At 39.1% G+C, this 72,089-nt stretch overlaps 3 protein-coding genes across 4 annotated transcripts; 1 reads left to right on the top strand and 2 right to left on the bottom strand.

The window, feature by feature from the left end:
- Window positions 1–42,606: 42,606 nt before the first annotated feature.
- On the bottom strand, window positions 42,607–44,488 carry LOC107760424 (putative zinc finger A20 and AN1 domain-containing stress-associated protein 8). The gene is made up of 2 exons (XM_016578470.1): window positions 44,352–44,488; window positions 42,607–43,000 (listed from the first exon to the last, which is right to left on the bottom strand). The coding sequence occupies exons 1-2, from the start codon at window positions 44,486–44,488 to the stop codon at window positions 42,607–42,609; spliced, it is 531 nt and encodes a 176-aa protein (XP_016433956.1).
- A 21,380-nt stretch (window positions 44,489–65,868) lies between these two features.
- On the bottom strand, window positions 65,869–71,379 carry LOC107760426 (putative aminotransferase ACS12). Its single transcript, XM_016578472.2, has 4 exons — window positions 70,681–71,379; window positions 70,432–70,566; window positions 68,493–68,653; window positions 65,869–68,335 (listed from the first exon to the last, which is right to left on the bottom strand). Exons 1-4 carry the CDS (start codon window positions 71,152–71,154, stop codon window positions 67,492–67,494), a joined length of 1,614 nt encoding a protein of 537 aa, XP_016433958.1. The 5' UTR covers window positions 71,155–71,379; the 3' UTR covers window positions 65,869–67,491.
- Window positions 66,044–67,409, top strand: LOC107760427 (uncharacterized). Of its 2 annotated transcripts, none has more exons than XR_001642396.2 (2): window positions 66,044–66,984; window positions 67,093–67,409. XR_001642396.2 is itself a non-coding variant. In XM_016578473.2 (2 exons), the coding sequence occupies exons 1-2, from the start codon at window positions 66,044–66,046 to the stop codon at window positions 67,198–67,200; spliced, it is 978 nt and encodes a 325-aa protein (XP_016433959.1). In that variant the 3' UTR covers window positions 67,201–67,409. The 2 variants fall into 2 exon arrangements, 1 of the variants encoding a protein (XP_016433959.1); XM_016578473.2 differs by having other exon boundaries at window positions 66,044–66,913.
- Window positions 71,380–72,089: the final 710 nt, after the last annotated feature.

Here is a 72,089-nt window from a genome sequence, read left to right as displayed (position 1 = left end):
GGGAAATTACCCCTAGGTGTTATATATTGATGTGTGCTACTTGTTGTAGGGGCTACGTACGCGCGAGGTGATGAGAGCTCGTACGCAGTTACATTCATGTTATTGTTCGGGTAGGCTTAGGTTCACATCATGCTATAACTGCACTATTTGAGCAGTCTCTCGACTATTAAATTCCTCTGGTTGTACATTACTACCTGGGACTAGAATTGCTATTGTAGAGGCTTCACGAGTACATGATTAGTCACCGAATAATTTTACTCCTCTTACGAAATGCTTCCGTGATATATATGGTTCATTGAAAGTTTTTGTAAAAGAAATTATAACTCGCATGTTTATTCGTGAGTGGGGTCAAGGACCCATCAAAGCTTCTTATTCTAATGGGATCGGGCCGTTCGCCTCTGCAGGATTTATGTACCACACTCTCATGGGAGCGGGTCATTCGCCTCGGCAGTTTAATATATGTATCTATGATTCACGTCGTTCGACCCTCGGTAGTGCACAGTTTAAATTTTATGTTGGAACGGGTCGTACGCCTCGACATTTCCTATATGATATCCTCATGGAATCGTGCGCAATATTTGGCAAAACGCCAGAGTATCTACGAGTTTTCCCGATTTGGGTTATGAAAATCTATCTGATAAGATCTATTATATGCGTTCCAGTTAAGGAGGGAATTTCAAATGGAGAACTTGAGTTCCTCGTAAAGAGGGGTATTTGTACCACATGATCTATACTTGTTTATCTCATTTATTTGCTCTGCCTCATATTTACTTACCTCTTTACTGTACATGATATTATTGGACCACTAGTAAGTGTCGATGTCGACCCCTCGTCACTATTCCTCTAGGGTTAGGCTAGATACTTACTGGGTATATATTGATTTACGTACTCATACTACACTTGCTATATATTTTTGTACAGGTAATATGTGACCAGTGGTCTTGTGAGAGCAGAGGCGTATATGCATGCGGGGACTTACGTGAGCTGCATTCCATATTACGACCCGCAGCTGACAGAGTCTCCTTCAGAGTATTTATATTTCTCCTGTCCAAATTTGTATTCCGGACAGATGTTGTATTTTATTTTACATTCCTAGTTGATGCTCATGCACTTATGACACCGGGTTTTGGGGTGATTATGATTTGTTCTGTATTGAAATTTTTAAAAATATTATCATTTACTCTGTAAATTCCATCTTCTACTATTTAATGGAAGGAAAAATATGATTTCAAAATATTAAAATGAGAACCAAACCAATATTTATTTTTGGCTTGCCTGACAGCGGTGTCCGGCGCCATCATGACCTTTAATGGATTTTGGGTCGTGACAACATGGTATCAGAGTGCTAGGTTCACTTAGGTCTCACGAGTCATGAGCGAGTTTAGTAGAGTTTTACGGATCGGTACAGAGACGTCTGTACTTATCTTCGAGAGGCTATAAGGTTGTTAGGAGCACTTCCCTTTTTGATTCCTCATCGTGTGAATTGATTCTTTTAAGGCTTGTACCTTTATTTCTTTATAATTCAATCTTATGCGACGTGAAGAGCTTGTTATAAATTAGGAATCTAGGAATCGTAATGGTACTATAGATGTGGTGCAGGATGTTTCTCCCTGCGTATTTGATTGGGCTAGAGTCGTCACCTTGCGGAAGGTCGTTCTGTCGTTTCGGCTCAGTATCAGTATTATCTAAGGTTTTGAGATTGATTGTTATGACAATTCATGTGTTGCTATCGCACAGTATTTGTGTAATGGTAGGATGCTTGCCTATGTGTCGAGACAACGAATAACTTGAAAGGTGGTTTTACTCAGTGCATGATTCAGAGATTCAGTATTTTATTTCCGGCAGAGGAAAGGTAATCAGACTGAGAATCTTCAGGTTTGGTTTGATGGAGTGGCGAGACTTAGTATTTTCGAGCATGGTGGAATTTTCATAGTGTCGTCGTCCGTGTTGAACGCGTTAAGGTTCGTCGATGTTATGGTCTTCTTCAATTTGCCTTTGGGGCAGGGTGTTATGAAATGGTGCCTGAGATGCGGTTGTCAGAGATAATGGAGTGTAGCGATTTTGGAATTGAACTGGTACTTCTAGTATTGATGGCTCGAGAAAGATGATCTTCTAAGAGGTTTAGAGTTGGTGGCGACTTATGTGATCGAATGTTACAGAAATGGATTCGGGTTTGCAGCAACAATTGGGCAGCGAAGGACGAGGAAGGACATGTGGGAGGTGTCTTGCGATGGTTGAATTGTCAGGAGGTCAAGTGTGAAAAGTAGAAGTCGAGGAGTTGCCTAAGGGAGAGGGTTTGACCAAAGTGGGAGAGTGGCAGAGTAGCATATGGGTTCTGTGGTAGGATAGCCATACGTCTTGAGGGAAGCTTAGAGCAATTTGGGAATCGTGATGGGCAGTGACTAGGACCATGTATTTTATTTGGATGCAACATGACTTTGAGTTTGGAATGCGTTGTTGGACTTTTAGCTGATGTCAATGGGGAAGGAAGAACCTTGGCGGGTCCCAGGGTTATGTAATTGTAGCTTCAAGCTAAGTGGGAGAGCCCACCGTCTATGATTGGATTGCGTAGTTGTCAACTTGTACGGTTTCTGGTTATCGGTGTATTGATGGGTTATAACGACTAAGGAAAGAAAACATCAGTGGTAACTTGAGCAAAGGATTTGAGGAACGTGTGCTATCTTTGGCCTTATCAGTTCATGTTCAGGTCTTGGGTAGACTCAGATTCTATGCTTCGTGTGGATGTGATGTATAAGGAAAGGAATTCAACCGGTTGCTTCTTCGAGAGAGTGTTCAGGTGCTAGCAGAGCCTTGGAGTTTGATTATATTCGGGGACAAGTCAGAGTGGGTGACTCTCAATAATGGTTCTAGTGGGTTCAAAATTCAAAGTGCGGTGCCTAAAGATTTTGAGTCTATGGTATGGTTAAGTATCGAGTTTTGCCAGCGGATTATGGAAAAGGGGGCTTGGAATGTTCTATGTTGTCTACAGTCTGCGGTGTAGCATCGGAGGAATGGGAGAAAATAACTTCGGATTCATGGAAGAATTTTCAGAATGGGTGTACCAGTTGAAGATGAGAATATGCGCATAAGGAGGGTGTGAGATGGTTCGTGGGTTTTAGAGACAACGTGGTCTCATGAAATAAGGTCACTCAGGATGAGTGCGGATTTGGATTCATGATGTTTTGAATGGAGCTATCACTATTTCTAGGGCAAGTCCCGAGTAAATTAGAAGAAGTGGCTCGGTTAGTATTGGTTGAATCAGCACGGTTATGGCAGTGGCCAGTTTCTCCAGCGTGAAGTTATACATGTAGTTTGTGGTTGTACACTTGGGTTTGAGTGCCACCACAACTTGGTTGATTTGGGAGGTATTCGATTCGTATGGCTTTTGTTATGTAAAGGGATTTTCGGAAGAGTTATGGAAGTTTAGATCACGACATGAGGTTGTATTTTCTGCGGTTTGGGAATTTAGTTGCGTGTTTCAATGGTTCTCCTTAAATGAGTTAAGTAAAAGGTTTCTATATGATGAAGTGTTTATCCTATTAGTAGGTCAGGGGTTATTATGGAATCCTGGTACTCTCACGTATTGGCATGTAAGGTGCACTGAGCGGCATGGGAAATTGGAAGCTTAGGATCAAGGTTGCAGTTCGGTATTGACAAGAATGTCACAAGCTTGGATGAGCAGGGAAGAATTCAGATGTTTAGAGTAAGCTGGTATTGTCCTTAGCGTCACCTGAGATCGGTGTCTTGTGTAAGAGGCTTTGTGTACTGATTTGCGGCTTCTTGATTTGCTTTACAGCATTAGTGTGGCCGGTGGTATGGATGTGCAGACTTGTTACCTGGTGCGGAAGGTCGTGGGAGCGTATCCCACGGGAAGATTGCATAAGTGTGACATGTAGTCACCTGATTGATTAAAGGTTGGAACCAAGTATGGAGATTTGGTACTATCGCTAATGTAAGAATTTATACCTGAAGGGCGCTCGGTTCATTTGGTTGTGAAATGTGGAAGTTTGTTCCGGATTTGACGGCTATTCTTATGTGTCGTGAATAGGTCATTGTGGGTCCTTGAGAGGCTATTTAGCCAAGCATGGTATGATCAGAATCGGTTTGAGGTCCGTGGATGGATCTAAATGTGAATGTGGGCTCTATATCAGGCTGGATATGCTCATCTCAGCATAACGTTGTTTTCGGAAGGGTCTTCGGGCCTTGGATATTATTTCTGTCGTCACCTATTCCATGAAATCTATATTATACCAGGTGGGTTGTGAGGTGGTTTGATTATTCACACTCGTATTGAGATCCTGTATAGTACGGTGGTGTTATGTGAGCAGGATGGCTCTCAAGATGCAGATCATATATCGCACCTTAGTTGTGCTTGAGTTTTGTAGCGCGTGACTATTACATCTCGCGATTTCATACGTTAAAGTTTCGTGTTCAGTTAATCGATGTAGACTCGGGGATGAGATTATTTTGAGGTTATAAGCATTTATGCTATTCCTAACAAGCGATAAGTAAGTGCCGTGAAGGTTAAAGGGTAAACGAATCAAAGAAAATGAGTTTCGTTGAAGGTTGTCGATTTGGGATAAAATACGGTTCGAGCCATAATACCCGGTATTTATGGACTAGTGCCATAAGAGTATTTTGTATGAGAGTTAGTGTTGGGAAGTACTTATGTGAACCCTTTTTTTGGAGTGATCTTGTGAGGTTATTCTCTTAGGGTATTTGGGATTAATTAGAGTGTTTACTCTAATTTTGTACTCTCTTTTGTACTCTTATTGTTATAGTAAATTGCTCATCTCCGCTTGTGGACGTAGGTCACTTTGACCGAACCACGTTAAATTTGTGTCTTCTTTATCTACTTTAATTGTCGTTGTTATCAACTTTCATTGTCTTTGTTATTGTCATTATACCGTTGTTTGGCTAAATTCCGCACTACCCGGGTTCCCGATCCTAACACAATATAATTACACTTGTGTAAGCAAATAATACGTTTGTAATTACACTGTAATTATATTATGACAAACAAACAAGTCGTCATAATTATTATATTGTGTAATTACTATCTTAGTAATTAAACCAATTCCAATTACGTTGCGACAAACAAACAGATTGTAGGTGCACTACTAATAAGAGTGCAATAAAACTTTATAAGAGTGCAATAAAACTTTGAAGGTTAAAAAATTTTGAGTGACGTGGAAAGACAGTTTGCGAAATTTATGGCCTGAAGTGTTCAATAATTTATTTTAAAACATGTATAAGGAGAACGTCCGGCCATTTTAACTAGCTGCTATAATACTAATCATTTGAATTGTAAATAAATAAACAACCGAATAAACTTTTATGTCCTTACGAAAATTATTACTAGGAAAAGAATAAGTCTCCTTACTTCCTTTAAGACGTGTAAGAGACAAATTGTGGGAAAAACAAAATGGAAAAGTGTAATGTAACAATGAAAGTGATGTACCCGATCTTTTTATTTTGCCTTTCCCTATGTGAGTAAGCACTATTTTAAAAGGTGTTTTCGGGGCGAGTCATGGGGCGAGGCGCACCAAAAATATTCCGAGGCGATGGTGTGAGGCGAAAGTCTCAATACGCGTACGCCCAGCAATTCGGGGTGTATGCCCGGGCGTTCGGGGCGTAAGCCCCAGAGACTTTTTCAAATTAAAACAAATTTTGTTAAATAAGTATTTCATATAATACCCAAATTATCAAAAGTCACCTTGTAATTACTCAAAAGTTTTAAAAAGGAACTGAAATATATTAAATTTAAAAGTCAAGACCTTTTTTATTGATTGACGCCCTAATTTATAGTCTTTTTCAATTCTTTATCTTGGCCGCTAGTCTGCTAATATCTCCCAAAAGCAACGAATATTTAATTTTTTTTACAAATACAAAGAGAACTCCATTCTCCTTCATAGCACCAAGTTCAAAGTCCAAATTGAATGTAGAAAACTTTATTCTTTTTGACTCAAGTTACTTGTGTTTGTAAGTAGCATATAATGTAGATTGTTTTGACTAGTTTTTTGTGGGGATGGAGCCCGCACGCGCACGCGCACACACACATATATATCTTCAATTTTTATGCAATTTTACCTGTTTATAAATATTTACTGTAATTATATTATTTTATAAAATATTAAAAATTAAATATCTATGGGGCTTACGTCCCATGCCTCGAGGCTTACGCCTCCCTAAGACATATGTAAAATGACTCGCGTTTCGCCCACACCTTTTAAACACGGTATGTAAGACATGATTTTACCAAAATATTCTTGCCACTTAATTAGACTGAGTTTTGAGCTTTGATCAATATTCTTATATGTTCTCCTAGTAATTTTACCTCAGAGAATTGCAACAGGTCACCTAAAACGTTCACTAATGAATTAAGTCCAACTCACACATTTTAGTTGTTAGTTACACAATGCAATTATTTTCCATTTCAGAACACCCCTCCTCGCCGACCTATTACCCCCTGGATTGAAATAGGCTAAGAAAATCGAGATTATTACACAAATAATTCTAGTCGGTATATAAATTATACACAATTATACATATATTATACATGTATTATATATCCTTCGGATATCATTTCGCTATATGATTATTTTGATTAATTCCTCAAGAAAAATTCCTTGATTGGCACTTCACAGGCCATATTGGCGCAAATAATTCTTTTCTAGGTAATTCATTAATTTTTGTCTTTTGAGCAGTCAAAGGCTTCTTATTTTTTTACACTGTTAAGAGACACTTTTTCTCTATAAGTGTTTCGTTTTTCATTTCCAGCACAATTATAAGAAGATGTCTATTTGGTAAAACCCCTTAAAAAGGCATTCATCAGAACTGTGAAGCTAGTGCACAGAATTTAATTGTTCCCTCTTCCATTTAAGATTGCGTACTAATTGGCTGCATACTTATTCTTAATTAATTTCTTACTACTTAATAGTGCTTCACAAGTTTTGGTTTCTTCCTCTTTTATTTTGGTACAAATCAGAACATGAGATGCATATGTATATAAAACATGTTTTTATGTGTGTCTATCTTATATGTATATAAAACATATAAGATAGAAGATATGTGTATATAAGACATGTTTTTATGTGTGTCTTTCTTATATGTATATAAAACATGTTTTTATGGACGTTGTTACTAGAACTTCCGACTTTTTATTAATCTAAGAAAGACATAATCTGAAGTAGGAGTGAACATTCGGTATTTTGGTACGATATCTGAAAACTATTGTTCGATATTTCAATATTCGATATATATCAATTGTGCATATCAAATACCGTACCAAAGTAATTCGTTACAATTCGATATCTTCTTGTTTGGTTCAGTACGATTTCGGTTCGCTTTCGTACCATGTCTTTGTGAGCTAAACAATGCTTAACTATTGAACTTTAATTCATTAGAAAATTTCTGATTACGTGATAATGAGCATATAGCAACAGGATGTGAACAGTTTCTTTTACTTCTTCTAATAATTTCTAATTAAAATCACTACCTGAACATAGTAACAGAATGTGAGCAGTTCCTATACTTCTAATAATTTTTAGAAAATTTTCAATAACGTGATAAATGAGCAGAGTATGACAAATGTGAGAAGTTTCTTTACTTTTCTAATAATTTCTAATGTTAGATTAGGGCGTTGGTCTTGGTCTTAGTGGACTAATGGCTAAGGATAAGAGCTAAGAAGTTAGAAATTTAGGACGGGAAATTGATAACTTATGCTGGGCAGTGAAGGAAGGTGTACTTAAATATTTTGGTATTTCGGTATACCGAAATATCGAAACCTCAATACCGATGACCATACCAAAATACCGAATAACTGAAAATCATATACCGAAGTAGTACCGAAATACCGAATAAATCGATTCCAAAATTCCGAACTAATTCAATCCGATTTGAAATTTGGTTTTTCGGCATTTATGCCCAACCCCAATCTCAAGGGTGTTTTTTTGCACTAAAAAGGAGTTTTATCGTAGACACTGGATATTATACTTCCTCATAAACTATTTGTCAAATTTCTAAAATTTTGAATTTCACAATTATTAGGAACTTTAATTAACCACTTCCTTTTAATTTGTTTTACTTTTGTTACTGTATTTATTTTTTAACTAAGAAAGGAAGTTTAGTATTCCTACATTTCAAGTGAAAGAAAGAGAATACACAAAAGCACATCTGACCTGACCACCCACTTTCGCCGTTCTTGTCTTCCTCGTCAGTGTAAGACAGTATGCCACAATTTCCCTGCTCCTCTCCTTGTTCCCTTTCTTGTCATTTTCTCATTTCGTCCAAAACCCTAATAGGAGTATCAAATCTCCATCAATTATATCCCTATATTCAGTAAATTGTTTTAGTATCACTGTTGGTTTCTTGAGGTTTGAATTTGTGATTTTGTTTATTACGTACTTGGCTTTGAGATTTTACTTTACATCTACTTTTGTATCTTCTAAGTTCTATAATGCTTCTTCGCGTGCGCAACTCTAACTGGGGAATTACTATATTTGTTCTATTTAAGTTTAAAGTAGGATATGGTTATAGTAAATCTTGTTGTATCTTTTCACAGCAGTATGGCATTAACGTTGTCTTTTTTTTTTTTCGCTTCCTTTTTACCTGTTATCTTCTTATTTTCAATATATACGAAAGTTGCATGAACGGTTGTAGGCGACAGGAGGGACGTGATATCTGGAACTAACCGGATCTCGCGGCGCGGATCTCGTTTGATGGCGGTTACATATCAGTAATTAACGAGAGAGAAGGATTTTTACCTTTTTTAGACTTATACTAGGGGTGAACTCTTACTACATGAAGGGGGAGTTTATTATTTGATAACACACTACTGTTCATATACAATTGGCTTCAAACCAAGGGTCCGATCGAGGGCTAAACTACTGTTCAGCCTAAATCCGAGTCCGGCCGCTACATCACATTAGTTTGATTATTCATTTTATATTTAACTCGTTTATCTAAAATTCTTGATTATTTGTGTTGAATCAATCCACATATCCTTAAAATCGCGTATAAATTTAATTGTTATCCGTTTTAAGGGTAAACAATTTGGCGTCCACCGTGGGGCTAAGGATAATAGTGGTGATTTGATACAAATCTCTATAACACACTCTATTTTATGTTTGTTCTTTAAAGTCTTAATTTCAAGTCAGTTTAAAAAATATCAAATTCTCAGTCTACCCGCTTGAACGTTGACGCTGAGTATGGCTATCATGGTGAAAACAACAATCTGGTGCCTAGCAACGAGGTGCCTCCTGTTGATCCCAGCGGAGTCTCAGTTGCTGATCCGGTCGATGCTAACTCACAGGTGGCCATCGATGTCAACCTGCCAACTGATCCCGAAAACAACATTCGTGGAGGACCCCAACCAACTACTCGAGAAGCGTCCAAAGGTGAAGGCGATGGGGCTAGCCTACGGTTAATCTTTGAAATATTGCAGGCTCAACAAGCGGTGATAGCGCAACTGCAAAATCAAAGCCACGCCCCCAGCAGAGTTGAGCCCGAACCGTCCTGGGAGAACATCCGAATAAATGAGCAGATCACCGAGAGACCGAGTGAAGCTAAATTCGAGGTCAATCCCGAAGTAATGAGAATGCTTGAAGCATTAACGAAGCGGGTGGAATCAGGTGAAAAGAAAATTGAGGCCAATGACAAGAAGATGGAAACATACAACTCCAGGGTCGACCAAATCCCAGGAGCACCCCCGATATTGAAGGGGCCGGATTCCAAGAAGTTTATCCAGAAGCCTTTTCCTCCGAGCGCGACATCGAAGCCGATCCTTAAGAGGTTTCGTATGCCCGACATTCCAAAATATAACGGAACCATGGACCCAAATGAGCATGTGACGTCCTATACGTGCACAATCAAAGGGAATGACTTGGAAGACGATGAAATCGAGTCGGTGCTACTAAAGAGGTTCGGGGAAACGTTGTCCAAAGGAGCAATGATATGTTATCACAGCTTTCCCCCAAATTCTATTGACTCGTTTGCTATGCTTGCAGATGCTCAGGGAATTCGTATTGAGGTTCCAGATGGAACGGATGAACCTGCCTCCGATCGTAGATGATTAGGCCATTCAGGCGTTTACCCAAGGACTTAACTTAGAAGCTCCTTGGTTTCACAACAGCTAAAACAAAACTCGATAGAATACCCGTCAGTAACTTTGGTCGACTTCCATAACAGGTAATAGTCAAAGATTAGAGTCGAGGACAATCAACTCGGAGACCCTTATGGATATGTTTACCCCATCAGGGCCGACAACAAGTCTAAGAGAGCCGTCGATCATGAGCCAAGACCGGTCCGGGATCGATACCAAACATACAGCGTGGACCGAAGGGGAAATGGGTATGGGCATCAGCCCACAAAGGAACGAAAAAAGAGGAGATCAAGGGCCTGGTAGCCGAGGTCTAATGAGCAAAAATGCTTTCGATAGGCCGCTCGGGGTTAGAGAAGCACCAAGATTGTTAGACTACAACTTCAACATTGATGCGACCGTCATCGTATTAGCCATCAGGCGCATCAAGGAAACCAAGAGGCCCCGACCATTGCAGTCCGACCTTACCCAAAGAGATCCTAACTTGATGTGTAAGTATCAGGGCACTCATGGCCACATGACTGAGGATTGCCAACAACTGAGAGAAGAAGTTACCCGGTTGTTTAATAACGGGCACCTCTAGGAATTTCTGAGCGATCGAGCCAAAAGTCACTTCAGGAACAAGGACACCAATAAACAGGCTAAACAAGAGGAGCCTCAGCACGTCATCAACATGATCATTGGAGGGGTCGATATCCCTCAAGGACCAATGATAAAGTGCACTAAAGTATCTATCACAAGGGAAAAACGCATCAAAGATTATGTCCCGGAGCGAACCATTTTGTTCAACGACGAAGATGCCCAACGATGTGCTGGTAATATCCATACTTATCAACAAATCTTGAGTTAAACGTGTATTGATTGATCCAGGTAGCTCGACCAACATCATCAGAACGAGAGTCGTAGAGCAGTTGGGATTACAAGACCAAGTAGTGCCGGTGGTCCTGGTGTTGAACGGATTTAACATGGCATGTAAAACCACTAAAGGGGAGATAACCCTGCCAGTGAATACCGCCGAGATGATCCAAGAGACAAAATTCTATGTGATCGAAGGGGACATGATGTACAATGCCCTATTCGTAAGGCCATAGGTTCATAACATGAGGGCGGTACCCTCAACCTTACACCATGTACTGAAGTTCCCTACACTAGGAGGAGTCAAGTTGGTTTACGGAGAGTAGCCAGCCACAAAGGAAATGTTCGCAGTCGATGAGGTAATCCTGGTGCCCGCGGTTTCGACATCAAGGAACATAGAGCCGACCAGAAAGGAAGAAATTAAATTGCAATCACCGATGCCTGTCCCGACCGAACCGAAGGAGCGAGGAGTAAATGATAAGGATGATTATGGAGTTCTGAGATCATTCATATCTCCTGATGATACCGACGCCACCAAACGGACGGTCGAGGAGTTGGAGCAAGTCATATTGATTGAACACCTACCAGAATGAAAGGTATACCCGGGCACGGGGTTAACTCCTGAGCTCAGGAAAAAATGCATTGAATTTTTTAAAGCTAACATAGACTGTTTCGCTTGGTCCCATCTTGAAATGACAGGGATCCCACCGGAGGTAACCACTCATAAGCTGAGTTTGGACCCGAAGTTCCATCCGGTTAAGAAGAAAAGGAGACTACAGTCCGAGTCCAAGCATGCATTCATCAAGGACGAGGTATCTAAACTCCTTAAAATAAGATCCATTCGGGAAGTTAAATACCCGGACTAGTTAGCTAATGTAGTGGTAGTGTCTAAAAAGGGAATATGCTAAGAATTTCTGTAGATTACAAAGATCTAAACAAGGCATGCCCCAAGGATTCTTTTCCTTTGCCTAACATCGATCGAATGATCGATGCGATGGCCGGGCATGAGATACTCAGCTTTCTCGATGCCTATTCCAGGTACAACCAAATTCGGATGAACCTGGACGATTAAGAAAAGACTTCTTTTATTACTAAATTCGGTACCTACTCAGACAATCAAGAAAATACTTCTTTTATCACTAATTTCCTATTGTTATAATGTAATGTCGTTCGGATTAAAGAACGATGGTGCCACCTATCAACGCTTAGTAAACCGGATGTTTGAAGAACAAATAGAAAAATCAATGGAAGTTTATATTGACGAGATGCTAGTCAAGTCCCTGCGAGCAGAGGACCATTTGAAACATTTGCAAGAAACCTTTAACATAATGAAGAAATACAATATAAAGCTAAACCCAGAGATGTGCGCATTCGGGGTCAGATCGGGAAATTCCTCGGGTTCATGGTATCGAATCGAGGGATCGAGATCAATCCCGACAAAATCAAGGCCATAGAGGACATCACTGTAGTGGACAATGTCAAGTCCGTTCAAAGGCTGATCGGGCCGCCCTGGGCCGGTTCATATCGAGGTTCTCGGACAAAAGCCATCGGTTACTCACTGTTAAAGAAGAAGAATAACTTTTCCTGAACCCCGAAATGCCAGCAAGCTTTGGAAGAACTCAAACGGTACCTATCGAGTCTGGCCCTGCTCCACACTCCAAAGGCAGACGAATAATTGTACCTTTACTTAGCAGTTTCCTAGGTGGCAGTAAGTGGAGTCTTAGTTCGGGAGAAAGAATGTACACAGTTTCCTATTTACTATGTTAGTAGAACTCTAGGCGAGGTAGAAACAAGGTATCCTTGATAAGTGGGAATTTTGACTACTTATTAGCACCTTTTAGCTTTTATTTTAGTCTAAAAGTATTGAATTGTGTTCCCGAAATTGATGAAATGTGCTAAATTATAGGAATATTGGAATATGGACTCCCAAGATGAAATTCAACTCAAAAATGAGCAATCTAAACTCAAGGCAATAAAAGGCACAAAAGCTCACAAAGTGCGGACCTTCATTTGCGGCCGTAGATGATGAAGGAAAGTCCACCAGATTTTTGTGCAAAGAGCGTACCGCACATGAATTGTGCGGCCGCAAAAGCTGGGCTAGGAACAAAGTTCAGAGAATGTGCAAATTCCCAAGTTTCAAGTCCCTCAGAAGTGCGAACCGCACAAGAATTGTGCGGCCGCAAAGTAAAAGTGCGGACCGCAGAACCAAGTTGCGACCACAGTTACAAATCTGCGGACCGCAGAAAGAATGCCTCAGGGACGCAGATAGAATTATGCGGCCGCAGACCTCCAGTTCCTTACAAGTTGAAGAAATCTGCAGACCACACATGGAATTGTGCGGCCGCAGAACCTCCCGAGGGGCATTTTTGTTCGAAATTATCAGCTTTGTATAAATAGAAGAGTTTCATGAAAGTAGGTCAATTTTTGACATTAGCAACTACAATAGCCGTTTCTCTTTGCTTCTTTGTGTAGTTTTTCATATTTTGGGATATTTTGACATAGATTTTATCATTTTAATTTTATAATATGAGTTTAATTAGCATTTCTTCTTCTATTTCTTCAATTTCAAGCATGAGTAGCTAGATTTTTACTAGGGTTGTGACCCAACCCTAGTGTGTAAACCTTATGGGTGTTTAACTTAATGCTTGTTTATGGTTGGGTATTTATTATTTAGCCTTGTTCATGCTTTAATTTGTGGAATTAATAGTTGCAAACATTAGTTCATGCCTATTTTACTTAGTCTCTACTTGAGAAAGAGAGACTTAGTCTAGGACAACTCGGCTAATAAGAAATTGGGTCAATCGAGAGATTGATATAAGATAGTAATAACCCGACTTGAGCTTTTATCAACCGTTTTGTGCAATACCCGTTTGGACTTGAGAAAGCCAAATTGGGCAAAATCACTCTCTGACCGAGAGGTATTAAGTGGGTAATTGAGAGTTGATAGCTATAATACACCCCGATCAATAAAACAAGCATTAAGGTTTATATCCCATTAGACAAACAACTAGGTGATGGTCATAGCCCTAGGCTTTTTACAAAACTTGAAAAACAACAAAAATAATTTCTTAGTTTTACTTCTTAACTTTGCAATCTTAGTTTAAATTAGACATAGAATCAACCCCAATTTGTGGAAGTGTAAATTGAGGTAGTTCAAACTCACGTACTACAATATATATGCCTAACTCCTATACTTAACTCCCTGTGGAAATCGACCCCGACTCTTGTTGGGTACTACTATTGCAATAGACCGTTTCATAACCTTGAATGAGGTGTGAAATTGGACGAGATCAATCTTTGGCGACGTTGCCGGGGAGTTAAAAAATGGTGTTAACTATATATTTAGGTGTGTTTTTGAAATATCTTATTTTCTATCCTTGTTACTAATGTGTTGAGAAATTGTAGGTGCAATCACGGCAAACAATGATCTCGGAAACATAGCTTTGGGGGACGTGGATGTTGAGGATGATCAAATGGATGAGGTATATCTTGAACCTCAAGCAAATAGACGAGGCCGAGCGCCTCATGACAATATACCCGCTCCATCCCCATCTCCACCAAGAGCGGCTCTACACCGGGTATTGCCGAATGAAAGGAATGCAAGTGCTATTGTCCCTCTCCATATTAGGGCGGACAACTTTCAAATAACCAACATGATGCTCACTTTGCTCGAGCAACGAGGGTTTTTCACCGGTGCACCGGGTCAAAATGCATACAAACATTTGAAGGGGTTCATAGATACTTGTTGGGGGAGTAAATAAACTAATGTATCCGAAGATTCCTTGAGGCTAAGGATTTCCCCCCTCTCTCTATGGGGGAAAGCTTGTTGGAACGTTTTCCAAATCATTCCATTCATACTTGGGATGAATTAGCGGAGAAATATATTTCTAAGTACTTCTCTCCCGGGCACATGGTTATTCTTCGGGATAAAATTCTAGCATTCAAGTAAGAGCCCAATGGACCACTACATGAGATATGGGAACGATATAGAACAATGGTGAAAGAGTGCCCCAACAACGATACGATGAAGAACATGATTCAACAAACTTTCTATCGGGGGATCAATACAACCAACCAATGTGTAGTGAATCAACTTACCGGTGGGAACTTTATGACTATGCCTTATGCGGAGGTGTGTGATATTTTGGATGCGATGGCAGATACTTCATCAGCATGGCAATCCCGGGCTAATTTTCCACAAGGGGATCCCAATGTGATTCATCTTCACAAAGAATTGCATGACCATGGGCAAGCCATAGCCGAATTGACCACCACAATGAACCAATTGGAAAAGGCTCAACTTCAACAAGTGCAAAACCCGAGGCAAATGCAAAGGAGGGAGTAAACATGATGGTGAACAAATAGAGAACAAAGGGTCCACAAGTGCAACAAAGAGTGGAAAATTTTGTGCAAGAAGATAGTGGGTTTGAGCAAGATGATTCCTACAATGACCAAGAAGAATAGGTCCAATATGTGAACAACTTTCAAGGGAAAAGAAATAACTTCCAAGGCCCAAGTCAACAACAATGGAGACCTCAAAACAATCAAGGAAATTTGAATTCTCACAATCAAGGTAATTGGAGCGGTGGAAATAATCAAAGCAATTGAAATAAAAACAACAATCAAGGCAATTGGAGTGGAGGCAATAATCAAGATTATCTTTGTATAGAAACGTTATTGTTTCGGGTATTTCATACGAATTGTTCCCTATTTCGATCTCGTTGTTACGTGTTTCGTCGCGATTGGCATGTGTTAGAAGGATTGTCTAGAGGATAGGCTCAGGTATGTTAAGGCTATTCCTTCTTTCTTTTTGGCATGATCCAAATGATACAAATGAAACGAGTAAAATACGCAACTTTCATAAATGACTCTATTCATAGGAGTGTTAGAGGTGCCTATATTCTTGAATTCCCATGTATCTTATTATCACATCTTCTGTTCATAGGTCTCAGAAAATACGTAGTTGATAAAGTTTGTCCGAAAGGTATATTGATCATATTAATATATTTTTATGCATTTTATTCATTTATACATGCACGTTGACCCATGACCAGATGGTGTTATATATATGTGTATATATATGTACTTATATATATATGGGATATGGGAAAAGGTTACGACGTTATATACGCACCACCACCTGATTAGCTGGTATATGTGGATGATTTTGCCCACAGTGGCCGAGATGATATGATGGGATGCCCTCAGAGGCTTGATGATGTTATGTACACCTATACCTATGCATGACATGACATTTATAAGCACGTGCAAGACATTATAGATGTTTCAGGATTTACAAAGTGATTTAGACTTACAGTCGGAATTCTTTATTCCATGTTTCATCTATATCTGTTATGTACTGATTTTTATGCCTTACATACTCAGTACATTATTCGTACTGACACCCTATTTCCCGGGGCCTGCGTTTCATGCCCGCAGGTGCAGGTAGACAAGCTGACGGTCCCCCTTCTTAGGATCCTTGATCAGCGAGAGTTGGCGTGCTCCATTTGATCCGGAGCTGCTTTTGATTTTGGTACGATATGCTTGTATACATATATGGGTATGACGTGGCCCAGTCCCGTCCTTGTATAGTTGTATATTCTATTAGAGGTCTGTAGACAGTCATGTATAGTTGGGTAGTATGTGGCCTTGTCGGCTTCCAGTTTTGGATATGTAGTTGTGTATAGCGGCCTTGTCGGCTCGCCCTACGTATTTCACACGTGTATGTATATATATGTCTTTTGAACAGGTTTTCTCACGTATGCTATTCTCATAGTTCAGCAGATGGTATTCATGTTTATATCTTAGACGCATGCTTAAGGGTGTTCGATAGGTAGGACTCGGGCATCCATCGCGGCCCATCGGTTTGGGTCGTGACAAAAGTGGTATTAGAGCAGTTCTGTCCTAGGGTTGTGTACGGACCGTGTCTAGTAGAGTCTTATTTATAGGTGTGTTGTACACCACACTTATAGATAGGAGGCTACAGGACATATAGGATGTTATCCTCTCTTCTTATCTTAGATCGTGCGATATAAGAATTCTTGTTCCTAACGATATGTTATGTTTTCAGCCATGCCTCCGAAAACGACAACCGCCCAGAAGGGCAAGTCTGTGGCTGGTGAGACTACTAGTCGAGTGCCATGAGTTACCATGGCTCGGGGAGAGTCTCATAGTGAGATTCCATCTCAGACTTCATATACCCCGCCCTCTCCAGAAGAGCTCCGGGGGGCACCAGCTCCAGCGCCCTCCCCTGTACGTCCAACTCTTCAGTTAGATGCACCGGGTCAGGAGATGAGTGATGTTATTCAGCTATTAACTCGCTTAGTAGCCGCACATGCTCGCAATCGGGATGTAGGTATTGGTCATGCAGTTAGGTCCATCCGTGTGAGGGTTCGTGATTTCATTAATTTTGACCTTCCGGTATTCACCGGAGTAGGTCCGAACGAAGACCCTCAGGTATTTGTCGATAGAATGCAGAGGACTTTGAGGGTAATGAAGGCCACTGCGACTAAGTCCGTTGAGCTAGCTTCCTATAGACTTCAGTATGTTGCAGTTAATTGGTACGAGTCTTGGTAGTTGTCCAGAGGTGAGGATGCCTCTCCAGCAGTATGGCAGGAGTTTACAAAGGCATTTCTTCGTCATTATCTGCCACCAGAGCTCAAACGGGATAGAGTTGTTAAGTTCTTGACCCTTCGACAAGGTAACATGAGTGTTCGGGAGTACAGTTTTCAGTTTGACTTGTTGGCTAGGTATGCTCCCACTATTGTATCTAAAATGGAGGATTGGGTTCACCGATTCGTGATAGGGTTAGAGCCGCACTTGCTTAACGATTATATGTCAGTCTCACTTCAGGCAGACATGGATATTTCTCGTATTCAGACATACGCTCAGGGTGTAAAAGAGCATAAGTAGAAGAAGAGGTCCGACCGTGAGCATGGTTCCTTACGGATGTGTATTGATTATAGACAGTTGAATAAGGTGACGATCAAGAATAAGTACCCCGCTCCCGAGGATTGATGATTTATTTGATCAGTTGCAAGGTGCCAAGTGTTTCTAAAAAATAGACTTGAGGTCCGGGAACCATCAAGTAAGGGTTAAGGAAAAGATATTCCGAAAACCGCATTCAGGACCAGATACGGGCACTTTGAGTTTCGTGTTATGTCATTCGGTTTGACCAATGCCCCAGCAGTATTCATGGATTTGATGAACCGTATGTTCAGACCCTTTTTAGATCTGTTCGTAATTGTATTTATTGACGATATATTGGTATATTCTCGTTCAGAGGCTGAGCATGCAGATCATTTGCATACTGTGCTCAGGATTCTACAAAAAGGGAAGTTGTATGCAAAATTCTCTAAATGTGAATTCTGGTTGAACTCTGTAGCTTTCCTTGGGCATATCATTTCGGGTGAAGGTATCCGGTTTGATACACAAAAGATTGAGGCAGTAAAGACTTAGCCTAGACCCACGACACCGACGGAGGTTCGTAGCTTTCTCGGTTTGGCAGGTTATTACAGGAAATTTGTAGAGGGATTTTCTTCCCTTTCAACACCTTTGACAAAATTGACTTAGAAGGGAGCAAAGTTTCAATGGACTGATGCTTGCGAACAGAGTTTTCAGGCATTGAAGGACAGATTAACTTCAGCACCGGTTCTAATGCTCCCAGAAGGGACCAATTGTTATGTTATCTATTGTGATGCTTCGGGCATTGGATTGGGTTGTGTACTGATGCAGCATGGTAAGGTTGTAGATTATACTTCTAGATAACTAAGAAAGCACGAGAACAATTACCCGACTCACGATTTAGAATTAGCCGCAGTAATTCATGCACTAAAGATGTGGAGGCACTACTTGTATGGCATTCATGTTGATATCTATACGGATCATAAGAGCCTCCAGTATATCTTCAATCAAAAGGAATTGAATTTACGTCAAAGGAGATGGTTGGAGCTACTTAAATATTATGACTTTGATATTTTATACCATCCGGGGAAGGCGAACGTGGTAGCTGACGCCCTCAGCCGTAAATCTATGGGTAGCCTGTCATATTTACAGCCAGAAAAGAGGGGAATAGCCCATGAGATTCATCGGCTAGCTAGTCTTGGAGTTCGGTTATTGGACTCAGGTGATATTGGAATTACTATTCAGGATACGGCAACATCCTCTTTAGTAACTGAAGTAAAGGAACGCCAGTATGAGGATCCTGTGTTAGTTCATTATAGGGATACCACCCCTCATAAGGAGAAGGCACCATTTGAGATTATAGAATATGGGGTCCTCAGATATCGAGGACGGTTATGTGTCCCTAATGTTGCAGGGCTACGTCGGTAGGTTATGGGAGAAACTCACTATTCTCGTTATTCTATCCATCCAGGAGCAACAAAGATGTATCATGATATCATGGAAGTATATTGGTGGGACGAAATAAAAAGGATATAGCGGAGTTTGTTGCTCAGTGCCCTAACTGTCAGCAGGTCAAGATTGAGCATCAAAAACCCGGTGGATTATTGCAGGCTATGGAGATTCCGACTTGGAAATGGGAAGTAATCAATATGGATTTCATCGTAGGCTTACCTCGTACCTAGCATAAGTTCAATTCTATATAGGTGATTGTTGATAGGCTTACAAAATCAGCCCATTTTCTGCCTGTTAGGACCACATATTCCGCAGAGGATTATGCAAGGCTTTACATTAAGGAGGTAGTACGACTGCATGGTGTCCCTATATCTATTATCTCGGATAGAGGAGCTCAATTTACAGCTAATTTTTGGAGGTCCTTCCAAAAGGGATTGAGAACTCAGGTAAGTCTTAGTACAGTATTTCATCCCCAGACAGACGGACAGGCTGAACGTACTATTCAAACACTTGAGGATATGTTATGGGCTTGTGTGATAGACTTCAAGGGTAACTGGGATGATTATCTGCCGCTTAATGAGTTCGCATATAACAATATCTATCATTCCAATATTCAAATGGCTCCATACGAAGCCCTTTACGGACGAAAGTGTAGGTCACCTATAGGGTGGTTCGATGTTGGGGAAACTATGTTAGTAGGACCAGAATTGGTACAGCAGGCAATCGATAAAATTAAGTTTATACAGGAAAGGCTATTAGCAGCTCAAATCCGTTTGAAGTCTTATGCGGATAATCGACGGCGAGACTTGGAATTTCAGGTTGACGATTGGGTATTCCTAAAGGTATCACCGATGAAAGGCGTTATGAGGTTCGAAAAGAAAGGAAAACTTAGCCCTCGGTACATTGGACCATATAAGATCATACGCAAGATAGGTCAGGTAGCGTATGAATTAGACTTGCCTTCTGACTTGGAATCTGTACATCCAGTCCTTCATGTGTCTATGCTCCGTAAATGTATTGGAGATCCTTCCAGAGTCATGTCAGTTGACGATGTTCAAGTCACAGAACAGCTATCATATGAGGAAACTCCCATTGCTATACTAGATAGACAGGTTCGAAGATTGAGGGACTAAAGACGTAGCTTCGGTGAAAGTACTTTGGAGAAACAACAATGTGGAAGAAATGACTTGGGAGGCCGAAGAAGACATGAAGTCTAGATATCCTCACTTATTTCCTCTTCCAGAGAAGGGTCCTACTGAGACATCACAGCCTTAAGGTATGTGTATGGATTCTTGTATTAGTTATTATCATTGTTCGTGTGAGGCCATTGTCGTGAGTGATAATTGTGGCAATATGTGCATTAAATTATTGAGTTCTCTACATGAAGGATTGAAAGTAGTACTATTACAAAGGCGACTCTGCCAAAATTTATATGGATCCCGAGAAGTTAAATATTCGAGGACAAATGTTTCTAAGGGGGGAAGGATGTTACATCTCGCGATTTCGTACCTTAAAGTTTCGTCTTCAGTTAATCGACGTAGACTCGGGGATGAGATTATTTTGAGGTTATAAGCATTTATACTATTCCTAACAAGAGATAAGTAAGTGTCGTGAAGGTTAAAGGGTAAACGAATCAAAGAAAGTGAGTTTCGTTGAAGGTTGTCGATTTGGGAAAAAATACGGTCCGAGCCATAATACCCGGTATTTATGAACTAGTGCCATACAAGGTACCCCATGACCACGATAGTAGGGTACATAAAGTGTATTAAAAGTGAGTAGTATTTTAAGTAATTTGAGATAATTCTTAATTATGAGGATTACTGGTTAATGGAAGAATTAACAAGTTAATTAAAATTAGTGAGTAATTAATTAATAAACTTGGGATAAGCTTAACCCCTCCCAAACGTGGCAGCACCCCCCCCCCCCCTTTCCCAATTTATGACTATTGAAAGAGACTTAAAGGTGTCACACTTGGAAAAGTCATGTGACACCAAGCTTAATTATGTGGGGCCTACCTAAAAGTAAGGATAACATTTATAATCTCTTAAGAAAGGATTTCAAGGAAAGTAACGTTCTGTCTAAGAGTTTCAGCCAAGATTCCTTACATAGTAATGTTATTTCTTATCTCTTAAGAAAGAGTTCAACAAAGATGATTTTCCAAATAGTAACATTATTGCTAAGTTCTAAAGGGAAAGCTTCAGTCAAGATTATCTTTGTATAGCAACGTTATTGCTTCGGGTATTTCATACGAATTGTTCCCTATTTTGATCTCGTTTTTACGTATTTCGTCGCGATTGGCGTGTGTTAGAAGGATTGTCTAGAGGATTAGCTCATGTATGTTAAGGCTATCCCTTCTTTCTTTTTTGGCATGATCCAAATGATACAAATGAAATGAGTAAAATACGTAACTTTCATAAATGACTCTATTCATAGGAGTGTTAGAGGTGCCTATGTTCTTAAATTCCCATGTATCTTATTATCACATCTTCTGTTCATGGGTCTCAGAAAATACGTAGTTGATAAAGTTTGTCCGAAAGGTATATTGATCATATTAACATATTTTTATGCATTTCATTCATTTATACATGCACGTTGACCCATGACCGGATGGCATTAAATATGCATATAAATGTATATATATGTATATGGGATATGGGAAAATATTACGGCGTTATATACGCACCACCACCTAATCAACTGGTATACGTTGATGATTCTGCCCACAGTGGCCGTATGATATGATGGGATGCCCTTAGAGGCTTAATGATGTTATGTACATCTATACCTATGCATGACACGACATTTATATGCACGTGCAGGACATTATAAATGTTTCAGGATTTACAAAGTGATTTAGACTTACAGTCGGAATTCTTTATTCCATGTTTCATCTATGTCTGTTATATACTGATTTTTATGCCTTACATACTCAGTACATTTTTCATACTAACGCCCTATTTCCCGGGGTCTGCGTTTCATGCCCGCAGGTGCAGGTAGACAAGCTGACGGTTCCCCTTCTTAGGATCCTTGATCAGCAAGAGTTGGCGTGCTCCATTTGATCCGGAGCTGCTTTTGATTTTGGTACGATATGCTTGTATACATATACGGGTATGACGTGGCCCAGTCTCGTCCTTGTATAGTTGTATATTCTATTAGAGGTCTGTAGACAGACATGTATAGTTGGGTAGTATATGGCCTTGTCGGCTTCCATTTTTGGATATGTAGTTATCTATAGCGGCCTTGTCGGCTTACCCTACGTATTTCACACGTGTATGTATATATATGTCTTTTGAACAGGTTTCCTCACATATGCTATTCTCGTAGTTCACATATATTATACATGTTTATATCTTAGACGCATGTTTAAGGGTGTTCGACAGGTAGGACTCGGGCACCCGTCGTGGCCCATCAGTTTGGGGTCGTGACACATCCTGACCGGTCTCCCCACGATTTGTACTATGCACTTGGCGTGCTTATGGTTGATATGCGAGCATTTCGTGAGTATAAGCTTTACGACGCAATATGTGTTTTCTTTAAATTATTATGCGTTGATCAGGTAGCACGCTGCCACGGGTATATGGTTGGATCGGGTGGCATGCCGCCACGGATATGTTGTTTGGATCGGGTGGCACGCCGCCACGGGTATCATGGTTGGATCGGGTTACACGCCGCAATGGTATTATGTGTGGATGATCGGATTGTACGCCGCAACAGTGTATTATTGAATACAGTTTCGCATATCTATTATTGCGTGCTTTGCTTCTCATTTCCTGAGGAAGGTTCATAATATCCTTTCGGTTGTTTAATTAGTTGTTGAGTAGTCTTTCCAGAGTTCATTTTTCCTTATGTATCACATTCGAATTTGTAGCTTGTTGGCACATTGTGGCATCATACGAGACTTTTGGCAATGTCTGAGGTGGCTTATTGCCTGAGCAGCGTGTACTGGGTGAGACGAGATTATTGGACCTGGGATCAGTGCGATCAGATTTATATGAAGCATATTAAAGAGTAAATATTGTTATTCAGTCCAGAATGAGGTAATGGTTCTTGTCGGGAGGAGAGACTCCATAAATTGTGATTCGGCAGGTGGTTATGAGTTCTACACATCTTCTCTGTCGTGGCAGTATTGTGAGAGTTAAAGCAAGGCTTACCACGGGCTTCGGGTCAGTGGAAAGTTTAGGTGTTGTGCCTTGGAAAGATTGCCTTAGGCAAATGAGTTACGCGGTGCATGGTAAGAATTCAGTAAGGGTATACAATCATGTGTTGGTACATCATATAGTGATGGATACGGTGTTCGTATGTTATAAACCGACCTGGTAGAGAATTTCAAATGTTGGAATTTGTCTCTAAGGCTTATTTGACTAGATAAAAGGGAGGATTTTCAGGTTTGCTCGAGCAAATGTTCTCAATTGGGTTGTGGTAGCCCGGGTAGGTGCACAAGGTGTTAAATAATGATTTCGGACAACTCCAGAGCAATTCTTAGCATGTTCAAGGACGAACGTATGTTTAAGTGGGAGAGAATGTAATGACCCGACAGGTCGTTTTGAGCTCTAGCGCATTATTCAGCGGTTTGAGACCCTGAGCAACTTCACTTCAGGTATTATGACTTGTACGTATGGTCAGAATTGAATTTCGGGAAGTTCGGAGTTAGTTTAGGAAGAAAATTCTAATTTCAGAAGCTTTAAGTTGGAAGAATTGACTAAGGTTTATTTTTGAGTAAATGACCTCGGAATCGGGATTGGAAGGTTCCAACAGGTTCGTATGATGATTTTGGACTTGGGCGTATGTTCGGATCGGGTTTTGGATGACCCGGGAGCGTTTCGGCTCCTATTATAGAAGTTGGCATTTTTGGAAGAATTTCCTAAATTTGGGTTGAAGTGTATGTCAATGTTATTGATATCCGTTTGGGATTCTGAGTCTGGGAATAGCTCCGTAAGGCGATTCTGGTATTAGGAGCACGCCCGGATGTTGATTTGGAGGTCTGTAGGTCATTTTGGGGTCATTTGGCGAAAGTTAGAAATTTGAAGATTTTTGAGAAGTTTGACTGGGAGTGAACTTTTTGATATCGGTGTCGGATTCTAATTCTGGAAGTTGGAGTAGGTCTGTAATGCCGAATGTGACTTGTGTGCAAAATTCGAGGTCAACCGGACGTGATTTGATTAGATTTCGGCATCGAATATAGAAGTTTGAAGTTCTAAAATTCATTAAGCTTGAATTGGAGGGTGATTCGTGTTTTTAGCATTGTTTGATGTGACCTAAAGGCTCAACTAAGTTCGCATGATGTTTTAGGACTTGTTGGAATATTTTGTTGGGGTCCCGGGAGCCTCGAGTGAGTTTCGGATGATTAACGGATCGATATTTGGACTAAGGAAAATGCTAAGGCAGCTGGTATCTGTGTAATAGCACATGCGAGGTTTTGGCCGCAGAAGCGGCCAAGAGGGTCGCAGAAGCAGTTCTGGCTAGGGAAGGCTGGGACCGCAGATACAGTCAAGTTTCACAGAAACGGGACCGCACCTGCGCACGAAGAGCCGCAGAAGCGCTGCGGGGCCGCAGATGCAGGAAATGTTGGGCTGAGCTTGAACCGCACCTGCGATAGAATTTCTGCAAGTGCGGAGCCGTAGGAGCGGTTGTTGGACCGCAGAAATGAAAGTCAGGCTGGGCAGTGTCATTTTAAAGACGAGATTTGGCCATTTTCCTCCATTTTTTCTTTTGGATGGGCGACTGTTTTAGCTCTTGGAAGGGAGACTTTTGTCATCTATGTCAAAGTAAGTGGTTCCTACCTATTGCAAGTTAAATACATGGTTTGTATAAGGATTTAAGCATGAAAATTAGTAGAAATTGTGGGATTTTTGGTAGAAAATCTAGAAATTATATTTTTGGATTTTGACCACGAATTTGGGTATAGAATTGAGAACAAATTATATATTTTGGTTCGTAATGCTATGGGTAGTGTTTATCTTCGAAAATTTTCGGAATTCGGGCACGTGGGCCTGATGGTGATTTTATCGACTTTTCGAGCAGAGTTAGAAATTGTTATAAATTGAATTATAATAAGTATTAGAGCATATATTTATGGATTTGCATATTTATTGAATAGTGTTTGGAGCGATGGGCATCGGTTCGAGTTGTTGGAAAGGCTTTGGAGCCGTTTATGGAACTCCAGAGTGAGGTAAGTCTCCTGTCTAACTCTGTGAGGGGAAAATTATCCCTAGGTGTTGCATATTGATGTGTGCTACTTATTATGGGGGCTACGTACGTGCGAGGTGACGAGAACCCATACGTAGTTACATTTATGTTATTGTCCGGATAGGCTTAGGTTCATATCATGCTATAATTGTACTATTTGAGTAGTCTCTCGACTATTAAATTCCTCTGTTTTTACATTACTACCTGGGACTAGAATTGCTATTGTAGAGGCTTCACGAGTACATGATTTGTCACCGAATAATTTTACTCCTCTTATGAAATGCTTCCGTGATATATATGGTTCATTGAAAGTTTATGTAAAAGAAATTATAACTCACACGTTTATTTGTGAGTGGGGTCAAGGACCCGTCAAAGCTTCTTATTCTAATGGGATCGGGCCATTCGCCCCTGCAGGATTTTATATTTTTTATTCTTATGGGATCGTGTCGTTCGCCTCGGCATGATTTATGTACCACACTCTCATGGGAGCGGGTCATTCGCCTCGTCAGTTTAATATATGTATCATTGGTTCGCGCCATTCGACCATCAGCAGTACACAATTTAAATTTTATGTTGGATCTGGCCGTACGCCTCAGCATTTCCTATATCATATCCTCATGGAATCGTGCGTAATATTTGGCAAAAAGCCAGAGTATCTGTGAGTTTTCCCGATTTGGGTTATGAAAATCTATCTGATGAGATCCACTATATTTATATATATGCTCCGGCTAAGGAGGAAATTTCAAATAGAGAGCTTGAGTTCCTCGTAAAGAGGGGTATTTGAAATGGAGAGCTTGAGTTCCTCGTAAAAAGGGGTATTTGTACCACATGATCTATACTTGTTTATCTCATTTATTTGCTCTACCTCATATTTACTTACCTCTTTACTGTACATGATATTATTGGACCACTAATAAGTGTCAATGTCGAACCCTCATCACTACTCCTTCGAAGTTAGGCTAGATACTTACTCGGTATACGTTGATTACGTACTCATACTATACTTGCTGCATATTTTTGCACAGGTACATATATGACTAATGGTCTTGTGAGAGCAGAGGCGTGTATGCATGCAGGGATTTACGTGAGCTGCATTTTATATTACGACCCGCAGCCGGCAGAGTCTCCTTCAGAGTATTTATATTTCTCCTGTCCAAATTTGTATTAAGGATAGATATTGTATTTTATTTTACATTCCTAGTTGATGCTCATGCACTTGTGACACCGGGTTTTGGGGTGATTATAAGTTGTTCTGTATTGAAAATTTTAAAAATATTATCATTTACTCTGTAAATTTCATCTTCTACTATTTAATGGAAGGAAAAATATGATTTCAAAATATTAAAATGAGAACCAAACCAATATTTATTTTTGGCTTGCCTGACAGCGGTGTCCGGCTCCATCACGACCTTTAATGGATTTTGGGTCGTGACATTACTGGATATGGGTGTGGACTCTGATCTTGGTACAAGCTCATCACTACTTTCAACATAAGGTTAGGTTTGTTACTTATTGAGTACATGGGGTCGGTTGTACTCATACTACACTTATGCACCTTGCGTGCAGATTTTGGATGTTGATGTTGTTGTGCACGGCAGGAGCTAGCATTGAAGATGTACATGCGATCCAGTCCCAGCTGCCTCTTGCTCTTGGTAGATTTAGAATTATTAATCAGTTCATATATATTTCAAACAGATGATGTATTTTATTTCATACCAGCTTTATAAATTCAAATCTTAGAAACACGTGATTTGTACTACCAGTCCTTAGGGAGTGTATTAGAGTCAGTTAAATATTAATTGAATCGTATTGTTGTTATTTGGCTTACCTAGCATGTGAGGTTAGGTGCCATCACGGCTAGTCAGATTTTGTGTCGTGACAGCGAAAAAAAATAAATTAGTATTTTCGACCGATATCGGTCGGTATTCTTATAATTATATGATAAATAATTTTTTATTATAAAAAAAATAATTGACGTAGGGCGGAAAAAAATAAATTAAAATTTTCGACCGGCATCGGTCAGTATTCCATAATTATTTTAATTAATCATTTCTTTTGTAGATAGTATGCAAGTCTGACTAGGCTTTGGTCAAAGATTGATCCTTTTTCTAACCGAAATCGGTCGGAAATTTTAACTGTGTTAGATAAAGTAAAAAAAAATTTGTGGGACCACATTAACCGACCGGTTGCGATCGATATTCTTATTTACAATTTTTTACTTTATATTTTTGACCATTTTACTTTGTTTCCGGCCGATTTCGGTCGGTATTTCTTTCCGACCAATATCGGTCGGTATCCTTTGGACGCTTTTGACAGTTCTTTAGTAGTGTATATGTCCAACTTGGGATGGCCAAGTATATATTGAAAGACGAAAAAGAAATATGTTTTGTGCAAAATGAAGAATAGTTTGTTATAAATGTTGGGAAGTATGTGGGATCACTTCGGTGCTGAAAGGTCACTTTTGGAGCCTTTTAAGTCCTTGTTCTTTTTATATTTGTGCAAATACACATCAAAGACCTGGACTTGGACATAAAATCAATGTTTTGTATTTTTATTTATTTTTATAATTAAAAATCTGTTATATTTGAATTTTAAATTTTAAATATATTTAAATAAACAAATGCGTCTTTTTTTGGAAAGAACATTTCCTTTTGAAAATATCTGATGGTTACTCTATAAATACAAGTACTTCCAACAAAGTGGATATAGAAAAATCTGCAAGTGTATTCTTGGCTTGTCGTATCCTGAAAAAGATTATTTGTGTTTCCCCAATTTGAACACGTGCAATATCTTATTTAAGGAAAGTCATTCTTCCGTCTCAAGTCTTCTTCAATTTCGTTTTAAATTATTATTTTTTCCTAAAATAAAATGCTAACACACACAAAAAAGAGAGAAACTAATGCAGGAAAATGAGAATATCGTTGTAGTTTCATTCACCATGTACTCGTAAATAGTATATATATGACATTAATAAAAATGTTCTCAAACGGAAACTGCAACTTTACACTATTTGGTATTAATCAAAACAAAAGCAATAGACTTAAAATTGAATGCCTTAGATCCTATACTCAAGTTTATCAGCTTTGCAAAGAGGATTTTCCTTAGCCAAAAACGCACGTCCCATAGACTTGAAATTGAATGTGCATGCATGTTCTTCTGGGTACCTATGAATCCTGCAAAATATTCCACCACACTTATAACTAAACCCTACTAATCCCACCTTCTTCTTACAACTCTTGCACCTTTCTGTTTTCGTCTTCATCGTCAAACCATCGTCGTTTTCAGTTTTAACAATATCATCAACAGTAAGAAAAGATAACTTTTAAGATAAAGCTTTTGCACTCTTGGCGGATTCTTCTTTCAAGAAAGCTTTATAGCACTGGGAACAAAGATTGTGATTGCTTGGATTACTATAAAAGCCGCAACCCCTTGCGCATAAACTTGAGTTTTCTGCTTTGTTACAAGAAGTCATTCTTTTCCCTTTAAAAGAAAATTTTCTTTCACTGATAGTAATAGTGTAGTTAGCTCTTCTCAATTGATGAGTGCAGCGGATCTTGTATTTGACTTTATATAGAGGAAGCTTGTAATCCAAATTAAGATCGAACTGGGACTTTCCTAATTTAATATCCCTCTCCCCTTTTCGTTTGGTTTTTGCTTGAGAATATTAATATTTGGAATTCCTTGCCCGACACAGATTAGGAAAATAGTTAGTGAGATCAATTAAAAAATACCAAGTGCGAGTAAATTTTGTATCATTAAAAATCACTTACCTTAAATACGTAAGCTATCATCTAAGCATAGAGCACTATGAAAATGGCAATGTGATGGCCCTAATGAGTGAATAATGTAGGACTAATATATACGATTTTGTTCCATACAAAATTTGTGATCAATATGAATTAGTAAAAGTCATTTCAGTTACCAATAAAACTTACTCCATATACAACACCTTTTTTATCTCGGTTGTACATGAGTAAAAACAGGCACATACAGGGGGAAAACAATGTTAAAATTGCAAGAATGTTTTTAATATTGTTCAACGAGATAATAAAGAGGTGAAAACCATTCATCAAAATAAGAATTAATCAAGTGGAAAATTTCGTTTTTAAAATTTTTGCACCATTAGATTCTCAGCAATAAGTATAAAGAATTGACAAAGAAATTTTACAAATAATTCCTATATGCATAATTGTATAGTTATGACATACTTTCATCAAACTCATCTTACGCACGGCATGACAAAGTAAAACCACTTTAAAAAAATCCTCCTAGTTTTGCTATCAAAAAAATATATTGATATTAGATTTATCAAATAAATAACTAAAGTGAATTGTCTTCTCAAGAATGTATATGATAAATTCCTTGTTAAAAAGGAGCAAAGCTTGAATAAGAAAAGCATCATACGTTTTTCAAGTCGGTGCCCATGGACTTTAGAGTTGCAAATCTATCAATGATCTCAAAATCGTAAATGTTGGTAATTCATTTTTAAAAGAAAATTTAGTGCATTTAGTATGTTATACAAAGGGGAGTACATAAATAACGAAGGATTTACTAATAAAAAATTTAATTGATTTTAAAGACCTAAAATTAAAAAAATAATTAAATGACTATTTCGTCTAGTTTGAAATTGATTTTTAAAGGGTAAAAAAGGCGAACAATATTTCGCTAGGGGACTTCGTATTTTTAATATAACTAGTCTAAGCGTACGCACGTTGCGCATGTACCCTATCTTAATAAGTATGTGTATGAATATATATTCAATTTAGGATGTTATATATGCGTAGATTGTAACTAACAATCATTTTGACCATTTTGATCACTAATATCGACCGATTTAAATATGTAACTTATTAAAAATAATTAAATATTTAGTGTATAAGATGTAGTGCTATATTAAAACTTAAGTTGTAGCAACAACAACATATACTTGGTCAAATCACACAGTGTGTGTGTATATATATATATATATATATATATATATATATATATATATGTGTGTGTGTGTGTGTGTGTGTGCGCGCGCTTCATGTGTGTGTATGTATGTGTGTGTAACAATAATGTATTATCATTTGGACAACTAATACCGATCGACTTCGGTCGGTATTATTATAATTATATTAAAAGTAATTTTTTATTATCAAAAAAAAAATTGACGCGGGCTGGGAAAAAATAAATTAGTATTTTCAATCGATATCGGTCGGTATTCTTATAACTATATGATAAATAATTTTTTATTATAAAAAAAATTATTGACGTAGGGCGGGAAAAAATAAATTAAAATTTTCGACCGACATCGGTCGGTATTCTATAATTATTTTAATTAATTATTTCTTTTGTAGATAGTATGCAAGTCTGACCAGGTTTTGGTCAAAGATTGACCCATTTCCGACCGAAGTCGGTCGGAAATTTCAACTGTGTCAGATAAAAGTAAATTTTTCTTGTGGGACCACATTAACCGACCGACTGTGTCATGATCCAATTTTTCCTATGGGCCGTGATGGCGCCCAATGTTATCGCTAGGCAAGCCGACAGTGAACTAACTCTGTGATACTTTCTTTTAAAGATTTAAAATAGTTGATTTTTAGTTTGTGCATAACTTAATAAGTAAGCATTTAATAAAAATAAAAAATCAAGATTTTTAAAGCAGTGAGATAAGTAAGATAACCCCAAAAAAATCATCACGTGTCTACTAGCTTAAGCCACCAAGACCTGGTGTCACAAGTGTACGAACAACTAATAGAATATACAAAAGAATTCTACGCTACTGTCTGAAATGAGGTAGACAGAAAATACAAGCAAAAGAAAAGACTTCGGCTGCTGCGGAACGGCTCGGAATGCAGCTCATCGTGTAGTCTCGTAGGAGCAATCTAGTATGCGCGCCGGACTGATATCCAGATGCACCTATCTCAGATCCTGCACATTATGTGCAGAAGTGTAGCGTGAGTACATAAACAACATGTACCCAGTAAGTATCCAGTCTAACCTCTAAAAAGTAGTGACGAGTGGTCGACATTGACACTTACTATGGGCTAACAATAAAATGTCAAAACAATAACTAAGGATGGATTACAGAAAATATATCTGAAAACTCAATAACAGGACTAATAAACAATCCTTTCGCTCATAGTATATCCCAAGCTTATTACCATCATTTAACAATTTATATATCAGGTCCACGAAATAATATCAATTATAATCGATTCCAAATGTTTATCATGCGCAATTTATGCCGAGGTTGTACGGCCCGATCCAACATAAAATTATTTAAATTGTGCACTGTCGAGAGTCGAACGACACGAACTGTAGATGCATCTATCTGCTACCGAGGCGCTCGTCCCGCTCCACAAAAAGAAAAAATACTTTATAACAATCAATTCAAGATTTATTAAGAGGCAATTATTTAAAGAAACACCAATTCCCAATAACGGTCAAGTGCCCGTTCAAGAATTTAAGTAAGTAAAATTTATCCTTCTACCACTTCCTCTATCAAGTTCCAACATGATTCAAGCAATTAAGTTAACAAGTAGGGTGCAACATCGTAAATATAGCATGGCATGGGTCCTAGACTGCCCGGAAAATAGCATAATCAGTAGCTACGTACGGACTCTCGTCACCTCGTGCGTACGTAACCCCCACAATTAGGAGCATATAATAATCAATTTACCTATGGGGTTAATTCCCTCTTACAAGGTTAGAAAAGAGTCTTACCTCGTCTCAAAGCCTACTTTCCAATCCAAGATTGTGCCCAAACCCTCAATTCGATGCCAAACAACTCGCAACTAGTCAAATGTTATATAAAATGATCAATACATATTCAAAAGTTCATATTCTATCTATTAAAGTGATTACCCAACCCCAAATGTAGGATTTCTAAAATTTACCCTCGGGCCCACGTGTCTGGATTCCGGAAATATTTGAAGAAGGTTGTTACCCATAACCTCATGAACTCAAATATATGATCTTAATTAAATTCCATAACCATTATCATGGTTAAATCCCAATTTTATCAAAAACCCAGGTTTTCACCTAAACCCATAATTTTTACTAATTTATATGTTATAATATACCCATAAACTATGTATTTAACTCATATTGTGTAGAAATTTATTACCTCAAAGTTCTAGGTGAAATCCCCTCTCTAAGATCTCCAAGAATCGCCCAAACAATGAAATAAATGAGCTCAAAATGGCTAAGTCCCGCATTAAATTGGGGTCTTCCTCCAGCGATTTCCACTTTAGCGATCGCTGGGCCGCATCTGCGGCATCGCTTCTGCGGACAAAGGTCCGCTTCTGCAGAAGAGCATAAGGCTGGCTGGTTTCGCTTTTGCGGACGGAATCCCGCTTCTGCGGCAAGCGTGCTGCTTCTGCTGCTGGGTCCGCTCCTGCGCCCTTCCTCATCGCACCTGCGCGTTCGTGGGTGCGCACAAAAATTCGCACCTGCGGTCCCTGGCCAAATGCTCCAGAACTGCTTTTGCGGCGCAACCCTCGCGCCTGCGGGCTCGCACCTGCGGCCCAAACCTCGCAGGTATGGGCATACCAGAACTGGTGCACCAGCAGCCCTCTTGAGTTCCAAACACAATTCGCGTACCATCTGAATGGCATCTGGGGCGCCGAGGCCCCGTCCAAACGTACAAATAAGTTTGAAATTATAAAATGAACTCGCTCGTACCCTCGGAATGCATAAAATAACAACGAAACTAAGAATCATACTCCAACCAAATTGAATTAATAATATGAACTTCAAGTTTTTCTAACTTACTCCCAACGCGCCGAAACAAACTTAAACTACTCGGAATGACACCAAATTTTACGTGCAAGTCTTAAATCACCATATGGAACTATTCCCGATCTCGGAATCCCATTTGGACCTCGATATCACCAAAACCTATTCCAAACCAAATTTAAAGAACTTCAAAACCTTCAAAGAACCAACTTCCACTATTAGGCGTTGAAACGCTCCCGGGTCATCCAAAACGCGATCCGAACATACGCCCAAGTCCGAAATCATCATACGAACCTATTGGAACCGTCAAATCTCGATTCCGAGGTCGTTTACTCAAAACATTGACCGAAGTCAAACTTAGCATTTTTAGCCAACCTTAAGGAATCAAGTGTTTCGATTTCAAACTGAACCCTTCCAAATCCTGAACTAGCCATCCCTGCAAGTCATAAAATAGCAAAAGAACGTATGGGGAGTCTTATTTAGAGGAACGGTGTTCTAAAAAGCAAAACGATCGGTCGAGTCGTTATATTCTCCACCTCTTAAACAAACGTTCATCTTCGAACGGGTCTAGAATCATACCTGGAGTGTTGAATAAGTGTGGATATCTGCTCCGCATGTCCTCCTCGGACTCCCAGGTCGCTTCCTCGATTGGTTGGCCCCTCCACTGAACCTTTACCACGGAAATCCTCTTGGATCTCAACTAGCGAGCCTGCCTATCAACAATGGCAACTGGCTGCTCCTCATATCCCAGGCTCTCATCTAACTGAATTGTGCTGAAGTCTAACACATGTGACAAGTCGGCATGATACCTCCGGAGCATAGACACGTGAAAAACCGGATGAACTCCCGATAGACTGGGAGGCAAAGCAAGCTCGTAAGTAACCTTCCCAACTCATCTCAACACCTCAAATAGGCCTATAAACCTTGGGCTAAACTTGCCCTTCTTCACGAACCTCATGATCCCTTTCATCGGCGAGTCTTACAAGAGAACCTTCTCGCCCACCATAAATGATACATCACGTGCTTTCTGATCCGCGTAACTCTTCTGTCTGGACTGTTCTATACGGAGTCGCTCCTGAATCAACTTTACTTTTTCCAAGGCATCCTTCACCAAATCAGTACCATATAACTTAGCCTCACCGGGCTCAAATCACCCGATGGGAGAACGACATCACCGACCATATAGAGCCTCAAACAGAGCCATCTCGATGCTGGACTGATAACTATTATTTTAAGCAAACTCGGCCAAAGGTAAGAATCGATCCCACTATCCTCCAAAGTCAATCACACATGCTCTGAACATGTCCTCCAAGATCTGAATTTTCCGCTCCAACTGCCCGTCGGTCTGTGGATGAAATATTGTGCTGATCTCTACACGGGTCCCCAACTCACTCTGTACTGCTTTCCAGAAATGTGAAGTAAACTGAGGGCCTCTATCTGATATGATGGAAACAGGTACACCATGCAACTGAACTACCACCTGAATAAAAATCTGGACCAACCTCTCTGAAGTGTATGTAGTCACAACCAGAATGAAGTATGTCGACTTGGTAAACCTGTCGACAATGACCCAAACTGCATCAAACTTTCGCAAGGTCTGTGACAACCTAACTACAAAGTCCATAGTAATGCGCTCCCATTTCCACTCCGATATAGTCATCTACTGGAGTAGGCTACCTGGCCTCTGGTGCTCATACTTAACCTGTTGGCAATTTAGGCACATAGCTACATACTCAACTATGTCTTTCTTCATCCGCCGCCACCAATAATGCTACCTTAGGTTGCGATACATCTTTGTAGCACCTGGATGAACGGAATACCGAGAACTGTGTGCCTCCTCTAGAATCCTCCCCCTTAATCCATCGACATTGGGAACACATAGACGACCCTGGAGTATACCATCCTCGCCGATAGTAACTTCCTTGGCACCACCCTATAGTACCGTCTCTGTGAGAACCATCAAGTGCGGATCTTCAAACTGTCGAGCCTTGATCTGCTCCAATAGTGAAGACTGGGCAACGATGCATGCAAGAACTCAGTTGGTCTCTAAAATATGCAACCTCACAAGCCTATTAGCCAAGGACTGAATGTCCAAAGCTAGTGTCCTCTCCTCTGTAGAAATGAATGCCAAGCTACCCATACTCTCTGCCTTCCTACTCAAGGCATCTGCGACTACATTCTCCTTGCCCGAATGATAAAGAATGGTGATATCATAATCCTTCAGTAACTCAAGCCATCTGCGCTGCCTCAAATTGAGATCCATTTGCTTGAACAAATGCTGCAAGCTGGGATGATTAGTGTAAACCTCACAGGACACCCCATAAAGATAATGCCTCTAGATCTTAAGGGCATGAACAATCGCGGCTAACTCCAAATCGTGTACAGGATAATTTTTCTCAGGAGGCTTCAGCTAACGTGAAGCATACGCAATAACCAACCCCTCCTACATCAATACGCAACCCAAACCAACGCGTGAAGCGTCGCAATACACAGTATACATCCCCGAACCGGAGGGCAATACTAGAACTGGTGTTGTAGTCAAAGCTGTCTTGAGCTTCCGAAAGCTCAACTCACAATAATCGGACCAACGGAACGGAGCACCCTTCTGGGTCAATCTAGTCAAAGGTGCTACAATAGATGAGAAGCCATCCACAAACCGGCGATAATAACCTATTAATCCCAAGAAGCTCCTGATCTCAGTCGCCGAAGTGGGACAAAGCCAACTCTGAACTGCCTCAATCTTCTTGGGATCCACCTTAATAGCCTCGCGTGATACGACATGCCCCAAGAATGCTATAGAATCTGGCGAAAACTCACAGTTGGAGAACTTAGCATATAGCTTCTGTTCCTGCAAGGTCTGAAGCACCACTCTCAAATGCTACTCGTGCTCCTCCATGCTACGCGAGTAGATCGAAATGTTATCAATGAAGACAATGACAAACAAATCAATGTATGGCCTGAACACCATGTTCATCAAATCCATAAACGTCATTGGGGAGTTAGTCAAGCTGGAGGATATCACTAGAGACTCGTAATGGCCATATCTAGTACGGAAAGCAGTCTTCGGAACATCCGAGTCCCGAATCTTCAACTGATGGTACCTCAATCTCAAGTCGATCTTAGAGAACATCCTAGCACCCTGCAACTGGTCAAACAAATCATCAATACGTGAAAACGAGTACTTGTTCTTAGTGGTAACTTTGTTCAACTGGCGGTAATCAATACACATCCGCATAGTCCCATCTTTGTTCTTCATAAATAATACTGGTGCACCTCAAGGCGATACACTCGGCCTGACAAACCCCTTTGCTAGTAACTCCTCAAGATGCTCCTTCAACTCTTTCGGAGCCATACGGTACGATGGGATAGATATAGGATGGGTACCTGGAGCCAAATCAATGCAGAAATTGATGTCACGATCTAGTGGCATGCCTGGAAGATCAGAAGGAAACACGTCAGAGAACTTTTAGACTATGGGCATTGAATCAATCGCCGGAGCCTCTGCGGTAATATCCCAAACATAAGCTAGATAAGCCAAACATCCCTTCTCAACCATGTGTCGAGCCTTCAGAAAAGAGATAACTCGACTAGATGTACTGACAAACGAACCCTTCCACTCTAATCTAGGCAATTCTAGCATCGCCAAGGTAACAGTCTTGGCATGGCAATCAAGGATGGCATGATACGGGGATAGCCAGTCCATGCCTAGGATGACCTCAAAGTCAGTCATATCGAGCAACAGAAGATCCGCTCTAGTCTTGTAAGCACAGAATGTGACCACACATGACCGATAGATCCGATCCACAATGACATATTCGCCCACCAGAGTGGATGCAGAAACAAGAGTACCCAAGGCCTCACAAGGAACATCTAGTAAATGAGCAAACAAAGATGACACATATGAATAGGTAGACCCTGGATCAAATAATACCGATGCATCCCTACCGTAGACAGAAATAATACATATGATCACATCATCTGAGGCCATTACATTTGGTTTGGCCGGGAAAGCATAGAATCTAGCTGGAGCACCAATGAGCTGGCCTCCGCCTGACTGAACAGTAGCTGGCTGACCTCCCCCTGCCTGGCCTCCACCTCTAAGACGGCCCCTACCTGCCTGCCCTATGCCCCTGGGCGGTCGGACGACCGGTGCTGTAATCATAGGATGAGAACCCTGTTGCACTGCCTTGCCCCGAAGCTTGGGGTAGAACCTCCGCACGTGGCTGAAATCCCCGCACTCGAAACAACCTTTCGATACAAAGGGCTGCTGACCTGTAGTCTAACCCTGATGGCCTGAATACCCACTAGAAGAACCCTGAATGGCTAGTGGGCGGTAAGAACTCTCTGGCATGGTACTGAAATAGGGTCGCACTGGAGCACCCCGAGGAGGCAGCGGTGCTGGATATGTGGGCCTGCTGGGGGGCTGACCCCTCATGAACTGACCTTTGCCCCCAGACGGGGCACCTCTAAACTCTCTGGAATAACGGACCCTCTTGTCCCATTGCATCTTCTCTCTACCTCTCTGACGGTAACCCTGAATCCTCCAGGCTATCTTCACTACTAGCTGATAAGAAGTCCCCATCTCAACCTCCCGGGCCATAGTGGCCTGAATACCTGAGTGCAACCCTGCAACAAACCTCTGCACTCGCTCCGCCTCAGTAGGAAGTATCATAAGTGCATGGCGAGACAACTCAGAGAATCTCGCCTCATAATCGGTCACTGACATATGACCCTGTTGGAGCTGCTCAAACTGGAATCAGAACTCTTCCTTCTGAGAGGGTGGAATATACCTGTTCAAGAAAAGACGTGTAAACGGATCCCAAGTCATGGGAGGAGAACCTGCTGGTCTGCCAAGAAGATGAGAGTTCCACCACCTACGGGCCCTGCTCGCCAACTGGAAAGTAGTAAAATCCCCCCCCATGGGACTCTAATATACTCATGTTGTGCAGTCTGTCCCTGCACCTATCAATGAAGTCATGGGGGTCCTCATGTCGCTTATCTCCGAAGACAGGAGGGTGAAGCCTGGTCCATCTATCCAATAGCTTCCGCGGCTCGCCGACCGTAGCTGGTCTAGACTCAGGTACAGCTGTTGTAACTGGCTGGACTCCGCCCACGGGTAGTGCGCCCGAGGTCTGATATACGGCATCTTCATGTCCCGGAGCCTGAGTAGTAGGGGTCTGTGCTCCCTCCCCCCAACCTGAGATGTGGCTGGGTCCGCTAGAAATAAACTAGCCTGGGTCATAGTATCCATGAACCGCAGCATACGACCCATAACCTCCCGAACGCCCGGTGCTGACATGAAATCTACCGAGGATGACTCTACTGTAGGCACCTCGCCCTGCTCCTCAATAGCGAGATCCTCTACTGGATCCGCTGGTGGTATAGCTGGGGTAACTCTGGGACGTCCTCGTCCCCTACCTCGGGCTGGTTCCCTCCCCTGGCCTCTACCTCAACCTCTAGCAACATGAAGAACAGCTCATCCCGGGTCTGGAACATCCGCCATGTGCGTTCTCACCATCTGTGAGAGAATAAGAGAAAGACACTTAGTATAACATCAATTGCACGATAGGAGATGAAGAAAGAGTAGTTTCCTAACACCCTATACCCCCTCGAAGATAAGTACGGACGTCTCCGCACTGATCCGCAAGACTCTATTAGGCCTGCTCATAACTTGTGAGACCTACGTGAACCTAGAGCTCTGATACCATGTTGTCACGGCCCAATTTCTCCTATGGGCCGTGATAGCGTCCAACGTTATCGCTAGGCAAGCCGACAGTGAACTAACTCTATGATCCTTTATTTTAAAGATTTGAAATAGTTGATTTTTAGTTTATGCATAATTTAAGAAGTAAGCATTTAATAAAAATGAGAAATCAAGATTTTTTAAGCAGTGAAATAAGTAAGATAACCCCAAAAAATCATCACATGTCTACTAGCTTAAGCCACCAAGACCTTGTGTCATAAGTGTACGAGAAACTAGTAGAATATACAAAAGAGTTTTACGCTACTGTCTGAAATGAGGTAGACAGAAAATACAAGCAAAAGAAAAGACTTCGGCTGCTGCGGAATGGCTCGGAAAGCAGCTCACCATGTAGTCTCGTAGGAGCGATCTAGTATGCGCACCGGATTGATATCCAGATGCACCTGCCTCAGATCCTACACATTAAGTGCAGAAGTGTAGCATGAATACATAAACAACATGTACTCAGTAAGTATTCAGTCTATCCTCGAAGAAGTAGTGACGAGTGGTCGATTTTGACACTTACTATGGGCTAACAATAAAATGTCAAAACAATAACTAAGCATGGATTACAGAAAATATATCTGAAAACTCAATAACATGAATAATAAACAATCCTTTCGCTCATAGTATATCCCAAGTTTATTTTCATCATTTAACAATTTATATCTCAGGTCCACGAAACAATATCAATTATAATCGATTCCAAAGGTTTATCATGCGCAATTTATGCCGAGGTCGTACGACCCGATCTAACATAAAAATATTTAAACTGTGCACTGCCGAGGGTCGAACGGCACGAAATATAGATGTATCTATCTGCTACCGAGGCGCTCGACCCGCTCCACGAAAAGAGAAAATACTTTATAAAAGTCAATTCGAGATTTATTAAGAGGCAATTATTTAAAGAAACACCAATCCCCAATAACGGTCAAGTGTCCCTTTCAAGAATTTAAGTGAGTGAAATTTAACCTTCTACCACTTCCTCTATCAAGTTCCAACATGATTCAAGCAATTAAGTTAACAAGTAGGGTGCAACATCGTAAATATAGCATGGCATGGGTCCTAGACTACCCGAAATATAGCATAATCAGTAGTTACGTACGGACTCTCGTGCGTACGTAGCCCCCACAATTAGGAGCATATAATAATCAATTCACCTATGGGGTTAATTCCCTCTTACAAGGTTAGAAAAGAGACTTACCTCGTCTCAAATCCTACTTTCCGGTCCAAGATTGTGCTCAAACCCTCAATTCGATGCCAAACGACTCGAAACTAGTAAAATATTATATAAAATGATCAATACATGTTCAAAAGTTTATATTCTATCTATTAAAGTGATTATCCAACCCCAAATGTAGGATTCCTAAAATTCACCCCAGGCCCACGTGCCCGGATTCCGGAAATTTTTGAAGAATGTTGTTACCCATAACCTCATGAACTCAAATATAAGATCTTCATTAAATTCCATAACCATTTTTGTGGTTAAATCCCATTTTTATCAAAAATCTAAATTTTCACCTAAACCCATAATTTTTACTAATTTACATTTTATAATTTACCCATAAACTATGTATTTAACTCACATTGTGTAGAAATTACTTACCTCAAAGTGCTAGGTGAAATACCCTCTCTAAGAGCTCCAAGAATTGCCCAAACAATGAAATAAATGAGCTCAAAATGGCTAAGTCCCGCATTAAATTGGGGTCTGCCTCTAGCGATTTCCACTTCTACGGTCGCTGGGCCGCATCTGCGGACAAAGGTCTGCTTCTTTGGAAGAGCATAAGGCTGGCTGATTTCGCTTCTGCGGGCGGGATCCCCCTTCTGCGGTCCCGCTTTTGCGGCAAACATGCCGCTTCTGCGTCTGGATCCGCTTCTGCGCCCTTCTTCATCGCACCTGCGCGTTCGCGGGTGCGCACAGAAATCCGCACCTGCGATCCCTGGCCAAAAGCTTCAGAACCGCTTCTGCAGCCCAACCCTCCCCCCTCCCCGCCTGCGGTCTCGCACCTGTGGCCCGAAGCTCGCAGGTGCGGGCACACCATAACTGATGCACCAGCAGCCCTCTTGAATTCCAAACTCAATTCGCGTACCGAATGGCATCCAGGGCCCCCAAGGCCCCGTCCAAACGTACCAACAAGTTTGAAATCATAAAACAGACTCGCTCGAACCCTCAAAATGTATATAATAACAACGAAACTAAGAATCATACCCCAACCAAATTGAATCAAGAATATGAACTTCAAGTTCTTCTAACTTACTCCCAACGCGCCGAAACATACTTAAACTACTCGGAATGACACCAAATTTTGCGTGCAAGTCTTAAATCACCATACAGAACTATTCTCGGTCTCGAAATTCCACTTGAACCTCGATATCACCAAAACCTATTCTAAACCAAATATAAACAACTTCAAAACCTTCAAAGAACCAACTTCCACTAATAGGCGCCAAAATGCTCCCGGGTCATCCAAAACTCGATACGAACATGCGCCCAAGTCCGAAATCATCATACGAACCTATTGGAACCGTCAAATCCCGATTTCGGGGTCATTTACTCAAAACGTTGACCTAAGTAAAATTTAGCCTTTTTAGCCAACCTTAAGGAACCAAGTGTTCCGATTTCAACCCGAACCCTTCTAAATCCCGAACTAACCATCCCCGCAAGTCATAAAACAATAAAAACACGTACGTGAAGTCTTATTTAGGAGAACGGGGTTCTAAAAAGCAAAACGACCGGTCGAGTCGTTACAGATTGTGGTCGGTATTCTTATTTATAGTTTTGTATTTGATTTTGTTTTTCCATTTTACTTGTTTCCGACCGATTTTGGCCGGTATTTGTTTCCGACCAATATCGGTCGGTATTCTTTGGACGCTTTTTGATAATTTTTAAGTAGTGTATATATCCAATTTGGGATGGCCAAGTATATATTGAGAGATGGAAAAGAAATCTGTATTGTGTAAAATGAAGAATACTTTTTTATAAATGTGGGGAAGTATGTGGGATCAATTGGTGGTGAAAGGCCACTTTTGGAGCCTTTTTAAGTCCTTGTTCTTTTCTGTATTTAATTTAGAACACATACTCTTATATTTTGTGCAAATACACATCAAAGACTTGGACTTGGACATAAAATAAATGTTTTGTATTTTTATTTATTTCTATAATTAAAAATCTATTTTATTTGAATTTTAAATTTTAAATATATTTGAATAAACAAATTTGTCTTTTTTGAAAAGAACATATCTTTTTGAAAATGTCTGATGGTTGCTCTATAAATACAAGTACTTTCAACAAAGTGGATATAGAAAAATCTACAAGTATATTCTTGGCTTGTTGTATCCTGAAAAAGATTATTTGCGTTTTCCCAATTTGAACACGGGTAATATCTTGTTTAAGGAAAGTCGTTCTCCCGTCTCAAGCCTTCTTCAATTTTATTTTTAATTATTGTTTTTTCCTAAAATAAAATGCCCCCACACACAAAAAAAAGAGAGAAACTAATGCAGGAAAATGAGAATATCGTTGTAGTTTCATTCACCATGTACTCGTAAATAGTATATATGACATTAATAAAAATATTCTCAAACGGAAACTGCAACTTTACACTATTTGGTATTAATCAAAACAAAAGCAATAGACTTAAAATTGAATGCCTTAGATCCTATACTCAAGTTTATCAGCTTTGCAAAGAGGATTTTCCTTAGCCAAAAGTGCACGTCCCATAGACTTGAAATTGAATGTGCATGTAAGTTCCTCTGGGTACATATGAATCCTGCAAAATATTCCACCACACTTACAACTAAACCCTACTAATCCCACCTTCTTCTTACAACTATTGCACCTTTCTGTCTTCGTGTTCATCGTCAAACCATCGTCGTTTCCAGTTTTAACAGTATCATCAACAGTAAGAAAATATAACTTTTCAGATAAAGCTATAGCACTCTTGGCGAATTCTTCTTTCAAGAAAGCTTTATAGCATTGGGAACAAAGGTTGTGATTGCTTGGGTTACCATAGAAGCGCAACCCCTTGCGCATAAACTTGAGTTTTCTGCTTTGTCACAAGAAGTCATTCGTTTTCCGTTAAAAGAAAATTTTCTTTCACTGATAGTAATAGTGTAGTTAGCTCTTCTCAATTGATGAGTGCAGCGGATCTTGTGTTTGACTTTATATAGAAGAAGCTTGTAATCCAAATTGAGATCGGACTGGGACTTTCCTAATTTAATATCCCTCTCCCCTTTTCGTTTGGTTTTTGTTTGAGAATATTAATATTTGGAAATCCTTGCCCGACACAGATTAGGAAAATAGTTAGTGAGGTCAATTAAAAAATACCAAGTGCGAGTAAATTTTGTATCATTAAAAATCACTTACCTTAAATACGTAAGCTATGATCTAAGCATAGAGCACTATGAAAATGGCAATGTGATGGTCCTAATGAGTGAATAATGTAGGACTAATATATACGATTTTGTTCCATACAAAATTTGTGATCAATATGAATTAGTAAAAGTCATTTCAGTTACCAATAAAACTTACTCCATATACAAAACCTTTTTTTATCTCGGTTGTACATGAGTGAAAACAGGCACATACAGGGGAACTGAGACAGGCACATGCAGTCATGAGTTGTACGACTGTCCCCTATTCGAACTCATTGTCCTCGACCGACGACCCCAAGTTAGCAAGGGCATCGGCCTCACTATTTTGATTTCGAGGTACGTGTTGCAAAGTTCACTCTTTGAATCGATGTAATGTTACCTGCAACTTATCCAGGTACCTTTGCATTCGTTCCTCTCTGACCTCGAACGTCCCATTAACTTGGTTCACCACAGGGAGGAAGTCACACTTAGCTTCGATCACCTCCGCCCCCAAGCTTTTGGCTAGTTCGAGACCTGCAATCATGGCCTCATATTCGACTTCGTTATTAGTCAATTTTATAGTCCTAATAGATTGCCTAACTACATTGCCTATTGGTGACTTCAATACGATGCCAAGTCTGGACCCTTTTGCATTCGAGGCGCCGTCCGTAAGGAGGGTCCAGATCCCCGAAGAAGTCTCCGAGTTCAACAATAACTCTCTTTCGACCTCGGGTATTAGGGCCGGCATAAAGTCGGCCACAAAGTCTGCCAAAATTTGAGATTTAATGGCGGTCTGAGGCTAATATTTAATATCGTACCCGCTGATCTCCACGACCCATTTGGCCAACCGTCCCGAAAGCTCAGGTATATGTATTACATTCCTCATTGGGTAAGTAGTCACAACACATATGGGGTGACATTGAAAATACGGTTTCAGCTTTTTAGAGGTGCTTAGCAAAGCGAGCGCCAATTTCTCTAGGTAAGGGTATCTAGTTTCGGCCTCGCCTAAAGTCCCGCTAACATAGTAAATGGGAAATTGCGTACCTTTCTCTTCCCGGACTAGAAATCCACTTACCGCTATCTCCAATACTGCCAGGTACAGGTATAACTGCTCGTCTATCTTCGGCGTGTGGAGAAGCGGTGGGATCGATAGATATCGTTTGAGCTCCTCCAAGGCCCATTGGCACTCCGGGGTCCACGAGAAGTCATTCTTCTTTTTCAATAGTGAGAAGAATCGGTGGCTCTTATCGGAAGACCTCGAGATGAATCGCCCCAGGGTGGCTATGCGTCCGATTAATCTTTGTATGGCATTCACGTTGTCCACAACAGTGATATATTCGATGGCTATGATCTTATCGGGGTTGATCTCGATCCCCCGGTTGGATACCATAAATCTAAGGAATTTATCGGACCCGACTCCAAATGCACATTTCTCCGGGTTCAACTTCATATTGTATTTCTTCAATATGTTGAAGGTTTCCTGCAAATGTTTCAAATGGTTCTCTTCTCGCAGGGACTTAACCAACATATCATTAATGTAAACCTCCATTGATTTTCCTATTTGTTCTTCGAACATCAGATTTACTAGCCGTTATAGCAGTAGGTGTCGTACTTGGTGATGAAGGAAGTTCTTTCCTGATCACCCGGGTCCATCCGAATCTGATTGTACTCGGAATAGGCGTCGAGAAAACTAAGAATCTCGTAGCCGGTCATTGCATCGATCATGCAATCGATGTTAGGCAAAGGGAAGAGTCCTTGGGACACGCTTTATTCAGGTCTTTGTAATCTACATGCATTCTTAATTTGTTCCTCTTTTTGGGGACTACTACTACGTTTGCTAGCCAGTCCGGGTAATTTACCTCCCGGATTGATCTTATTTTAAGGAGTTTAGACATCTCGTCCATGATGAAAGCATGTTTGACCTCGGATTAGTGTCTTCTCTTCTGCTTGACCGGGTGGAACTTCGGGTCCAAGCTTAGCTTGTGAGTGATTATTTTCAGCCGGATCCCTGTCATATCAAGGTGGGACCAAGCGAAACAATCTTCGTTAGCTATAAGAAATTGAATGAGTTTTTCCCTGAGCTCAAGATTTAACCCCGTGCCCAGGTATACCTTTAGATCGGGCAAGTGTTCGATCAATACGACTTGATACAGTTCCTCGACCATCGATTTGGTAGCCTCGGAATCATCAAGAGCCACGAAAGACCTGGGAACCCCATAGTCATCGTCCTCACCCATCTCCTGCTTCTCCGGTTGGGACAGAGTCGGTTTTAGTAATTGCTATTTGGTTTCTCCCTTGGTGACCGGACCCAGGTCTTTTGGTGTCAAAAGTGTGGATATTAGGACCACTTCATCGACCGCTAACATCTCTTTTATGGCCGGTTGTTCTCCGTAAACTGATTTCATTCCTCCCGGCGTCGGGAACTTCAACACCTGATGCAGAGTCAAGGGTACCGCCCTCATGTTGTGAATCTATGGTCTGTCGAACAAAGCATTGTACCTCATGTCCCGTTCGATCACATAGAACTTTATTTGCTGAACGGTCCCGGCGATGTTTACCGGTAATGTTATCTCCCTTTTAGTGGTATCACATACCTTGTTGAACCCATTTAGGACTCAAACCGCGGGCACGATCTTATCTTGTAGGCCGAGCTGTTCCACGACCCTCGATCTAATGATGTTGTCCGAGTTACCTGGATCAATTAACACATGTTTAACTCGAGATTTATTTATAAGTACTGATATTACCAGTGCATCGTTGTGGGGCTGCACGATCCCCTCAGCATCTTCATCATTGAAGGACAAGGTTCCCTCCAGCACGTAATCCCGAGTTTGTTTTTCCCTCGTGATGGACACTTTGGTGCATTTTAGCATCGGACCCTGGGGACATCGACCCCACCGATGATCATGTTGATGATATGCTGAGGTTCCTCCTGTTCAGTCAGTTTACCAAAATCTCTGCTCCTAAAGTGGTTCTTGTCTTGGTCGCTTAGGAACTCTCGGAGATGCCCGTTATTGAATAGCCGGACTACTTCCTCTCTCAATTGTCGGCAATCTTCTGTCCTGTGACCATGAGTGCCATGATATTTGCACATTAGGTTAGGATCCCTTTGGGATAGATCAGATTGTAAAGGTCGAGGTCATTTGGTGTCTCTGATACGTCCAATGGCGGATACGATGGCGGCAGAGATGACGTTAAAGTTGTACTCCGATAGTCTTGATGCTTCTTTTGGCCCGATGGGCCTTTCGAAATTGTTTTTACTCATGAGTCCCTGGTTGTTTTGACCTCGGTCACTTCTTCTTTCACTTTTCACGAGGTTTCACCCAGGTCCACCACCTCTTCGGTCTCCATTGTATGGCTGATACCGATCCCTGTTCGATCTTGGCTCATGATCAATGTCTCTCCTGACTCTGTCAACTGATCTGATAGGATAAACTAACCCGGAAAGGGCCCCGAGTTTATCGTCTTTGACCCTGATTTTTGATTGATACCGATTATATACGTCGGCCCAGGTGACAGCCGGATACTCTACCAGATTTTTCTTCAACTACTAGCTTCGAGCATTGAGTCCCTGGGTGAAGGCTTGAATGACCCAATCTTCCGCGACCAGAGGCAAGTCCATCTGTTCCTTTCGAAACCGGGACACGAATTCCCTGAGCATCTCGTTATCCCTCTGCTTCACTTTGAAAAGATTTGACTTCCTGGTCTCGACCTTGATAACCCTGGCGTGTGCTTTTACGAATGAATCTGCAAGCATAGCAAACGAATCAAAAGAATTAGGAGGTAGGTTGTGATACCATATCATAGCTCCCTTAAATAGAGTTTCCCCGAACTTTTTCAGCAGGACAGATTTGATCTCGTCATCTTTCAAGTCGTTCCCTTTGATGGTGCATGTATAGGAGGTCACATGCTCATTTGGGTCGGTCGTTCCGTTGTACTTAGGAATTTCGAGCATACGAAACTTTTTCGGGATCGGCTTCGGTGCTGCACTCGGAGGAAAAGGTTTTTGAACAAACTTCTTGGAATCCAAGCCCTTCAATATCGGAGGCGCTCCTGGGATTTGATCGACCCTGGAATTGTAGGTTTTCACCTTTTCATCATTGGCTTCAATTTTCTTCTCCCCCGATTCTATCCGCTTTGTCAATTCCTCGAGCATTTTTATGATCTCGGGGTTAGTTCCAGATTTATTTTCATTCGGCCTCTCCGTAATCGGTTTATTTCTGCGGGCGACTTCCCGGGACGGCTCGGGCTCAACTCTGCTCGGCACTCGGCTTTGGCTCTGTAACTGGGCTATCGCCGCCTATTGATCTTGTAACATTTTGAAGATCACTCGCAAGTTGATCCCATCATTTTCACGTCGTGCGTATTCTGGGCAATTGATCGGACTTCCCTGCATATGCTGTTCTCGGGATCGGTATGCAAATTTGTGTTGATGGCCACATCGAACTGGCATTGAGGGTAAAAAATCTTCTGATTTGCTGATTGCTGATTGCTGGTTCCTTATCGATACGTACCGAGATTCCCGCTGTAACATTCGGCCGGTCACAGATATTTCAGCCTTCTGTTGGCTACGCTGGATCGTCTGACAATATTCTTCGAAGTCGTTCGAGGCTAGGATCGATTCCGGAATTGCGCCCTCGATATCCTCGAAAGCAGGCATCATGCCCCCGGGTTCCAACCCTGTGGGACTTAGGCTCAGTTTCGGTCCCTTATTGCCATATCTCGAGCCTGACTTATTTTGTCGGAGGCTAGGATGTACCATGAGCTCGATTTTACCCGTATACATTAACTAATAAATATTTTTTTATTTGAAAAATGTACAAACTCAAACATATATGTGCTTAAAGTATATCACAAAAAATATATAATTAACTTTAACTTTTGATAAACTAATATTAATTAAAACTTTAAAGGATAGAAGGAATTTTTCACGTTATAAATGTTTAGATAAAATTATAGTTATATTTAAATGTTTAAAGCTTGGGATGAGCTAGTATAAATTTGAATCAACAAAAATATATCATTCCCTTTAAGGTTAACAAATAATTAATCCTCTAAAATAATTAACTAATCAGCAATTACAAATATCCAACTAAATTCATTTCCAAATTCATGTATAAGTAAAATTATTTTTTAATTTGACTAAACACTTAGGCTACATAAATTTATTTTTATAAAAAGAGCATTATTAATGAAAAGTATCATAAAATAGAGCAAAATAGTTATACTATAGTACTAAAAGTCAAATTAGTAAAAGTGCAAACTTGAAACGATAATGATAGAACATTAGAAGACAAAATACATTCTAAATGATTTAATTTTGTAATTAATTTTTTGTTTCTTTTCACATTCATTTCAACAATTTGGTAAAATATTAACTGAACAGTAGTTATGTTTAGATTTTGCATCATCACTTATCAATTTTTTATGAGCTATAAGGCTAATCTCTCCATATACAAATCTCTAAAATACCAAAAAATTCTATTTTTCAATTTGTTTTATTAATAAATCTTTGAAAAAATTGTGATAAAAGTATTTTGTGATTTATTATTTTTAGTATTAGGTAATAGAAATAATAATAATTTTAAAATCACAATAAGACATCTAAAGACTTTTGTGGAGATAGATAAATAAAATTAACATTCATCGTTTTCAAGAACTTACCCTTTTTAAAAATTTTATTTTATAACTCAAACACATTATGTGATTTTTTGAAATTATATACCCTTGATATAAGTTACACATGCAAAACGCGTACCCTAAGACTAGTCCTTCTAAAATATACAGATACATACATGTGCAACATGAGTTAGAGTTCTAAATCTTTGCTTATGAACACTACTCACTAGACAAAATAGTTATGTAATTTAGGAATAGTAATTTAATTATTTTTTTAAAATTAAGATTCTAAAATTAATTAAAGCTTTGAATATTAAAATTTTCTTTAGTTGAAAATTGTACATATCACGACCCAAAATTTACTAGTCGTGATGGCACATAACCCAACCCGTTAGGTCAGCCAATTAACAGTTAACACAATTCTAATAAAAATAAAGCTGACCATCTACAATATCCCAAGTACTGGTAATACAAGTCATGAGCTACTAAGACTGGATCATTACAAAAACTAATATGAAATAACTACAACTTCTATTTGAAATGTACATAAACAGAATTCGACTCTAAAACTACCTAGGGACAATGGTAGCCACAACCGGAGGCACGAACATCTCCAAAGTCAGCTCCCGTCATCCACCGCAGCTCCGCTCCAAGATCTGCACACAAGGTGCAGAAATGTAGTATGAGTACAACCGACCCCATGTACTCAATAAGTATCTTGACTAACCTCGGTGAAGTAGTGATGAGGCTTTTTATTTAAAAGATACTCATTGATATAACCTGTGCAGTAGACTAGCAATAGAACGATAGTACAACATAACAGAAAAGAGTACAAGAAACGAACATGCGAAGCACTAAATGATTACTAGAAGAAATCACGATTTAATATTCCTCCATATCAAGACCAATCCTTTCCTTAGAGCGATAACCAACAAACCACGATAGTAAATCCATAACTTTTATAGTGTGAGAAATATACTCAAGATATCAAATCGAATGGCACAGCAACAACCTTCGTGTATTTATATCATCCTCACCAAATATGTGTATAACAGTACAAACTAGGTGAAAGAATGCCAATAACAGAAATAGAAAAGTGGGAAATACACAAGTAGCAATAACGAACAAGGCAGTACATATGGACAACGAAAAAAGACTACGTAGAAGGCAGAGAAGTAATGACAGCAATTAGAAAGAAGAACATAAATTTTACTAACTAACATGGTAGAAGGCCTAGATGTAGATATAAAAAACAATAGGGAAAGCATGATCTTCATGAGCTAACAAATAGAAGGCATGAATAACTAACATGGTAGAAGGTTATATGAAAGTGCAACAAATGAGAAATGACATGGATGTAGATATAACAACAAGAAGGAAAATATGATATTTGCAAGTTAAACAGATAGAAGGCATGAACAACACAACAACAATTGAGATAGAGGACAAAGACAGAACACCAACGACAAGTCACATAGAAAACATAGGTGCAACAGTAACAACTCAAGGTAAAGGCATGAATGTATACACAAGGAAAAGATATCACAACATAATGAATGTCTCTTGTCCTCGCCTGCATGGAAACACCCTTCGTGCCATGAATACATGATAATATAAAAATATGGTAATGTAAATAAAATGGCACGTCATCACCCTTCGTGCTTTTACTCTCATCCTCATATGATAATGGCATAGATATAGATATAACAAACAAGAAGGAAAGCATGATCTTTATAAGCTAAACTATCATCCTCACATAATAATGTAAATGAAATGGCACGGCATCACCCTTCGTGCTTAACCCACATGGCACATGAAAATATAAATGAAATGACACGGCATCACCCTTCGTGCTTTTACTCTAATCCTCACATGATAATGTAAATGAGATCATGATAATGTAAATAAAATGGCACGACATCACCCTCGTGCTTTTACTCTCATCCTCACATGACAACATAAATAAAATGGCACGGCATCACCCTTCGTACTTTACACTCTTCCTCACATGATGATGTATATGCAATGGCACGGCATCACCCTTCGTGCTTTTACTCTCATCCTCACATGATAATGTAAATGAAATGGCACGGCATCACCCTTCGTGCTTTTACTCTCATCCTCACATGATAATGTAAATGATATCATGATAATATAAATGAAATGGCACGACATCACCCTCGTGTTTTTACTCTCATCCTCACATGATAATATAAATAAAATGGCATGGAATCACCCTTCGTACTTTATACTTTTCCTCACATGATGATGTATATGCAATGGCACGGTATCACCATTCGTACTTTACACTCTTCCTCACCAAGAATATGTATATCAATGGCAAGCAAGGCAGGAAGCATGAATAACATCAAGGAGAGTGACTAAAGCCAATAATAATTCAATAAACCTCAAGAACCTTATTGTTAAAATATTTCAACAAGTCTCAAAAATGATCTTCAACTCAAGTATAGAATCCAATATCTCAAGAATAATGGTTGTAGCGATGTATTAGTGATTAAGCATAGTGATGACCGAATTAAACACATCAATAGTTTCACAAAAATCCGTCAAATTTTAATCAAGTTATAATAAACTAAATCTTGGTTTCTAGCATTTAATTATCATATTCTTAGTAATCTAGAAGTCAAGTAAGACATAAAACAAGAAGGTCATGTAATTCTACAAGGCACAATTAATCATATAATTTATCCCCGAGCATGAGTAACCCTGGCACATGTATATACGCTCGTCACCTCATATATGCATCACCCCCGCATGTAGCAAACAATGGCTATTAGTAGGAAAACTTTCTCTAACAAAGTTAGGCAAGATACTTACCTCAAACAAGCAAATCGATACACTAGAAGTGCCCTCCCGCTCAAATCATCCTCTGAACGGCTCGAAACCCAATCTTTGTGGTGAAAATCGCCTCCAAAATCGCCCAACTCCGAGCTCCCCAACTCAAAATGTGATAAAATAACTCAAGGGTCCGAAAGAGAGTACTTATGTGCTTTGACCAGTGGTCGTCTATACAATCGCAGTTGCACCCACGCGATCGCGATGAACAGAAATAAGCTCAGCCAAAAATACGCTTCGCATTCGCGGCACTACCCTCGCGAACGCGATGAACACAGTCACCATCACTACGTGAATACGTTCACAACCACGCGAACGCGAAGAAGGAAGTCCCTAGCTTCGAGCTGCTCCATGATCGCAAACCTTCACCTGCGAACGCGATATACCAACCCTTCAGCATTCCACGAACGCGCTTCACCTCTCGCGAACGTGATGAAGAAACACCTAACAGCTCCCCAATACTCTACACGATCGCGTCCTTCCCTTCATAATCGCGAAGAAGGCCTGGAACACCGGAACTAGCAGAGAATCAGCTATGCCAAACATGAGGAAAAGGATCCGAAATCAATCTGAAACTCACCTGAGCCCCTCGGGACCCCGCCTGTACGTACCAACAAGTCCCATAATATAAACGGACTTACTCGAGGCCTCAAATCACACATAACAACATCAAAATCACGAATCACACCTCAAATCGAACTTAATGAACTTTTAAACTTTCAATTTCCAAATCTCGTGCCAAACTATATCAAACTAACTCGGAATGACCTCAAATTTTGTACACAAGGTCCAATGACATAACGAAGCTATTCCAACTCACGGAACCAAAATTCAAACCTAATATCATGAAAGTCAACTTCCGGTCAAACTTAAGAATATTCCAAAACTCTAAATTGCCAACTTTCGCCAATTAACACCAAAACCTTCAAGAAATATCCAACTGTAAATCCGGGCTTATGCATAAGTCCAAAATCACCACCTGGACCTAACGGAGCCATCAAAACTCCGATCCGGGGTCAAATACGTAAAAGTCAAACTTGGCCAACTATTCCAACTCAAAGCTTCTAACTTGATAATCTTTCTTCTGAATCGATCCTGAATCACCTGAAAACCAAAACTAACGATTCACACATGTCATAATGTGTCATATGAAGCTACTCAAGACTTCAAACAGCTTAACAGAATGCAAATACTCAAAATGACCGGTTGGGTCGTTACATCCTCCCCCACTTAAACATACGTTCGTCCTCAAATGTGCCAAGAGTTGTTCCAAGGCTATCAAATCATGGTGTAACCTTATCATGCACATACCCGGGGGTGATCCCACGTCACCCCGCTCTATATAAGCCTTCCAACACAACATAACTGGAGATCCTTACTTCAACCTTAGTCCGTAAACCTTAGAGCCTAATTTCTAACACCTGGAATTCATTACAAGACCCGAATTCCGTATCTATACACTTTATAAGTTTGAACAGGTTGTGCCAAGACATAACCATGACCCAAAATGTAATCACGTGATATACCACATCACTCAGATACTCACAACAATAACTGCTGACCACCATAGCTGGCCAAAAGCAAATCCAGTATAGTTAGTAAACCTCATATCAAATAAAACCTCGTTCACAGCCTTCGTACATTGCCGATGATGAAAGAAACATGCAGAATTTATTAACCACTCATCTGATCAATAAGCCAAGAAACTCACTCGTCTGACGAGTGCCATTGCCCAAATTCTTAGCGGAGATATGGTATCATTCTTCCAAACTTTCCTTATCCCAATACGATAGAGCAAATCTCAGGTCTAGAGATATCATATCCGCCAATACAAGCAGCCCAACCGACAAGTCACACCAAAAGGCATATGGAGCCACACACAATGCGGTTCCGTACACTAAACAAGTAATAATTCAGACATGGCAGATCATAGTAAGAAAGTTAAATAAGAAAGCTAATAAGCAAGTTAAGCAGGTAGGAAAATTTTTAACATTTTCCTATGAGCTATTTTTAACAAAGTGAAAGCAAAATACACGAAATGAGCATAAGGAGTTACATCTCATCACAATACCGTTGCGGCGCGCAACCCGATCTAATCATATCAATCCACATATGGATACCCATCAAGCCATAATGCTCGGGCTCACTGATCACATGTGCGTCACATCAAGCACAATAGAGTGCACAAAATAAAACTATGGAAAGATGATTAGACATAAACGATACTGAGAAAGACAAGCATAACTATGGTGCAATAAGAAAGTCAACATCACGAGGGCCATCTCACCCAAAATGTCATAAGGCTTAAACAAATTTACAATATGCGTGCGAAAAATCATGTAACCTTCACCACCCGTCATAGCATAAGAGAAAAATACATAACATAGACCAAGGTGCGAATAGCATCCATTCCGCCCGATGATATACCTGTGGTAACAGCTATGCAAGAGCAAGCAATTCTGATCCGATACAGAATATACATTCTCATTAGGCTCACAAATAATCCCCAAACCAAATTCTGATCATCCCCAAACAGGTAAATAAGCTTCCAAAAGTCCATAGCAACCTTTCCATAACACCTATCATCAATCATCCAATCCTCAACATTTCTTCACAATTCGCAATCAAGGAATCGTCTGCCAACGAGGACATCCAGTCTCTGAACCTCACGAATACCAGAATCTCCATATCCGACCTCAACACCGCTTACTGAAATGGCCGATACGTCACTCATACTCCATCATCTTACAGAAAATACCCACAAGTCAAAACACAATGCATATGCCAATATGCGCACTCACCTCCGGCAATATGAATAGTGCCCACATCCTCTTAAACATTTGAAATCATCTGTGTCATCAAGAACTAAACTGCAACATTGTACTTGTGACTTTCAATCCCCACACGGTGCACCGCCTCTAACATGCTAACTCGTGATACTGCGAAAATCTCATAATTAACTCTGAACCATAAGCAAGTTTTATACCTCATCAACTGTGAACTTTTCATTTAACTCAATCCAGGAGAACATCACCACATGCAATATAGCTTCTATACCTGTAGCAAACATCAACTTTGGTCGTGCCCATAACCATGGTGAATTCTTCGGAACTCATTAACACATGATCGAGCCATCAGAACTGATCGCCCCCCCAACTTAACTGAGTCACGCAGATTGCTAACCCGAAAGTAACACAATATGATATGCTCGCTCTGAAGGAACCTTCTGCAAATCCGAAGTCGTTTCTTGCATCTCTCTAATATCGCCATGTAGAATCATCCTCGAGAAATACCACAGATCCGATCACCGTGCACTACCGATCTCCAGCCCTATTCATTCACAAATTTAGAAGTCCTTAAATGCCACCTATGATCTAGAACTCATCATAACTTTCTCGATAACCACTCACCTTACTCTAATCTTCAATACACAGCCATACGCACCGAGCAACCCGCGCTTCACTAGCACATGACTATTCAAAGAAACAACCAAGCAATCTCTTAGCCCGAAAACTGATAAAACATATGATCCTGCAATCCAATTGTCAATAACAGACTCCCCCACTTAGTTCGAAGCCATAGAACACAGTGTCGGTAATCCATAGTACCATATCTTCATAGCTGCCCCGATTCTGCACTATTCTTCAGCTGAATACTTCAAAACCTCATGCAATACTGGTCATAGAACACTTCCGAAGAGTCCGCCAAGCGCATACCCATCCTTGCAATAGTCAAGCAAACCTTTCCCCAAATGCTCTGAAATAATAATATATACATTCCACTGTATGAAAATCTCATACAAAACACAAGATCCGAACTCATCACGCAGGAGTAACCCCCAGTAGTACTCAAATTAACACCTTACCATGAACCCACCATAATCCCAACAACTAGGCCACCAACCAGTCTTCCCAAGTTCGTGCTTACCAACCGGATACAAGAATCTGCTTCATACCACAAATGAACGACTGAAAGATCTAACATTGCATCTGCTCCAAAGACTAGACATCACATTGCGATGATAATCAAGCATCCATAGCCCTTCGTAATCCATCTGCATTATCACAAACCGTCGGCACAGCGAATACCGAGTGCGCAACATCGCATATGGACGAATATAAAGAATCAAAATCATAGGTTTCAAGCTGAAACAAGGCCGCATAATAAGGAAAGAAAGAAGGAAAATTTTCCTAAATACCTTGTAGCCTCTCAAAAGAGTATAGACGTCATCATACCGATCCGCAAGACTCTACTAGAAACTTGCTCATGACTCGTAGAACCTACGAACCTAATGCTCTGATACCAACTTGTCACGACCCAAAATTCACTAGTCGTGATGGCACCTAACCCAACCCGTTAGGTCAGCCAATTAATAGTTAACACAATTCTAATAAAAATAAAGGTGACCATCAAATGAGATATCTGGATTCCATACAATATCCTAAGGACTGGTAGTACATGTCATGAGCTACTAAGACTGGATTATTGTAAAACCTGATATGAAAAAAATACAACTTCTATTTGAAATGTACAAAAACAAAATTCGACTCTAAAACTACCCAGGGACAATGGTAGCCACACCCGGAAGGCACGAACATCTTCAGAGTCAGCTCCTATCATTCACCGCAGCTCCGCTCCAAGATCTGCACGCAAGGTGCAGAAATGTAGTATGAGTACAACCGACCCCATGTACTCAATAAGTATCTTGACTAACCTCGGTGAAGTAGTGACGAGGCTTTTTATTTAAAAGATACTCATTGATAAACCTGTGCAGTAGACTAGCAATAGAACGATAGTACAACATAACAGAAAAGAGTAAAAGAAACGAACATGCGAAGCACTAAATGATTACTAGAAGAAATCACGATTTAACATTCCTCCATATCACGACCAATCCTTTCCTTAGAGCGATAACCAACAAACCACGATAGTAAATTCATAACTTTCATAGTGTGAGAAATGTACTCAAGATATCAAATCGAATGGAACGACAACAACCTTCGTGCATTTATCTCATCCTCACCAAATATATGTATAAAAGTACCAACCTGGTGAAAGAATGCCAATAATAGAAATGGCGAAGTGGGAAATACACAAGTAGAAATAACGAACAAGGCAATACATATGGACAACGAAAACAGACTAGGTAGAAGGCATAGAAGTAATGACAGCAATTAGAAAAGAAGAACATAAATTTTACTAACATGATAGAAGGCCTAGATGTAGATATAACAAACAAGAGGGAAAGCATGATCTTCATGAGCTAACAAATAGAAGGCATGAATAACTAACATGGTAGAAGGCTTATACGAAAGTGCAACAAATCAGAAACGACATGGAAGTAGATATAACAACATGAAGGAAAACATGATATTTGCAAGTTAAACAGATAGAAGGCATGAACAACACAATAACAATTGAGATAGAGGACGAAGACAGAACAACTACGATAAGTCACATAGAGAATATAGGTGCAACAGTAATAGCTCAAGGTAAAAGCATGAATATATACACAAGGAAAAGATACCACAACATAATGTATGTCCCTCGTTCTCACCTACACGGAAACACCCTTCGTGCCATGAACATATAATAATATAAAAATATGATAATATAAATAAAATGGTACGACATCACCCTTCGTGCTTTTACTCTCATTCTCACATGATAATGTAAATGAAAACATGATAATATAAATGAAATGGCACGGCATCACCCTTCGTGATTTTCCTCTCATTATCACATGATAATGTAAATGAAAACATGATAATATAAATGAAATGGCACGGCATCACCCTTCGTACTTTCGCTCTCATCCTCACATGATAATATAAATAAAATGGCATGGCATCACTCTTCGTGCTTTTACTCTCATCCTCACATGATAATGTAAATGAGATCATGATAATGTAAATGAAATAGCACGGTATCACCCTTCGTGCTTTTACTCTCATCCTCACATGATAATGTAAATGAAATGGCACGGCATCACCCTTCGTGCTTTATACTCTTCCTCACATAATGATGTATATACATTGGTACGGAATCACCATTCATGCCTTACACTCTTCCCCACCAAGCATATGTATATCACTAGCAAACAAGGTAGGAAGCATGAATAACATCAAGGAGAGTGATTAAATGAATATTCAATAAACATCAATCACAACTTTCAAGCCAATAATAATTCAATAAACCTCAAGAACCTTATTGTTCAAGTATTTCAACAAGTCTCAAAAATGATCTTCAACTCAAGTATAGAATCCAATATCTCAAGAATAACGGTCGTAGCGATGTATTAGTGATTAAGCATAGTGATGACCGAATTAAGCACATCAATAGTTTCACATAAATCTGTCAAATTTTAATCAAGTTGTAATAAGCAAAATCTTGGTTTCTAGCATTTAATTTCATATTCTTAGTAATCTAGAGTTCAAGTAAGACATGAAACAAGAAGGTCATGTAATTCTACAAGGCACAATTAATCGTATAATTTACCCCCGAGCATGACTAACCCTGGCGCATGCATATACGCCCGTCACCTTATATATACATCACCCCCGCATGTAGCAAACAACGGCTATTAGTAGGAAAAATTCCCCCAACAAAGTTAGGTAAGATACTTACTTCAAACAAACCAAATCGATACACTAGAAGCGCCTTCCCGCTCAAATCATCCTCCGAACGGCTCGAAACCCAATCCTTGTGGTGAAAATTACCTCCAAAATTGCCCAAATCCGAGTTCTCCAACTCAAAATATGATAAAATAACTCAAGGGTCAGAAATAGAGTACTTATGTGCTCTGACTAGTACTCTACGTAATCGCGGTTGCACCCACGTGATCGTGATGCACAGAAATGAGCTCAGCCAAAAATATGCTTTGCATTCGCGTCACTACCCTCGCAAACGCGATGAACACAGGCACAAACACTATGTGAATGTGTCCACAACCACACGAACATGAAGAAGGAAGTCCCCGGCTCCCAGCTGCTCCGCGATCGCGAACCTTCACCTTCGAACGCGATGTACTAACCCTTCAGCCTTCGGCGAACGGGCTTCACCTCTTCATGTACTAACCCTTCTCGCGAACGCGATGAAGAAACAACCAACAACTCTCCAATACTATACGCGATCGCTTCCTTCCCTTCGCGATCGCAAAGAAGGCCTGGAACACCAGAACCAGCAGAGAATCGGCTATGCCAAACATGAGGAAAATCAATCTGAAACTCACCCCAGCCCCTCGGGACCCCGCCCAAACATACCAACAAGTCCCATAACATAACACGGACTTACTCGAGGCCTCAAATCAAGCATAACAATATCAAAATCGTGAATCGCACCTCTAATCAAACTTAATGAATTTTTGAACTTTCAATTTCCAAATCTCGTGCCGAACCATATCAAATTAGCTCAGAATGACCTCAAATTTTGCACACAAGTTCCAAATGACATAACAAAGCTATTCCAACTCCTGAAACCAAAATCTGAACCCGATATCATCAAAGTCAACTTTCAGTCAAACTTATGAACATTCCAAAACTCTAAATTGCCAACTTTCGCCAATTAACGTCAAAACTTTCAAGAAACATCCAAATGCAAATCCGAGCTTATGCCCAAGTCCAAAATTACCACCCGGACCTAAAGGAGCCATCAAAACTATGATCTGGGGTCAAATACGCAAAAGTTAAACTTGATCAACTCTTCCAACTCAAAACTTCTAACATGAGAATTCTTCTTCCGAATCGATCTTGAATCACCTGAAAACCAATACTAACGATTCACGCAAGTCATAATACATCATATGAAGCTACTCAAGACTTCAAACAGCTGAACGGAATGCAAATGCTCAAAACGACCGGTCGGGTCGTTACGATACAATTACCTAATTATAAAATTTTCAAATCAGGTATGATTTTACTTATATAAATCCTAATAAATATTAAAAAAATTCTCAATAAATAAAGGTCAGCAGATTATTATGTCTTCTAGAGGTTTGCCGTCAACATTGTTTGGTGTAGATTAGTACTGAAAAATTATTAGTTTTGTTTTCTTTTTGTGCTGGTTCAAAGTTAAAAACAAAGATCGAGGTATCTTTGCTTTCTTACAAAAAACTAGTAAGGGATGACCTGTGCTGTGCACGGGCCCAAGTTCAATTAAACTAACATAATTTTAGTGAATTAATAATTTAGCTTTATATTCTAGAGGTTTGAGTATGATTGAGAAATATAATCGCAATTTAAGTTAATGTGAGTGAAATAGTAAAAAAAAAAATATTTAAGCAAAATAAATGCAATTTTTGGCGCAAATTTTTGATAAATTTTTTTATGTTAAGTTCATGTCCAAACATAACTTAAACTTGTAAATACTTTTTTTCTTTCCAATTTTCAACTTCAAATACTTTTTTTCGGCCTCATTCGGATATTGGTTGAATGCTTCTTAAAATTTGAATTTGAACCCCAGTGATTATTATATATAACTTGTTAGACCCTTTATGTTGAGAGAAAGGGAGTATATAATAAAATGTGATTAAGATCCAACATTAATAAGTTATTTTGATTGTTGTTACTTATTATACTATATTGTATTGTTATTTTAATTTTATTATATCGTATCGTTAAATTTTTGGTTACATAATGACAAAAGGTGACACATTATGAAACGATCGATTTGATCTAAGCGCGTAATTACCCTTTTTTTATGTTGCCCTTTTTTTATTAAATAATTTTATTTTAATATTTATCCGATCTATTTATATAATAATTTCACCTCGTACCTTATTTTTTTTGTAATGGAAACATATTTTTTCAAAAGTCAAGGTGTAGTGTAATATTTTTACTGTTTGCTTTTTCTTTTTACAGATCCATCAATGCCCTTGAATCTCAATTAAACTTTTCCTCTTATTTCCTCTGTAAAAACTTCTAAGTTTTTGCTTATGTTTGTAAATTCATGTTCTTCCTCTGTTTGATTAGGAAATATGTCTTCCATATTATTGTAAGGAACTAATCCTCCAACAATATTACACTAAATTTGCACCAAGCTAATCACGTAGCTTGAAATAATTCATTTTAAATTATTAAACTTTACCGGCTAATCACTTCAGTTTATGTATATCGTAGCTTGATAATACTTGAAAATGTTTACATCAGCCATTTGATACTCTTGGAACAGTTAGAAGGTTCTCAAAGTTCACAAATTTACACAAACACTAACGTCATTTAAAGTAAAAGTGATAATTCAAGGGTATAAATAAATATTAGTTGTGATATTGAAACATTAAAAGAGGGGTCCACGTGATAGGAAGTGACAATTTCAAAAGCTACTCTAGACGTGTGGCATGGAATGGAGGTGGCCCCCACACGATCATCACACTCAGCAAATATGTACAAGTGATAAAGCTTCATGTACAGTAGCTTGAAAGCAGATAATTTTAAAGGCGTTTTTTAATTCTTTTTAGTTAATCAAAATTACTTTATCAACAAACAAAGGCGTTTAAGCAGAATACTAAGTATTAAATTACATAGTTGCCTTTTAAAAAAAATAATGTAATTGCAACACCAACATGTGTATCATATTCTAAAACTTAAAATCATTACAAAAAAGCCAAGAAGACATATTTATCAGAAGATGACGAGAATTTTGGTTTTGAAGAAAGTTAGTGTGTGCTGAAAGAATAATCTTTAGAAAGTCTATTTTTGCTAAAAGAAATTATCGCAAATATATCTTTTGAATATACCATTTATATTATTTAAAAATATTATTGTTATTAATATGGGTACATGTGCAACGCGCGTATCCTAAAACTAGTAATATTAAAAACGTATTTAAAAAGTTGATAATTTAAAGGGTAAAGTAAGTATTTAGCTACCAAAAGTTTGAGAAATCTAATTGAGTGACCTTCTGAATGCAATAGAAATAGTTAAGTGATTTTTCTGCTACAAACAAAAGAAACACGACTTTACTAGGTAATTTAGAATAGGTGAGTGACCCTTAGAAGCTAAAAAGGTTACCCTGAGCAATTGCAATAATCGGGTTCATTAATATTCTTGGTACAGTAGATACTACAACCATACTCAATTCAATGGAATTGTTTGATCCCTAATCTTAAAGGGAATTAATCTTCTATACTTTCACACGTGAGGGGTTATTTCTTGATTTCGGCCATTTGAGTAATGGACTCGCGAAGTATCTATACGGAGAGGCGGAAAAAGAAATATGTTTTATGTAAAATACCCACACACACCCCAAAAAAATGAGAGAAACTAATGCAGATTGATGAAGCTTCATTCATCATGCACTCATAAATACTACTAGTATATATGACATTAATAAAAATATTCTCAAACGGAAACCGTAACTTTACGCTATTTGGTATTAATCAAAACAAAAGCAATAGACTTAAAATTGAATGCCTTAGAACCTATACTCAAGTTTATCAGCTTTGCAAAGAGGATTTTCCTTGGCCAAAAGCGCACGTCCCATAGACTTGAAATTGAATGTGCATGCATGTTCCTTTAGGTACCTATGAATCCCAAAACATTCCACCACACTTACAACTAAACCTACTAATCCCACCTTCTTCTTACAACTCTTGTACCTTTCTGTCTTCATCTTCATCGTCAAACCATAGTCGTTTTCAGTTTTAACAGTATCATCAACAGTAAGTAAAAATAACTTTTCAGATAAAGCTATTGCACTCTTGGCTGATTCTTCTTTCAAGAAAGCTTTATAGCATTGGGAACAAAGGTTGTGATTGCTTGGGTTACCATAGAAGCCGCAACCCCTTGCGCATAAACTTGTGTTTTCTGCTTTGTCAAAGAAGTCATTCTTTACCCTTTGAAAGAATTAATTTTCTTCACCGGTAGTAATAGTGTTGTTAGCTCTTCTCAATTGATGAGTGCAGCGGATCTTGTATTTGACGTTATATATAGAGGAAGCTTGTAATCCAAATTAAGATCGAACTGGGACTTTCCTAATTTAATATCCCTCTCCCCTTTTCATTTGGTTTTTGTTTGAGAATATTTATTATTAATATTTGGAAATCCTTGCCCGACACAAATTTAGACAATAGTTAGTGAGGTCAATCAAAAAACATCAAGTGCGAGTAAATTTTGTATCATTAGAAATCACTTACCTTAAATACGTAAGCTATGATCTAAGCATATATAGAGCACTATGAAAATGGCAATGTGATGGTCTTAATGAGTGAATAATGTAGGACTAATATATACGATTTTGTTCCATACAAAATTTGTGATCAATATGAATTAGTAAAAGTCATTTCAGTTACCAATAAAACTTACTCCATATACAAAACCTTTTTTTATCTCGGTTGTACATGAGTAAAAACAGGCACATACAGGGGAAAGCAATGTTAAAATTGCAAGAATTTTTTTAATATTGTTCAACCAGATAATAAAGAGGTGAAAACCAATGATCAAAATAAAAATTAATCAAGTAAAGAATGACTGGAAAATTTCGTTTTTAAAATTTTTGCATCATTAGATTCTCAGCAATAAGTATAAAGAATTGACAAAGAAATTTTACAAATAATTCATATATGCATAATTGTATAGTTATGACATACTTTCATCAAACTCATCTTACGCACGGCATGACAAAGTAAAACCACTTTAAAAAAATCCTCCTAGTTTTGTTATCAAAAACTTATATTGATATTAGATTTATCAAATAAATAACTAAAGTGAATTGTCTTCTCAAGAATATATATGAAATTCCTTGTTAAAAAAGAGCAAAGCTTGAATAAGAAAAGCATCATACGTTTTACAAGTCGGTGCTCATGGACTTTAGAGTTGCAAATCTATCAATAGAGAAGTATGAATCAAAGCATCTCAAAAGGAAACTTCCAAGTTTACACTAATTGGTATTAATCAAAACTAATAGAGAAGTATGAGTCAAAGCATCTCCAAAGGATAGTGCAACTTTACACTAATTGGTATTAATCAAAACAAAGGCAATAGATTTGAAATTGAATGTCTTAGATCCTATACTCAAGTTTATCAGCTTTACATAGAGGATTTTCCTTAGCCAAAAGCGCACGTCCCATAGACTTGAAATTGAATGTGCATGCATGTTCCTCTGGGTACCTATGAATCCTGCAAAACATTCCACCACACTTACAACTAAACCCTACTAATCCCACCTTCTTCTTACAACTCTTGCACCTTTCTGTCTTCGTCTTCATCGTCAAACCATCATCGTTTTCAGTTTTAACAGTATCATCAACGATAAGAAAAGATAACTTTTCAGATAAAGCTATTGCACTCTTGGCGGATTCTTCTTTCAAGAAAGCTTTATAGCATTGGGAACAAAGGTTATGATTGCTTGGGTTACCATAGAAGCCGCAACCCTTTGCGCATAAACTTGAGTTTTCTGCTTTGTCACAAGAAGTCATCCTTTTCCCTTTGAAAGAATTAATTTTCTTCTGGTAGATTGAAGCAACTTATCACCTGTAGTAATAGTATAGTTAGCTCTTCTCAACTGATGAGTGCAGTAATCCAAATAAAATCGAACTAGGACTTTCCTAATCTAACAATATCCCTCTCCCCCTTGTGTTTGGTTTTTGCTTGAGAATATTATTAATATTTGGAAATCCTTGCCCGACACAGATTAGGAAAATTGTTAGTGGGTCGATCAAAATTTCGGCCTTCTTTAATATGGATATGGAATGTTGTTTATATCCTTATTTAACTTCGCGTAATTGTTATTTCGGGGCATGCAATTTTTTTCTTTTTCTGTTTTCATTTTACTATTTTTGGAATAAATGATCTAGAGTTACTATCTAGATAAGCACCTAAGTGGCATGTTAGAGATGCAGGTCCTATGTCCACCAAGCCAATCTCTTTTTCCTTTCCCCTACCCCAACATTCTCCTTCTCTCAAACCCTCAAACATTTGAAAAGAACAAAAGAAATAAGAAAGTAAGAGAGAGAGAGAGAGATCTATACATCAAGTCGCTGTAAGAGTTAGATAGAATAGAATAAGAAATTAGGCCAAGCTTAATATAATAAAAGTAGGATATAAAGAGGGCCAAGGAACAAAAGCCAACACCAAGAACTAGATTAAAATTACAAAAGTTAGCCAAAAAAAAAAATATATTAAAATTAGCAAAGTCCTAATTTGATTTCCATTTGGAAAACCAACTTTTTATGTGATCTTAACTCCTTTTTTTCATTTTTTCAAATTTATAATCATTATTTTCCTTCATTGCCAGTAATTACTAAAATATTTGGGGAAGTATTGCGTACTTTTCACGGCCACAAAAATTTAATTAAAGATGTATCTTTTACCGCTATATTATTCTTTGTAAATTCATTAGATGATAATAAGTTGATAATAGTATTTCTTCTGTCGATGTACAAGAATTGTTAAAATTAAAATATGTTAAACAATGTCTTGTTTGTTAAATAGAGCACGATATATTACCCTAACAGCAAATATATTCACTTTCGGGAAAAAAAAGTTTTAGAATAATAAAAATTAAGAAAATGATAAAATGCGGCAAAATACTTATAAATCTCATGATAGACAGACTATGTGTAACTTATAAATCTTTAGGAAATAAGATAATTCATCTCGCAAGAGAAAAATGGCGTGCCAAAAGATTTTTTTTTTCTTTGCAGATGTTTCGTATGTAATTATCGCCTCTATTTTCCAGTAAAAATTAGAAGGTTTTTCTAAAAGCACAATCATGTACTATATTTTTCGAGAAAGTAGAATTGCTATCATTCAATGATAGTAATGAATCGTTAATAGAAAACAAGTACGATTAGCTAAATGCACCATATGGAATTTGCAATATCGAAGAGTTCCATATAGCAAATTGACCAAACTTTGAGAGAGGACCCCAGCACTTTTCCTACTGAAGTAGTTAAGAGAGCATTAGTATACTACTAATGATCATTGAACTCAAATCTAGAGCTAATCAAATGTTTTAGTTTGGTAAGGTTAATCAAGTTTGTTGACCGGTTCTTCAATTGGCTAGGAAAGCACGCTTCTTCGAGAAAAAGAATATGCCAAAAATCGTCAGTCAAAGAATTCTTCACACACGAGTGTGTGAAAGAAGACAATTAAGAAAGATTTCATATTAATATATATATTATCTATAACAGACAGTACGTTTGCCTAATCTTTCTTTGCTGAAATGGTGCGGTTGGCATGTAGGTTTAGTTGCAAACGTCTCTAACCCACTTACCTTCTGCTATATATGTATCATGTATACTGTTTGCTCAGCAATAAACGAAAATGGCTATGACAATATACACTCCTCCAATGGCAGAAAACAACCCTTCTGGGAATTCCGCCACTAAGAGAGAGAGACAACAAATTTCCATTCCATTTATCTGGGAAGAAAGACCAGGAATACCAATAAAGGATTGGAAACCAACGCCTACGGCTACTACTAGTAGGTTTACATTTACGCCCCCAGTTAAGCTCATCGCCTCTGTCCCCTTTGAATGGGAAGAAAAGCCAGGAACACCACTTCCTTTCTTCTCCCATACATCTCCACAAGAAAATATCATTGGCTACCCTTCAACTGTTCGAGATTTGCAAGAAAGTGGGGACAACTTCTGGGCTGGCATAGGCGATTACATCAATCAGCATGGTTATCATGAAGAAAATGAGATATCAGAATCAGAAGTTGAGGCATCTGATTCTGAATCAACATATGAATCCTTCAGCTCAGCCCCTTCCCTCCTAGCTAATGGCCTCATACCAACTGTGGACATTTCAGGAGCTATTCCTGTGGAGCAAACTTCTCCGACAGCAGACATACACGACAGCCAGCTGAAGAGTCCTCTTTCACCAACTTCTGAAACCGGCAGCAGCGCTCTCAGTTATGCAACCGGAACTACAAGTCTAGTTGGGCCTGCTTTGCTGGAAAAGCTCTTTCCTCTGTTATCACCTAATTCAAGCTTTCTTCAAAACAGCAGTTACCTTGAAAAAGGAGGTTCGCATGATCCTCCAAAAGCACTTAACAACAATTTAGATCGCGTCAACAACTGCAGCATCAAAATAAGGCATCCACTAACTCTAGGCGAGCTAATAATGATGAGCCGGCGAAGAAGTTACCAAAGGAAGACTGTACAAATGCAGAAGCAGAGCATCTCTAAGGTAGTGTTCTGGAAAAACTAGTGAACCCAAAAACTAGTAAACCGAGGCGTAATACTTTGAATTAAATAGCAGTAAGATGTTTTCCAATTAATGCTCTTTATATATACCAGACTTAAGACCAACATATTTCAACTAAGGCTGCAATTTCTAAAAGACATACATTATAATACTTGTTGCAGGAACTGATGGACGATAACGCTTTTGGATGCTGCATCTTTGGAATTGGCAATAGCATCGGAGAACTGCACAACAAGTGGAAGAGGCAATTTCAACTCAAACTAATCTGAAAGATGCCCATCTTGATTCACAGTTTGGTACAACTTAGAAAGGGCTTAGCTATCCCCTGTAACCTTGAACGTCATCTCTGTTATCCATTCTTAATTTTTAAACTTGTGCAATATGTAACACTGTATCGTACTGCTTGGAATTGTAAAAGGCAACACGAGGGCAACTTTTGTATAAAGTGTCAATGATACACACTCTGAATTCCAAAGTAGGAACCGCGCATTCTCAGAAATAGATGACATAACTAACAGAGCCAATCCTATTTTAAAGCTATAAACATTTATGCTGGGGGCCTACCTACGTTCAACAACTTTACGTATCCGTTCCATAACTACAGGAATGTCCTTTTCTGCTAACGTACTAAAACAACATCTGAACCATCCAGGTTCAATACAATGGCAAGCTGACCCTGGAGTCACGTTTATCTTAGCTACATTCAAGAGCTTCTCCCACAGCTCAAGCTCTCCCTTTTCATTATAAGGGCAAATCAAACTGCTCATATTAACCCAACAATACAGACCTGCACTGCTGTTCATGCATTCGATGCCAAATTGTTTTAGACCTGCCACAAATAAGTCAAACACTTTTCGCAATCTCTCTCTGTTTGTTCTCATATAATCATGGATGAACCCAGCATCTGAAAGCATTGCAACTAATAGCCTCTGTGTTGGTGCTGAAGCGGAACAAAATCTTGTCAACTTTTTAGATGCAGCCACAACATTTTCATTGAAGGAATACATAACACCAAACCTAAACCCTGGAAGAGAAAGGTCTTTGGACAATCCATATATTATATGAACCCTGTCCCTGTCAGGATCCTCTTCATCAAGAATTTCAGCCATGCTTACGAACTCTTCACTACCGTAATTAGATCCAGCAAATATTTCATCTGATATTACATGGATGTTCTTCTCCCTCGCAAAATCTAAGAGACTATGTAGCATTTCCCTACTCAGTATGTTCCCTACAGGGTTAGACGGGTTTGAGATAAGTATTCCACGGACCTTTTGCCCTCGCTTTCTTGCCTGATTAAATGATTGATCAAGAGCATTGATATTCACTAGAAAGGCATCGGAGCTACGACAGTGAACGGGTATCAGATCTATGCCAGTTCTCCATCTTATGTCCCTATCAAACCTGCAGACAGAATCTTGTTACATACGATCTCACCTATGTGCATACATATCCAGAGGGAGAGGGAGAGGGAAAGGGAGAGGGAGAGGAAAGAGAAATATAGGAGATGGAAAAAGACAACGTGATGTTATCTTAAATCAGGTTGAAAATTAGATATTACCCAGGATAATAGGGTGTGGGAACAAGCAAAGCATTCCCATGGTCAGCCAAACAAAAGCACAGAAGCTCAATGGCTGGAGTTGCACCAGATGTTAACACCATTCGTGATGGATCAAATGACACTTTTTCTCCCATGACCTGAGACATGAAGCCTGCCATGGCCTTCAAGATTAAGACGATAATGTTACAATATACCCTTTTGAAGCAATCCTCTGATATCGGTGATATAATTAGAGTTTGAAACAAATAAAATGTCCAGAAAATTGCTTATTAGGCAGCAGACAAATTAAAGTGCCAAAAAAATGAAATTACAATAGGTGGAATATGGAAAACAAACCAAAATTACATGAACATTAACCACCACTAGTATATTTTAAATCCCAAAGAGAAAAAATGTGAACTCTTGGAAGAATTGACCCAGATTGGAGTAATCTGAAAATCTCAATTTAACCTGTTTTTCCATTAATGAGGCACATTTTGGCAGCCAGGAAGTTGATAAATTAAGATCACTGCCTTCAGGTCGCTGAAGAATCTTAGAAATCCAAAAGGAAGCAAACAGTACAGTACGGTACAAAATTCTGACCAACTGATGTTGTGAAAAGCGAAAAGCATTAGAAATGCATCAAGCTATGCTGAAACTTTAAGAACAAAGTACAATTAAAGCTTGTGCTTTAATAAAGAAAGGCATCGGTAAAAGAAAAATAAAGAAACAAATATGTAATGCAAGAAAAAATAACAATAAATACAAACAACAATTACATGGAAATGAAAGAAATAATAACTGCAATTAAGTGAAATATAGGGAGTCAGAACCATGCCAATCAAATTCAAAAACCATTTTAACTTTTTGATCCAGAAGCAAGGTGCACTTTTTAATTTTATGGAATAACGTAAATAATATTGTTGATATTGGGAGAAAACCTCCTATACAAGCAGTATACCAAAATAAATATCTATCCTACATATCTATCATCTAATTTTTTATTCTTAATCACTATCATATTATCCATGAAATTTTATAGCCATATATATTTCTTTGCTAGCTGTATTTATTGTTTAGTGTCAACTTCAAGACAGAGACCATGAGAGCCAAGGTGCATGCTTTAACGATTTAGTGCCTATGCCAAAGATATGCCTACGCAATGTGAAGTACTCAGACTGTGTTTACACCTAACTTCAAGGCTTAAGTGCGCCTTTAGTGATGCTGATTAATACTCTGTCTTCCCAAAATGCTAGTCCTACTCTTCTTGTTCTAAGGTTGTCCCAAAATGTGGCCCTCTCTTTAAATAGAAGATTTTAATACATTTTAGATACTAGAAAAAGTTGTATAGAACCCACTTTTACTCTTTTCGAATAATATAATTATGCCTCTAATTTTTTTCTTTAACAAAACATTTAATATGACATGTGTTTCTCTTAACCGAAAATTTTGATTCTTCTCTTAATAAATCGCAATAAACAAAAATGTATAACCAAATTGGGACAGGACGGAAGGAGTAACAAAAACATCAACTTTTCAAGCAAAACCTGAATCTACTGCCTCAGCTCACCCCATTCCTCCCCATTCCAGGCAAAATAAGGACTTTACCTGTGAACATATATATTCTCATAGTTTTCCCTGGTCATATTCAATGATCAGAAGATGAACATAATTTCAGCTCAAACCCATAACAACACTATACGCCTCAATCACAAACAAGTTGGGGATTTAGGCATAAATTATTTTCCACTAAACTCCTACTCGTTTCACTTACTCCTATCACAGTTAAATATCTCATCAAACACCGTTTCCCATTCGCCAAACTCATCCTTCTATTATTTTGCTGAAAGAACTTTTGTCATACCACACAGGCCTTAAGGCAAGAACTCTCACCATACTCGGGAGCAAGTTCCAGTAGAAAAGATTTCAGAAAAAATGAAATGAAAATAAAATGCATTACCACTTTCAGCTCAGTCAATCCATCATTCGGCTGGTACGTAAGAATTCCATTGATATTCAATCTGTCACCACCTCTTCCAAGCATCGAATCGTTCAAATTGCTTGAAAGCCACTTCTCTATTAAATCTAGCGACAACTTCGAGCAAATACAGAAAAACACATTGCAAAATCATTCATTCTCCAGTAAAAACAATGAAGAGATAAACCTATGAAATAACAAGAAAATTCAAAATAAATTCATAGACGATACCCTATTTTCTGCTAGTCCCAGATCAATAATCCCGTCTGGATTATCCAGTTCATTGTATGGATCCGCTCGGAACCTATCCATTCCAATGTAATACGGGGAATCATTCGGTGCAGCCACCAAACTAGCTCTTGACGATAAAAAGACGCGACCAATTGAACCACGAGTTGACAGATTCAAACGGGAAGACGACCGTGGTAACTCGGCGAGGTTCGGCGATGACGTGGACGGTGACGGAGGATTAGAAGAAGAAGAAGACGGCTTAGTACGGTGTCGTTTTAAGTAGAACTGGAGGAAGTAAAAAAGAGCACAAGGGATGAGTGAACCTAAAATAAGGCCGCCTCTGCCTTGAACTACACCTTGTAAGGGTACAACGAGTCTCATGCCTGAAGTCCCTTCCCTGCCTCTTGGCGGAGATGTTTTTGCGGTGTCGGTTTCGTTGTCTGAATTAGGTTTTGAGTTACCGCTCCGGGTCATATGAGCCGCCGGATTACGACGGCGGGAAGGTGGCGATGTTGTCGCCGGAAGGGTTTGGCTTTGCTGCTCTTTTCTAGTTTTTGCTTTGCTTGGCTGGCGAGGGAAGATAGGATTCTGTTGATGAAACTTTTAGCGGAGTGACGAATTGTACAAAAAAAAATCAAATTATGGTATATGTCATGCTCTTAGTCCATGTCGATTATCTTCTCAAATGTTTAATAACATATTCAATAACATATTTTTATACTTAATGATATATTCAATGATATATTTTTCTTCACTTTTCATGCCTATATAAAGGCCTTGTAATAGATAAGAAAATACACACAATTGAAGAAGAAAATCTCTTCCTTCTCTCTATCTCCATTTCTTGTTCATGTTTTATTAAATTACTTTTATTTCATAACAATATGTCTTGTTCATGTTTTACTAAGTTATTTTTATTTTATAACATGTTATCAGCACGATTGCTCATTTCATGATCTTCTACGTCAAGACTATGTAAATTATAAGCAAACAATGGGATCAAGTACAATGAAAAATGTCTTGGATGATAATACAAAGATAAGTTTTACATCCATCTAAACTCATTCATATTTTCATATCTCTGCATTAACTTTATGTGCAGTGTTTAGTAAAAATATTTTTTTCAATTGTATCCCGTGAAATAAAGAACTGGAAAGGTATGTCTTTATTTGCTACATTTCTTATAGGACAAAGATAATATTCCAACGTATATATATATATATATATATATATATATATATATATATATATATATATATATATATATATATATATATATATATATATATATATATATATATATATGTTCTGACCTTTTACATACTATGATAGATAATTATTAAGGTAATTTAGTAATAATATTTTTACCATAACATGATGTATTTCATTGAAAGCTAAATTGACATATA

This window comes from Nicotiana tabacum, chromosome 4 (assembly GCF_000715075.1).
Source record: "Nicotiana tabacum cultivar K326 chromosome 4, ASM71507v2, whole genome shotgun sequence".
NCBI lineage: Eukaryota > Viridiplantae > Streptophyta > Magnoliopsida > Solanales > Solanaceae > Nicotiana > Nicotiana tabacum.
Note: the sequence above shows the minus strand (reverse complement) of the source record. Positions and strands in the feature narration are given on the sequence as shown.

Excerpts from the sequence above, each read along its gene's own strand:
- LOC107760424 (XM_016578470.1), bottom strand. The coding sequence starts at position 44,488 with ATGGGCCTTGGAGGAGCTCAAACGATATCTATCGATCCCACCGCTTCT. Across the intron at positions 43,001-44,351 it reads TCTAGTCCGGGAAGAGAAAG|AAAACTCAAGTTTATGCGCA; the intron begins GTACGCAATTTC and ends GTGACAAAGCAG.
- LOC107760427 (XM_016578473.2), top strand. The coding sequence starts at position 66,044 with ATGGCTATGACAATATACACTCCTCCAATGGCAGAAAACAACCCTTCT. Across the intron at positions 66,914-67,092 it reads AGAAGCAGAGCATCTCTAAG|GAACTGATGGACGATAACGC; the intron begins GTAGTGTTCTGG and ends TACTTGTTGCAG.
- LOC107760426 (XM_016578472.2), bottom strand. The coding sequence starts at position 71,154 with ATGACCCGGAGCGGTAACTCAAAACCTAATTCAGACAACGAAACCGAC. Across the intron at positions 68,654-70,431 it reads GATTGACTGAGCTGAAAGTG|GCCATGGCAGGCTTCATGTC; the intron begins GTAATGCATTTT and ends TTAATCTTGAAG. Across the intron at positions 68,336-68,492 it reads CCCACACCCTATTATCCTGG|GTTTGATAGGGACATAAGAT; the intron begins GTAATATCTAAT and ends TTCTGTCTGCAG.